Below are 72,089 nucleotides of genomic sequence, written 5' to 3' on the forward strand. Positions count from 1 at the left end.
AGGTTGCTAGTTTTTGGCTTTTTGCTATTTGGATCAATTTTGTGATTTGAATGGAGGAGATTGCTGGGTTTTTTCGATTTGAATGGAGTAGGTTGCTGGGTTTTGAGATTTGGGTCGATTTTGGGATTTGAATGGAGAAGGTTGCTGGGTTTTTGGGAAGAGGTTGCTAGTTTTTGCTTTTAGATTGATTTTGCAATTTAAATGGAGGAGATTGTTGGGTTTCTTTTATTTGAATGGAGTAAGCTGTTGGGTTTTTGCGATTTAGGTCGATTTTGGGATTTGAATGGGGAAGGTTGCTGAGTTTTTAGAAGGGGGCTGTTGGTTTTTGCAATTAGAATGCAGTAGGCTACTGTTTGTTTTATTGTGAGGGAGTTGGATTATGAGAAGGAGGAAGAAGTAGCCATAGTTTCAGAGAAGACTGATTGTTTTATTTTAGGATTTATAATTTTCAAAGTCATGTTGACGTCAGCACTGGTCTAACCCACCGGTTAGATCGGTTCAACCGCCCAACCTAGGACGCGGTCCCTTGGCCAGGTTTCACCCTGGGTCAGGTATTAAAACATTGCTTATGACATTATGATAGAGCACTAACAGTGATATTTTTTATCAGCACTGTGCCATCACCGATGTATCCTTTGGCTAAAGCCTGGTAAGCATATATGAGATGTTAATGAAAAAAGCCAATGATGGAGGTGCAACAAGGGGAGGCAAGCAGAAAAGAATGGTCATAGAGGAGTTTGATGGTGTCCTTGTTGATTATCGATTTGATGAGAGGATGATGCAATATGTAAAAGGGGAAAGGCCTAAATATGGCAACAATTGAGCAAAGGTGAAAAGAGTATACTGCATCATGAACTTCAAGGATATGCATTGGATAACCGTCCTTTGGCTATTAAAGAAGGGCTTGCTGTAGATCCTTGATTGCAACCTGATTATTTTTCGGGAGAGGTAGTTGGACACGGAGATGCAACCGCTACGCACATTGTTCCCGCGGCGTTTGCAAGACAACGGGATGTTTCAACACTTGGGTGATGAACTACTGACGGGAAAGTGGCCACACAAATGCATTCTCATCCTGAAAAATGACGTGAGGTAAATTTTGTATAAAATTTACATAATACAATTGTTTTATAAGCTGATTTTAATACTAATGTCTTCCTTATATTATAGTGCTGATTGCGGGGTATATACACTGAAATTTCTTGAGTTTGGCATGACCAACACCCCAATGGACAGCTTGAATGATGATACAATGAGCAACTTTTAGGAGCGCTTGGCTGTTGAGTGCTTTCATGGTCATATGGATCCCTTAGTTAGTATGGACTCTACTTAGCTGGTAGGTGGTTTATTTCTTTTTTTGTGTATATGGTTTGATGTTTATAGTTTTAACCTCTTTTGTTCTCATTTAAAAACAGTGCTTTGCCATATGTTTTAGTCATTTTGGGGCTTCCTCGTAGAAGAACAAGTGTGGAAAAGAAGAGAGAGTGAAACATCCAAAGTCAAATGTTGCTAGCAAAGCTTGATGGGCACAAGAAGGTATGCTTGTGATCACTAATATGTACCAGTTCTTGTATTTTGTGTTTGTTGGTGATGTTGTAGGCATGGATCATTGAGCCATCGAATGGATTTAGCCTTAACAAACTAGTCAGCCAAGTCTATTACATGGTTTTTGCTAATGAAATGTTGTTTGCTGATGGTTGTTAGGATTGTGAACGTGAGATGATTTTGCTAATAATTTTCATATGTAAACATTTGCAAGTGGTGGTGGATTTGGAAGTTTCGGCAGCCAACGAGAATCAACTTTTGGTGGAGTTGTTGGAGGAACTGGAAATAGATTTGGCTGTGTTTTTTTAGCAGCAAAAAGTGTATTTAGTTAGAAAGGGATGGTAGGATCCATGTAATCTTTAGAGTAGGGACTGAAAGTGTATTTAGTTGAGGAAAAATTGGCCTGTTTGTTTAGGTTGTTATTTTGGGAATTGCTAGAATTGCTGGAACTATCGTTTTCCAGATTTCTTGATTGTATTTGCTTCCTATTAGTCAATGAAATTTCCTCAGTTTCTCTCTTAATTGATTGCTTAGTGAGTGAGGATCTTGGTTGATAAATTTTTAGGCTGTTGTTTTATCAGTTGCCAAGGCTAATTTGTTGACAATGGGATATCTTTTTGTTTGAAGTTTTGAATAGATGTAGTAAGGATGATTTTGACAGCAGTTGGCCTTGATCGCTTAAGTGACGTGGGCTATCGCTTAAGTAATTAAGGCTAATTTGTGTAGGCTTGCTTAAGTCAAAGTTGCATCGCTTAAGCGATCATGTACTTGAGGATGAGTACAGACACAAATTAGCCTTGGTCGCTTAAGCAATGTGGACTATCGCTTAAGCGATCCAGGCTTATATGTACTGGATCGCTTAAGCAAGAACTACATCACTTAAGCGATCGTGTACTTGAGGATGAGTTTACACACAAATTAGCCTTGGTCGCTTAAGTGATATGGGCTATTACTTAAGCGATCCAAGCTTATATATATTGGATAGCTTAAGTGACTTAAGGATGAGTTTAGACACAAATTAGCCTTGGTCGCTTAAGCGATGTGGGCTATCGCTTAAGCGATCTAGGCTTATATATATTGAATCGCTTAAGTGAGAGCTGCATCGCTTAAACGGTCGTGTACTTGAGGATGAGTTTAGACACAAATTAGCGTTGGTCGCTTAAGCGATGTGGGCTATCACTTAAGTGATCCAAGCTTATATATGCTGGATTGCTTAAGCAATCATGTACTTGAGGATGAGTATAGACACAAATTAGCCTTGGTGGCTTAAGCGATGTGGGCTATTGGTTAAGCGATCCAGGCTTATATATACTAGATCGCTTAAGCGAGAGATGCATCGCTTAAGCGATCGTGTATTTGAGGATTCCAGGCTTATATATATTGGATAGCTTAAGCAATCGTGTACTTGAGAATGAGTTTAGACATAAATTAGTCTTGGTCATTTAAGGGATGTGGGCTATTGCTTAAGCGATCCAGGCTTATATATACTGGATTGCTTAAGCAAGAGCTGCATTGCTTAAGCAATCTTTTTTTTATACGGATTATTTGACAACCCTATAGTAAGTAATGTTAATGTTAACTTATGATGTTCACAACATCACAAGATTCGGGGGAAAAGAAGCAAATTAGCCTTGATTGCTTAAGCGACATCAGTTATTAACACATATTAAGGCCTATTAAGAAGGATTATTTGACAACCTAATTCCATCAACACATATTAAGGCCATGTAAGAAGATTATTAACGTTAATTTAAACCTCGGACATTTACAACATCAAAATATAACAACTACGATATGTGACTAACAACCTTATGATACATGGAGGAATGTCATAGCACACTAGTGTGACACATTAGTAGAAACGTATCTCATTTCACAAATATGAATGGTTATGATTGAATATACAGTTGACCCATATTACAGAATATTATTTCTTACTCAAACGTTCACAATATCAAAAGATTGAGGAGAAAATAAGCAAATTGGTCTTGGTCGCTTAAGCAACGTAGGCTATTGCTTAAGCGATCACGTTTTATCTATACTGGATCACTTAAGCGAGAGTTGACATCGCTTAAGCGATTGTGTATTTGAGTATGATTATTCTAAGTACAAAAGTAAATTATCCTTGATTGCTTAAGCGATTGTGTATTTGAGTATGATTATTCTAAGTACAAAAGTAAATTACCCTTGATCGCTTAAGCGATGTCAGCTCTTACTTAAGCGATCCTATACAAATAAGTCGTGATCACTTAAGCGATAGCCAGCATCGTTTAAGCGACCAAGGCCAATTTTCTTTGTACTTCACAGCTCCTTCTCAAATTCAAGGTCACTTAAGCAATGTGAGCTCTCGCTTAAGCGACCAAGACTAATTTTATTTGTACTTGACATTTCCTTTTAAAATTTAGGATCACTTAAGCAATGTCAACTCTCGCTTAAGCAATCCTGTACAAATAAGCCGTGATCACTTAAGCGATAGCCGATGTCGCTTAAGCGACCAAAGGCAATTTTCTTTTTACTTCACAATTCCTTCTCAAATTCAAGGTCGTTTAAGCGATATGAGTTCTCGCTTAAGTGATACTGTACTGATAAGTTGTGATCACTTAAGCGATAGCTGACATCGCTTAAGCGACTAAGGCCAATTTTCTCTGTACTTCACAATTCCTTCTCAAATTCAAGGTCGCTTAATCGATGTGCGCTCTCGCTTAAGTAATACTATACTGATAAGCCATGATCACTTAAGCAATAGTCGACGTTGCTTAAGCGACCAAGGCCAATTTCATATGTACTTGACATTTCCTTCTAAAATTTAGGATCGCTTAAGCGATGTCAGCTCTCCCTTAAGTGATCCTGTACAGATAATCTGTGATCGCTTAAGTGATAGCCAACGTCACTTAAGCGACCAAGGTCAATTTTCTTTTTACTTGAATAATCCGTATCAAATTCAGGAAAATTACCTTAAGCGATGTCAACTCTCGCTTAAGCAATCCTGTATTGATAACATCTCAATATTGAATGAATTTAGTAGCACAATAACATCTCAATATTGAATGAACATAGTAGCACAATAAGAGCAACAATTAAGAAACTACAAGCATCCTTAATATCATCTATTCAAAACTTCAATCAAAAAGATATCCAATTGTCAACATAAAAAATTGAAAACAACAAAGCATTAATAACAAGGTAATCTCACAAAGTACTCAACACCCCATTAAAATTGTTTTATGATTCACTAATAAGTCTTCAACGGTTGGCCTTGGCAACTCTCTATATTTCATTCTTCTTCTTGATGGCATAACAAGGTAATCTCATAAAGGACTAATAAAAACCATTAAAATTGTTCACCATATCTGATTTGATCTGAACAGCAGATCGCTCAACAAATCGCTTAAGCGATCTTCTGCAGATCTGAACAATAGATCGCTTAAGCGATCTGATAATGGTAGGTTACTTGCTTGCTTGCTTCTGATCAATTCGAACCTAATTTTCTTGATCTGCATGTGATTGATTTTGGCAACTGCTTTTCTTGTGGCCAAGGTGCTTGCAAATTGAGCACTTATTTATCCTCTGAGGAACCTTACAGGCTAATGGAATACACTTAACTCTTTTTCTATCTTCTTGAATGATGGATGAATGATAATGTCAAGCAACTCTAGTGGCACCATCCACTGCTCTTCTGGAGGAACTAGATATATCATTTCTAAATAAGCCAGCATATAGTAGTTTGCCATATAGAGAAAGGAGCAAAGTTTTGTGTAAATTCTTGAACCAAAATCCAACTTACATTATTGTTTTAGTGCTGCTAGTGCATGAGGACAAGGTAAACGTTGAATGTCAAGCACTTTACAGCTACAAGTTTTACTAAAAAGATTAACTAGGGCATTAGACTATAGCTGCGCACGGTGAACTCTTAAGCATGGAGAGGATAGGCAAATAGTGCATTTGATAGTTCCATATGTTCTTGCAATAATTTTTCAACCGACGGAACTAGGATTGTGGTAAAATTATTGACTCCATATGAAGCTCATGGAACCACCGTGACAATGTCTCCTGTATTGCATAAAGAAGGGCAACAATTGGAAACTCCCTTTCTCTTAACAACTTTGAATTTATGGACTCGGCCATGTTCGTGGTCATGACATCGAACCTTCTTCCAAGAAAGTAAGCTCTACTCTATTGTTGGAAATCAACATCATACTCAAGATACTTAGCAATTTTATCATCATTGATTCGGATTTGCCCGAAGTGCTCCCTGAACTCATCAACTCGATAAGCTTTTGATGTCATATAGTATGTCTGAAAGAGGCCACCACACTTAAACTTTTGTTTTATTTTCTCGCCAAGGTGCCTCATATAGAATTTGTGATGTGCTAGAAGGTAAATAGTGGCAATCCCTTTCTTTATAGAGTTATGCCTATTAGATATTATGCATAACTCATCATTGTCAGGCACTATCGTACGTAATTGCTTAAAAAACCAAGTCCATGACTTGTCATTTTTAGAGTCAACCACACTTTATGCAACGGGATATGTGTGATTCTCGTAGTCCTATGCAATGGCCACCAACAATGTACCTTCATACTTTCCCGTCAAAAAGCAACCATTAATAGCCAACACATTTCTCATGTTTACAAAACCCCTTATAGTAGCACCGTAAGCAACAAAAAAATATTTAAATCTTATATTCTTGTCCTACTTCAAAGTCGTCTTGCTACCTTGGTTTGTCAACTCAAGCATATAAATGTACGCTTCTAATACTGCATACCCGTGCTCTAGCATGCCCCTCACAAAATCTTGTGCCTGTTGTCTCCCTTTCTAGCATTTCCAATAACTAACATCGCATCCCAGCTTTGTGCGCATATATCTCTGAATGTCCTTAGGAGATGGACCCTTCCCTTCAACAAACTGACATTTGACAAATTATCCAATAACATCAGCGGAGGCTTGTCAATGCTCACCTGATATATGTCCCAACCCACATGTGTGCTTACGGGTATATGTGCTAACAATACATTTTTCAGACTCCAGCAACCTTCTACAATAAACTCACCACTTGTACTTTCTGTCATGACATGCAACCGTCACTACTGATGAATTATACTTTTTGGTGATGAACTCAAAATTACCTCTCACGGCAACAAGTTTTAGCTTCCTCACTACTTCCTCCTTGTTGTCAAATAAATACCCTATGCGCAAGTCCAATCCATCAGCAGAAACATGAGGTGATTCACTACTACCCACAATTGCCGCCTCTAAACCTACATAAAGGACCATAGTGTTCTCTTCCTTACAAACTACACCTTTTGCATAATCTATATTTATAGGAATCTTTAAATCTGTGGGAACATATACGGTTTCCTCCTCATCCACAGTTTCATTCTACCCCACATGACCAACCTCTTCTACAGTGTCCTCCTCACCACCCAAATCACCGCCTACTCTTGATTTTTCAATAAAGAAATCAATATCCTCATATTTAAAATTAAAACCAACATTCTCCACACCAACTTGCTCATTCTCCCTTTCCTTTAAACCAACTTCCAATGGTTTATCCACAAAAGAAACCCTTAAAATTAGCATCGTACCATTATCACTCACATCAAGCATATAACATCACACCTTCATCCAAGTTTAATACAACAAGGGGTACCTTATAATGTTCAGAAACTCTGCTTAAAACATACTTCATAACATATAACTATGTGAGCAACTCAAATCACCTCTTTTAATTATTTCATCAAAACTAACTTTTGTGCTCACGACAATTGGTATAACTTATTTGCTCTTCCCAATCTACTTCTAGCAACTTTCATCCTCCACCCACTCACCAAATGTTCAACACCCAAAACAACTTGTCCCATGTCTAATAATAGCCAAATATCTATAATTCAAGAAAAAAAATTATTAATCGATATATTAAGGGTTGACAGATTTTAAAAAACATATGCAGAGTCATTTAAGCGATGTCATGTATCGCTTAAGTGATGTGGTGTATCGCTTAAGCAATCTGGTATATCACTTAAGCGATCTGGTATATCACTTATTGGATCGCTTAAGCGGTCCATTATATTGCTTAAGCAATCTGGTATAAATAAGCCTGATCATATAAGCAATCTTTTGCCATATACCTGATCGCTTAAGCGATCTGCTACCATATACCAGACTTATAGCAAATCGCTTAAGCGATCTTCCACCATATACCTGATCGCTTAAGCGATCTGCTGCCATATACCAGACTTATAGTAGATCGCTTAAGCAATCCATCAGATCCATAATACATTTCCAGTCATCTCCATTTATAATTGGTTCTACCACCCCCAACTATCCACAATGCAAGAAAATCATCAACAAATTTCACTCCTTTCAACTGTATTACATTAAACGCAACCCAAGAACCTAAACCACTAAATCAAAATCATAACCCAAACCCAATCCATCATTAAATCTTTGTAAATAGAAATATAAACTACAAAGATGAGATACACATACTTAGACGAAATGTCAGGAGGAGGAGGAGGCGGATCTTTGACAGAAAAGATGTTAATGGCAGAGGAAGAAGAAGGTGTTAATGTCAAAGGAAGGAGAAGATGTAATGGCAGAGGAAGAAGAAGATGTAGAGGAAGAAGAAAAACTTCGGTTTTGCAAGAAGAAACAACAACAGGGGAGGGGAGTTCCAACGATAATGGCGGGAGGGAGGAGGCAAATGAATTTGTTTTGGGTTTGGGTTTCTTTGCAACAATTTCAGGTTTTTGGGGACAAAGTATAGTTTTTAAATGATTAGTCAATACTTCATAAATCCTAATTAAAACATGATTAGTGCTTAATCATGTTTAATTACTCTTAAAAAATAAGCCTATTTAGTTAAGAGTTTGAAACTTGATAGCCTTTCAATTAAATTTAAGGATGAGATGGTCTTTTAATCATTTGCCGCAACACTCAACCAACCCAGGTACATTTGAATCCAGCACTTAGGTATGTGTCATGCTGTTGAAGAGTGGATTATTTCTTTCTCTCTAACGGTTGTTTAGTGAGAGAGAGAGAGTGAGAGGGGATTTAAAAATGAGTGAAGAGTAAAGTCTAATTGTTCAATTTAATAACCTTATTATATCAAATAAATTAGCCATCCTCACCGATATTTGTCAATCCATCATGCCGCTATTTGTAGGTTGTTATATAAAATAAATAGGCCCTCCTCACCGGGATTGGTGAGAGTAAAGTCTAATTGTTCAATTTAATAACCTTATAATAGGTAGGCTTGGAGATTCAAATGCAACCTTGCACATTGGAGATTTATATCTAGGCTGTGCAAACTCAGCTTGAAGAGTAAAAAGACTGATTTTGTTATTATTCAGCTCAATGAATATTGCACATCAGAGTTGTTATACTTATATATAATTTTAGTAACTATAGTTAAGTAAACTTAACACCAACTAACCAACTAATTAACTAATTACATAACTAATCTAACTTCTTGGGTTATTAATGTAATTAGTTAGATTAGTTATGTAATTAGTTAATTAGTTGGTTAGTTGGTGTTAAGTTTACTTAACTATAGTTGAAGTTAACTATAGTTACTGAATATAAGTGGCAGTAGCTAAACCAGATTATGCAACTAATTCCAAGGCATACTTCCTTTGACATAGGTTTATGCCTTTCGAAGACTTGGCCATTTCAAATCCCAAGAAATATCTAAGCGATCCTAAGTCCTTGAGTTTGAAATGAGAATGCAAAAGATCCTTAGTAGCTTGGATCATGGAGTTGACATTGCTTGTAATAACCAAGTCATCAACATAGACAAGCAAAATAACAATCTGCCCATTTTGTTTTCTAAAGAAAAATGAGTGATCTGATGGAGATTGTTGGAAACCCCTGTTAACAAGGCATGCGCTAGTTTAGTATTCTAGGCAGTGGAAGCCTGTTTCAAGCCATACAATGATTTGTGCAATTTGCACACTAAAGGCTTTTCATGCCAATTTGAGAAGCCCCATGGTAAATGTATATAGATGTCCTCCTGCAAATCACCTTGTAAGAATGCATTATCAACATCTAAATGAAAAATTGGCCAACCTTTCATAGATGCAATTGCCAAAACCAACCTGACTATTATCATCTTCACTACAAGAGAAAAAGTCTCATCATAGTCAATGCCTGCTTGTTGTGTAAAACCTTTGGCCACTAATCTGACCTTATACCTTTCCAAAGTCCCATCAGCATTATATTTGAGATTATACACCAATTTACAGCCAATGGGAACCTTAGTAGGAGGTAAAGGAACCAGAGACCATGTTCATTTCTTTCTAAAGCTTGAATTTCTTATTGCATAGCTATCGCCTAGTTAGAATCTTTAGATGCTTGGGCAAAAGAAGTAGGTTCAATAAGGTGAGAAATGATGGATAAACATTTTTGGTAAGTAGAGGATAGATTGGTGTATGTAATGTAATTATGGATGGGATATTTGACAGTAGAAGTGTGATTTGATTTGGATAAGGTGAGAAATACAAAGTCAGTAGTCCAAATGGGAGGTTTAGTTGGGCGACTAGATTTTCTAATTGGATTGTGAGATGTTGGTAATGCATAATTAGGTGAAGAAGTGGTGGAAGAACTAGGGAAAGTTGGTTCTATCTCATGAAGATCAATAGTGGAACTATGGGGCAAAACGGAATTAGAAGGTAGAATGTAATCAGAGGATGCTGGAAGGTCCTCTTCCATGAAAGAATCAATAGGAAAAGGAGGTTTATTGGATTGATGTAGAAGAAAAGAAAAAAACAGATTCATGAAATTGAACATCTCTACTAACACATATTGTTTTTGAGTGTAAGTCATACAAAATGTAACCTTTCTTAGTAGAAGAATAACCAAGAAATACACAAGGAATGGATCTCGGAGCAAACTTGTCATGCATAGGGAGATTTACAACATATGCCAAGTAGCCAAATACTTTCAAGTGATTTAATTTGGGCTTATGACCATAAATTTTTTTGAAAGGTGATAAACCGTTCAAGACTCTAGTAGGCAGTCTATTGATAATGTATACAGTTTCCTTAACTGCATAACCCCACAAATAATCAAGAATATGTGATTGGAATTTAAAAGCCCAAGCTATGTTAAGTATATGCCTATGTTTGCATTCTACCACTCCATTTAGTTGTGGAGTGTAAACACAAGTACTCTGATGTATAATCCCCAAGGTAGACAACAAATCATGACATTGTTGATTGAAAAATTACAATCCATTGTCAGTTCTAATGTACTTAGGTGTTTGACCATATTGATTTTGAACCATATGCAGAAAATTCTTCAGAGTTTGAAAAACATCAGACTTGAATTGCATAAGGAAGAGCCAAGTTGTTCTAGTAAAATCGTCAACCACAGTAAGAAAAAATCTGGCATTTCCTTGAGTTGCAATTCGGTAAGGGCTCCAAACATCTAAGTGTAATAGTTCAAAGACATGATGTGTCTGTGGTGCTTAAAGGAAATGGCAATCTAGTTTGTTTTGCTAAAGGACAAGCATCACAATGGAATTCGTGCTCATTACTAAGTGCATGATTTAATTTCTGCGAAGCAGGTAAAAGAGCATAGCCTAACCTCCTATGCCATGAAACAACATCTGTGGTATGAAGAGATTTATTTATTGAAGAATCAGTAGCTACATTGAAAGAGTGGTATGCTGATTTATTATTACAACTATCATACTCCTAGATGCCTAAGATTTTATTGAAAGTTGAAACAAAATCAGGAAAACAGACTTTAATTTTTGAAAAAGGCATGAAATGATAAAGCCCTTGGCATTGCTTACCAATCCCCTTCAGTTTGCCACTCCAAAGATCCTGGATAACATAAAAATCCAGATAAAATGTAATGCAACATTGATTATCAAAAGCTAGTTTAGACACTAAGATCAAATTATATTTGAAATCTGGTATGTATAAAACTTTTTCAAGGGACAAATGTTCTTGCAATTTGACAAAACCAACATGGGCAATTGAAGTTTTTGTTCCATTTGGGAGACCTACAAAGCTAGTTACGGGTGGTTTCTTACAAACATGAGATTCAAAGTTTCTGAAATTATGGGTCATATGGTCAGTGGCCTTGGGATCAAGAATCCAATCATCCATAATGCTACAATCTGAGAATAAGGAAATGATTTTACCTGCTAAATTAGCAGATGGTGTCCCCAAATTCTCCTTTCCTAGCAAATGAAACAGTTGTGCATATTGTTATGGAGTTAGAATGTTTCCCAGATTAGTGCCTCCTTTGCTGTTGTCGAATGCAAAATCAGTGTTCGAAGCTTGTTCCTGACTTGTATTCACTTGATTAGCTTTAGCCTTCGACCCTAACCTTCCTTTAATGAACTGAACGTCTATTGGATACCCATGCAACTTATAAGAGGTTTCTCTTTTATGCCCTGCAATATGGCTATAATCGCACTCTATGTAAGGCTTCTTGCTTTTATACTTCGAATTTTGATTCTGATTTCTTTGATTTCCTTGCGAATATAGTGCTATAATAACCTCAGTATTTGGATTAGAACCGATCAAAACCTTTTGACTCTCATCTTGACTTACATTCGAATATGCTTGTTTGATTGAAGGTAGAGAAACCATTAATAAAATTTGCCTTCACACCAAGGCATAAGATTCATTTAATCCCATCAGGAACTGGAATAGTTTTTGCTAATTGAGATGAGCCAAATAGGCTTTAGCTGACTCATTGTCAAGTAGGGGTAGACTTACCAATGAACTTAGTTCATCCCATAAGGTTTTTAACTTGTTGTAATAAACTGCAACCGAATTTGTTCCTTGCACCATATTCGTTATCTCTCTACGAATACCAAAAACTCTTGTGCCATTGACTTTGTTGTATTGCTTCTGAAGATCTTGTCAGACCTGATGTGCACTAGTAGAATACACAATACTAATAAAAATTTCCTTCGAAACAGTGTTAAAGATCCACGCTAAGACTAAAGAGTTGCATCATTCCCACTGTGCATGTGAAGACTGATTGTAATTGGATTTTTCACAAGATCCATCTAGGAAACCTAACTTGTTCTTTGCCCTTAAAGAGACTGTCATCGCGCGACTCCATATTCCAGAGTTCTCTGTTCTAGTGAGTTGCTCTGAAACTAGTACGGAATCAGGTGTGTTGGACGAATGGATGTAGAGAGGTGAGCTTGAGTCACTGACATTCGACATCTGGAATTCTTCAAGATTCAGTTGAAATTAAAGACGAAATTGACGAATTGATGAAGACAATCAATTGATCTTTAAGTGATGTCTTCAATTACAAGCTTAACTCTTTCGATCGAAGTTCACTGATTTTGCAAATTGAAAACCCGCTCTGATACCATGTGCAAACTTAGCTTGAAGAGTAAAAAAACTAATTTTGTTATTATTCAGCTTAATGAATACTGTGCATCAGAGTTATTACACTTATATACAATTTCAGCAACTATAGTTAAGTAAACTTAACACCAACTAACCAACTAATTACATAACTAATCACATTAATAATCCAAGAGAGGCCCATGTGCATGGTCCGTCCATAGAAGCCTTTCACGGACAGCACCCGACAGTGCATCAGCCCAAGACCAATGTGCTGTCTCATGAGTTCAGTCCCCACAGCCCAATCAAAACAGCACCATAAAACCAAAACCTGTTAAAAATATCAATAAAAACTCCTACAATTATAAAAAATAACCCCTATTTAAAGTCGCCTAACAAGGGCTTGTTACTACTTTTAACTCGATTTTTGTGAATTATTATTCTCTACAAATCAAAATCAAAATCAAAAGATATTTAAAGGGTTACATAAGATTTCTTAAACTTTAATGACTTAATTTCATAACCCAATTCTAATAGGATTAGAAATTATTTTTACAACAACTCATCATAAGAAAATCTCATTATCCGTAGGGGTAATTTTAAAATAATTCTTAAAGTTGGACTTGGAGGATTTGGTGGGAATAAGCACGTAGTGAGATTGTTAGGCGGAAATCACGTGATACAAACAATAAAATCTTGAGCTACTTGTCAATTCATCGTCTTTAATAGCTAAAATCAGAGTCCCTCATCTAACCACGTTGACACCGATCCATCTACTTAAATAAAATTCTTTTGTACCAAATGTTCGCGACCACAACATCAACATTAAGACGACAGCAGAAATATAATTCTAATTCATTACCCCAATTATTGTTGTAATGTTTGGTGAGGCATCTTATTTTATTATATTTATTTATCAGTTTCTCTTTAATATTTTCAAATTTAATCCTCCCATATTATAATACTTTAAACCATTCATTGGACTTTTCGTAATTGGATTATCTTACTCAATTCTACTACAAAAAAAATATGACATTAAACTTTATAATAGTAAAATCTCTCTACATTTTAGGTGTTAAAATAATTCTATATTTATCCTTATTAATTATATATGTTAGCTTTTTTATTCTCTTAATCAATTTGTAATTAGGCCGTTGAAAACTTCAAAATTATTTGTTAACTAAAGTTTTTGTTAAGGAAGATTTATATATATTCTTCCGGATTAATCTACGATATTATTTTTATCCAACAAATTAAACAAACTACTATTCGCCTCAACCTAACGCTTTGTTTCTAGAAGTTATCGATTACTTTTTTTTTTTTTTTTCTTCTTAAAAAAAACTTTATTTCTAATTAATAAATTTGTATAAAGTTTTCCACATACAAGTAGTTACTCAATTAAATGAAAGGGCAGAAGTCATTATTTTATTTTTTTAAGGTCTTTTTTTGTTTTGTAAAATTCTTCTTCAAAATTTCTTGTTTCTATTTTCTACAAATTTATTCATCAGTTACTGGTCAAAGTTGATCAGCAATCAGTTTTGACTCAAAGAAAAGCTAATGACAAAGGAGGTACCCAATAATTTCTTAAAAAAATAGCAAGTGGCTGCAAGAATTGAGGGGGTTTAAATACTTTTGCCATTCAATTAGATGTATTTCTGTTTGTATACCTCTACAGTGAAAACCAGGTATACACTAGCTGTTGGCTGATTTAAAGTTCTTTGGATCCAATAACTTTTGAAAACAACTACTAGCATCCTCATCAGTTTTTGGGATTAACATTTGTTGTTGACTGATTTAAATTAAAAAAAAAAAAAAATTTAGAAAATTCAAAGGAAAACGTAAAATCTCAAAATTTTATTTATAAAAAAAAATATGAACATCAAATGAAAAAAATACAAATAATATAATTTGAAAAGTTGGTTGCAATTAGGGGTATACATTATCCAATACTTATTAATAGATCTAATCGGGAGGGGTTAACTCCTAATTTATTAGTTTACTTGTAGAAGAAAAAAAGGAGGTTTGGCTGGATCACGAGGCATGGGTGGTAGTTAGAGCTGTCCTCTCTCCTGTGCCCACAATATATAAATAAACACCTCGCCCAGCTCTTTGTCATAATTAGCATCACACAAAACATTAACATTCCATTGAATTCAATTTCGATGGCTCCTACCACTCTCACAGCTCTTGCACAAGAGAAAACCCTTAATGCCAAATTCGTTCGCGACGAAGATGAGCGTCCTAAGGTGGCCTACAACCAGTTTAGCAATGAAATTCCGGTGATTTCACTGGCCGGAATCGATGAAGTTGATGGCAGAAGGGCTGAAATTTGCAAGAAAATTGTTAAAGCATGTGAAGATTGGGGTATTTTTCAGGTTATTGATCATGGTGTTGACACTAAGCTTATATCTGATATGACTGGACATGCAAGAGATTTTTTCGCTTTGCCTCCGGAAGAGAAGCTCCGGTTTGATATGTCCGGCGGCAAGAAGGGCGGATTCATTGTCTCCAGCCACCTCCAGGTATTCTAAAGATAAGCTTTCATCTTAAATAATTGTTCTTGTTTAACCATATATTCCTAAGGGATCCAAAGCTTTTGAAGAAATAAGTTATACCATTCCAATTTTTTGAAAACAAAGAAATTAGTCCATAGTGCACTGTCAAAAATTGAGAGAGTTGAGGATATTTTGATTTCTTAAAAAGACATACAAGATGAACATATATAACGCTGTTTCCTTTTTCTCATATTATAGGGAGAAGCAGTTCAAGATTGGCGTGAAATTGTGACATACTTTTCATACCCAATTAAGAACCGAGATTATTCACGGTGGCCCGACAAGCCAGAAGGATGGAGAGATGTAACAAAGGAGTACAGTGAGAAATTGATGGGTGTTGCATGCAAGCTTCTTGAGGTTTTATCTGAGGCCATGGGATTAGAGAGGGAAGCTTTAACTAAAGCATGTGTGGACATGGACCAAAAAGTTGTGGTCAATTTCTATCCGACGTGCCCAGAACCCGATCTCACCCTTGGACTAAAACGCCACACCGATCCAGGAACCATCACACTCTTGCTTCAAGATCAGGTCGGTGGACTCCAGGCCACTCGAGATAACGGCAATACTTGGATCACCGTTCAACCTGTTGAAGGAGCTTTTGTGGTCAACCTTGGTGATCATGGTCATGTAAGTAGTACTGCTATTTAATACCATTTTCTGCTGTGTTTATTATTTCTTCATCGTCTTTACTATATTGTTGGCCCGGTATTGTTATTGGACCACCCATGCAATGGCTAGTGGGGACGGTGATCCGATCCAAAATATAATTTTTAATTTTATATAATTTACTTTGTAAACTAACCTTTGCCCATCTAAATTAAAACCAACTTTTTTTTTTTTTTTATTGTTTATTAAATAAATGAAGTTGTATTTTTTTAAGAGGATAAGTATTTTATTAATCATAAATCTTTTATATTATCTTTATCAGTCAACTAAAAAAAGGAAATAAGATATTTCTAACCGTTTCTGACAATATTTGTATCAAAAATTTTATATTATTCATTTTGAATTTGCCCCCTCCGATATTAATCCATCCATGAGTCTGCCATAAAAGATTCTTCGTTTTAATATATGTCTCGTATATGATTTTGACATTACACCCGTCTGTAATATTATCATTAGTATCTGAGCAATGGGAGGTTCAAGAATGCGGATCACCAAGCAGTGGTGAACTCAAACCGTAGCAGATTATCCATTGCAACATTTCAGAACCCAGCACCAGAAGCAACAGTATACCCACTGAAGATCAGAGAAGGGGAGAAGCCGATACTGGAGGAACCAATCACATTTGCAGAGATGTACAGGAGGAAGATGAGCAAGGACCTTGAGCTTGCCAGACTAAAGAAATTGGCCAAGGAGCAGCAGTTGCAAGACTCTGAGAAAGCCAAATTGGACGCCCAGCCCATAGATAAGATCCTTGCTTAACTTATCTCTACCAATTTCCTATATATTTTGCTTGTATTTGAATTCTGTATGACTTGGTGAAGTTGTGTAATTGTTTGTCAGTGACCCAATGAGTGACCCAATATGTGCATGATTGGCTATATGCTAAATTTATAATGCATTAAAATAAATTGAGATCACTTCTTATACATCATGTAGCTTCTCTTCCCAATTATTTAATTATGTTCATATACATAAACAAAAAGTGCAAATAATTCTATCTTTTAACAAATTATAACTATTCTGAGCTCGAGTCCCTTCTCGGTTGCTAATAGGAGTAGTCACTAAAGTTTTTATCTAATTGATAGTTCTAGGATTAGTTGAAGTATGCGTAAGCTAACCCGAATACACCAGCTCATAAAATATATATATATATATAACCAATAATATTTTTTCTAGCAAAAACTTTTGGATTTTTAGGATAGGATAGTAAAACAAATGCAGCCTTAAGTACTCATAACTCATTTCAATGTGAAGTCAATATCGCAACTAAGTTTCACATCTTGTTCAGTTTGAACTTTTTGTAGCTTATTTTAAAGGTAATAGAATTCATATAGAGAAGGTTTGTATATAATTAGGGGTGAGCGGTTTCGGGTACCCTACACTTTTCGAGGGAACCGGAATCAGAACCGCACAGTGCAGGTTCCCAAAAAAAGGAACCAGAACCGTATAGTACAGGTTCTTCAATTCAAGGAACCGGAACCTGAAATGCAGGTTCCGGTTCCTTTCCCGGGTACCCTATAAAAAATCAATTACCCCCCTATTAGTTTAAAAAATGACAAAAAAAAATTAAAAAATTACAAATACACCCCTAACAAATTTTGATTATTCATTCATTTGTGTCCAATGTAACTCATAACCTATAATCTATAAGCAACACTTGAATTCAATCAATTCATCACAATTCACATAAAATTTGTCAATCAAAACCAAAACACAAACAATTATTCATCACAACTCACATTAAGTGTGGTATGAAAAGATTTATTTATTAAAGAATCAATAGCTACATTGAAAGAGTGGTATGCTAATTTATTACAACTATCATACTCTTGGATGCCTAAGATTTTATTGAAAGTTGAAACAAAATCAGGAAAACAGACTTTATTTTTGAAAAAGGCAGAAATGATAAAGCCCTTGGCATGCTTACCAATCCCCTTCCGTTTGCCACTCCAAAGATCCTGGATAACATAAAAATCCAGATAAATGTAATCAACATTGATTATCAAAAGCTAGTTTAGACCCTAGATCAAATTATATTTGAAATCTGGTATGTATAAAACTTTTTCAAGGGACAAATGTTCTTGCAATTTGACAGAACCAACATGGGCAATTGAAGTTTTTGTTCCATATGGGAGACTTACAAAGCTAGCTACGAGTGGTTTCTTTAGTAACATGAGATTCAAAGTTTCTGAAATTATGGGTCATATGGTCAGTGGCCTTGGATCAAGAATCCAATCATCCATAATGCTACAATCTGAGTATAAGGAAATGATTACCTGCTAAATTAGTAGATGGTGTCCCAAATTCTCATTTCCTAGCAACGAAGCGCTATGCATATTGTTCTGGAGTTAGAATGTCTCCCAGATTAGTGCCTCCTTTGTTGTTGTCGAATGCAGAATCAGTGTTCGAAGCTGTTCCTGACTTGTATTCACGATTAGCTTTCACCTTCGACCTTGACATTCCTTTAGTGAACTGAAAGTCTGCTGGATACCCATGCAACCTATAACAGGTTTCTCTTTTATGCCCTGCAATATGGCTATAATCACACTCTATGTAAGGTTCTTGCTTTTATACTTCGAATTTGATTCTGATTTCTTTGATTCCTGCGAAAGTAGTGCTATAATAACTCAGTTTTGGATTAGAACCGATCAAAACCTTTGACTTCATCTGACTTACATTCGAATATGCTTGTTTGATTGAAGGTAGAGAAAACCATAATAAAATTTGCCTTCGCCACAAGGCATAAGATTATTTATCCCATCAGGAACTGGAATAGTTTTTGCTAATTGAGATGAGCCAAATAGGCTTTAGCTGACTCATTGTCAAGTAGGGGTAGACTTACCAATGAACTAGTTCTCCCATAAGGTTTTTAACTTGTTGTAATAAACTGCAACCGAATTTGTTCCTTGCACCATATTCGTATCTCTCTACGAATACCAAAAACTCTTGTGCCATTGACTTTGTTATTACTTCGGAAGATCTTACCAGACCTGATGTGCACTAGTAAAATACACAATACTATTAAAATTTCCTTCGAACCGTGTTAAAGATCCACGCCAAGAATAAAGAGTTGCATCATTCCCACTGTGCATGTGAAGAGATTGTAATGGATTTTTACAACATCCATCCACGAAACCTAACTTGTTTCTTGCCCTTAAAGAGACTGTCATCGCGCGACTCCATATTCCAGAGTTCTGTTCTAGTGAGTTTGCTGAAACTAGTACGGAATCAGGTGTGTGGACGAATGGATGTAGAGAGGTGAGCTTGAGTCACTGACATTCGACATCTGGAATTCTTCAAGATTCAGTGAAATTAAAGACGAAATTGACGAATTGATGAAGACATAATTGATCTTTAAGTGATGTCTTCAATTACAAGCTTAACTCTTTCGATCGAAGTTCACTGATTTTGCAAATTGAAAACCCGCTCTGATACCATGTGCAAACTTAGCTTGAGAGTAAAAAGACTAATTTTGTTATTATTCAGCTTATGATACGTGCATCAGAGTTATTACACTTATATACAATTCAGCAACTATAGTTAAGTAAACTTAACAACAACTAACAACTAATTACATAACTAATCACATTATAATCAGAGAGGCCATGTGCATGGTCCGTCGTAGAAACTATCACGGACAGCACACGACAGTGCATCAGCCAAGACCAATGTGCTGTCTCATGAGTCAGTCCCCACAGCCCAATCAAAACAGCACCATAAAACCAAAACCTGTTAAAAATATCAATACCATTATAAAAAAAAAACCCCTATTTAAAGCTCGCTAACAAGGGCTTGTACATACTTTTAACTCGATTTTGTGAATTATTATTCTCTACAAATCAAAATCAAATCAAAAGATATTTAAAGGGTTACAAAGATTTCTAAACTTTAATGACTTAATTTCAAAACCCAATTCTAATAGGATTAGAAATTATTTTACAACAACTCATCATAAGAAAATTCATATCCGTGAGGGTTGGACTTGGAGGGTTTGGTGGGATGGTAGAGTGAGATTGTTAGGCGGAAATCACGTGATAAAAACAATAAATCTTGAGCTACTTGTCAATTCATCGTCTTTAATAGCTAAAATCAGAGTCCCTCATCTAACCACGTTGACACCAATCCATCTACAATAATCTTTTGTACCAATTATTCGCGACACAACACCACATTAAGACGATAGCAGAAATATAATTCTAATTCATACCCCATAATTTCTTGTAATGTTAGGTGAGGATTTATTTTATTATATTATTTATCAGTTTCTCTTTAATATTTTCAATTTAATCCTCCCATATTATATACTTTAAACCATTCATTGGACATTCGAATTGGATTATCTTACTCAATTTACTACAACAAAATATGACATTAACTTTATAATGTAAAATCTCTCTACATTTAGGTGTTAAAATAATTCTATATTATCCTTATTAATATATTAGTTAGCTTTTTTATTCTTTAATCAATTTGTAATTAGGCCGTTGAAAACTTCAAAATTATTGTTAACTAAAGTTTGTTAAGGAAGATTTATATATATTCTTCCGGATTAATCTACGATATTATTTTTATCCAACAAATTAAACAAACTACTATCGCCTCAACCTAACGCTTTGTTCTAGAAGTTTTCGATTACTTTTTTTTTTTTTCTTCTTAAAAAAACTATTTCTAATTAATAAATTTGTATAGTTTTCCACTACAAGTAGTTATCTCATTAAATGAAAGGGCAGAAGTCATTATTTTATTTTTTAAGGTCTTTTTTGTTTTTGTAAAATTCTTCTTCAAAATTCTTGTTTCTATTTTCTACAATTTATTCATCATGTACTGGTCAAAGTTGATCAGCAATCAGTTTTGACTCAAAGAAAAGCTAATGACAAAGGAGGTACCCAGTAATTTCTTAAAAAAATAGGAAGTGGCTGCAAGAATTGAGGGGGTTTAAATACTTTTGCCATTCAATTAGATGTATTTCTGTTTGTATACACTACAGTGAAAACCAGGTATACACTAGCTGTGGGTGATTTAAAATTATAGTTGGATTGAAAACAACTACTAGCATCCTTATCAGTTTTGGGATTAACATTTGCGTTGATGATTTAAATTAAAAAAAAAAACTTAAGAAAATCAAAGGAAAACGTAAAATCTCAAAAAAAATTTAAAAAAAAAAAAAAGAACATCAAATGAAAAAATACAAATAAAATCTGGAAAATATATTGAAAAGGTTGGTGCAATTAGGGGTAATATTATCATACTTTAAACTGCATAACTTAGTAATAGATTTAATCGGGAGGGGTTAACTCCTAATTTATTAGTTTACTTGTGGAATAAAAAATGGGGGTTTGGCTGGATCACGAGGCATGGGTGGTAGTTAGAGCTGTCCTCTCTCCTGTGCCCACAGTATAAATAAAAAAACACCTCGCCCAGCTCTTGTCATAATTAGCATCACACAAAACATTAACATTCCTGAATTCAATTTCGATGGCTCCTACCACTCTCACAGCTCTTGCACAGAGAAAAACCTTAATGCGAAATTCGTTCGCGACGAAGAGAACGTCCTAGGTGGCCTACAAACAGTTTAGCAATGAAATTCCTGATTTCACTGGCCGGAATCGATGAAGCTGATGGCAGAAGGGCTGAAATTTGCAAAAAAATTGTTAAAGCAGTGAAGATGGGGTATTTTCAGGTTATTGATCATGGTGTTGACACAAGTTATATCTGATATGACATGGACATGCAAGAGATTTTTTCGCTTTGCCTCCAGAAGAGAAGCTTCGGTGCTATTTGTAGGTTGTTATATAAAATAAATAGGCCCTCCTCACCGGGATTGGTGAGAGTAAAGTCTAATTGTTCAATTTAATAACCTTATAATAGGTAGGCTTGGAGATTCAAATACTACCTTGCACATTGGAGATTTATATCTAGGCTGTGCAAACTCAGCTTGAAGAGTAAAAAGATTGATTTTGTTATTATTAAGCTCAATGAATATTGTACATCAGAGTTATTACACTTATATATAATTTTAGTAACTATAGTTAATTTTAACTATAGTTAAGTAAATTTAACACCAACTAACCAACTAATTAACTAATTACATAACTAATCTAACTTCTTGGGTTATTAATGTAATTAGTTAGTTAGTTATGTAATTAGTTAATTAGTTATTGTAATTAGTTGGTTAGTTGGTGTTAAGTTTACTTAACTATAGTTGAAATTAACTATAGTTACTGAAATTGTATATAAGTGGCAGTAGCTAAACCAGATTCTGCAATTAATTCCAAGGCATACTTCCTTTGACATAGGTTTATGCCTTTGGAAGACCTGGCTACTTCAAATCCCAAGAAATATCTAAGGAATCCCAAGTCCTTGAGTTTGAAATGAGAATGCAAAAGATCCTTAGTAGCTTGGATCATGGAGTTGTCATTGCCTATAATAACCAATATAATAACCAAGTCATCAACATAGACAAGCAAAATAACAATCTGTCCATTTTGTTTTCTAAAGAAAAATGAGTGATCTAGTGGAGATTGTTGGAAACCCCTGTTAACAAGGTATGCGCCAGTTTAGTATTCCAGGCCCTAGAAGCCTGTTTCAAGCCATACAATGATTTGTGCAATTTGCACACTAAAGGCTTGTCATGCCGATTTGAGAAGCCCCATGGTAAATGTATATAGATGTCCTCCTACAAATCACCTTGTAAGAATGCATTATCAACATCTAAATGAAAAAGTGGCCAACCTTTCATAGATGCAATTGCCAAAACCAACCTGACTATTATCATCTTCACTACATGAGAAAAAGTCTCATCATAGTCAATGCCAGCCTGTTGTGTAAAACCTTTGGCCACTAATCTGGCCTTATACCTTTCCAAAGTCCCATCAACATTATATTTGAGCTTATACACCCATTTACAGCCAATGGGAACCTTAGTAGGAGGTAAAGGAACTAGAGACCATGTTCATTTCTTTCCAAAGCTTGAATTTCTTGTTGCATAGCTACCGCCTAGTTAGAATCTTTAGATGCTTAGGCAAAAGAAGTAGGTTCAGTAAGGTGAGAAAAGATGGATAAACATTTTTGGTAAGTATAGGATAGATTGGTGTATGTAATGTAATTGTGGATGGGATATTTGACAATAGAAGTGTGATTTCATTTGGATAAGGTGAGAAATACAAAGTCAGTAGTCCAAATGGGAGGTTTAGTTGGGCGACTAGATTTTTTAATTGGATTGTGACATGTTGATAATGCAGAATTAGGTGAAGAAGTGGTGGAAGAACTAGAGAAAGTTGGTTCTGTCTCATGAAGATCAATAGTGGAACTATAGGGCAAAACAGAATTAGAAGGTAGAATGTAATTAGAGGATGCTGGAAGGTCCTCTTCCATGAAAGAATCAATAGGAAAATGAGGGTTATTGGATTGATGTAAAAGAAAAGGAAAAAACATATTCATGAAATTGAACATCTCTACTAACACATATTGTTTTTGAGTGTAAGTCATACAAAATGTAACCTTTCTTAGTAGAAGAATAACCAAGAAATACACAAGGAATGGATCTCGGAGCAAACTTGTCATGCATAGGGAGATTTACAGCATATGCCAAATACTTTCAAGTGATTTAATTTGGGCTTATGACCATAAATTTTTTTGAAAGGTGATAAACCGTTCAAGACTCTAGTAGGCAGTCTATTGATAATGTATACAGTTTCCTTAACTGCATAACCCCACAAATAATCAAGAATATGTGATTGGAATTTAAAAGCCCAAGCTATGTTAAGTATATGCCTATGTTTGCATTCTACCACTCCATTTAGTTGTGGAGTGTAAACACAAGTACTCTGATGTATAATCCCCAAGGCAGACAACAAATCATGACATTGTTGATTGAAAAATTCCATTCCATTGTCAGTTCTAATGTACTTAGGTGTTTGACCATATTGATTTTGAACCATATGCAGAAAATTCTTCAGAGTTTGAAAAACATCAGACTTGAATTGCGTAAGGAAGAGCCAAGTTGTTCTAGTAAAATCGTTAACCACAGTAAGAAAAAATCTGGCATTTCCTTGAGTTGCAATTCAGTAAGGGCCCCAAACATGTAAATGTAATAGTTCAAAGACGTGATATGTCTGTGGTGCTTAAAGGAAATGACAATCTAGTTTGTTTTGCTAAAGGACAAGCATCACAATGGAATTTATGCTCATTACTAAGTGCATGATTTAATTTCTGCGAAACAAGTAAAGGAGCATGGCCTAACCTCCTATGCCATAAAACAACATCTGTGGTATGAAAAGATTTATTTATTAAAGAATCAATAGCTACATTGAAAGAGTGGTATGCTAATTTATTATTACAACTATCATACTCTTGGATGCCTAAGATTTTATTGAAAGTTGAAACAAAATCAGGAAAACAGACTTTTATTTTTGAAAAAGGCATGAAATGATAAAGCCCTTGGCATTGCTTACCAATCCCCTTCCGTTTGCCACTCCAAAGATCCTGGATAACATAAAAATCCAGATAAAATGTAATGCAACATTGATTATCAAAAGCTAGTTTAGACACTAAGATCAAATTATATTTGAAATCTGGTATGTATAAAACTTTTTCAAGGGACAAATGTTCTTGCAATTTGACAATAACCAAAATGGGCAATTGAAGTTTTTGTTCCATTGGAGACCTAAAGCTAGTTACGGGTGGTTTCTTACAAACATGAGATTCAAAGTTTCTGAAATTATGGGTCATATGGTCATGGCCCTAGGATCAAGATCCAATCATCCATAATGCTACAATCTGAATAAGGAAAGATTTTACCTGCTAAATTAGCAGATGGTGTCCCAATTCTCCTTTCCTAGCAAATGAAACAGTTGTGCATATGTGATGGAGTTAGAATGTTTCCAGAGTGCCTCCTTTGTGTTGTCGAATGCAAAATCAGTGTTCGAAGCTTGTCCTGACTTGTATTCACTTGATTAGCTTTACCTTGACCCTAAACTTCCTTAATGAACTGAAGTCTTTGGATACCCATGCAACTATAAAGGTTTCTCTTTTATGCCTGCAATATGGCTATAATCCACTCTATGTAAGGCTCTTGCTTTTTAACTTGAATTTTGATTCTGATTTCTTTGATTTCCTTGCGATATAGTGTGTATAACTCAGTATTTGGATTAGAACCGGTCAAAACCTTTTGACTCTCATCTTGACTTACATTCGAATATGCTTGTTTGACTGGAGGAGAGGAAACCATTAATAAAATTTGCCTTCACACCAAGGCATAAGATCATTAATCCATCAGGAACTGGATAGTTTTTGCTATGAGACGAGCCAAATAGGTTTAGTGACTCACTGTCAAGTAGGGGTAACTTACAATGAACTTAGTTCATCCATAAGTTTTTAACTTGTTGTAATAACTGCAACGAATTTGTTCCTTGCACCATATTCGTTATCTCTCTCGAATACCAAAAACTCTTGTGCCATTGACTTTGTTGTATTGCTTCTGAAGATCTTTCAGACCTGATGTGCAATAGTAGAAATCACAATACTAATAAAAATTTCCTTCGAAACAGTGTTAAAGATCCAAGCCAAGACTAAGGGTTGCATCATTCCACTGTGCATGTGAAGACTGATTGTAATTGGATTTTTCACAAATCCATCTAGAAACCAACTTGTTCTTTGCCCTTAAAGAGACTGCCATCGCGCACTCCATATTCCAGAGTTCTCTGTTCTAGTGAGTTGCTCTGAAACTAGAACGAATCAGGTGTGTGGACGGATGGATGTAGAGAGGTGAGCTTGAGTCACTGACATTCGACATTTGGAATTCTTCAAGATTTAGTGAAATTAAAGAGAAATTGACGAATTGATGAAGACAATCAATCGATCTTGAAGTGATGTCTTCAATTTCAAGCTTAACTCTTTCGATCGAAGTTCTGATTTTGCAGATTGAAAACCCGCTCTGATACCATGTGCAAACTTAGCTTGAAAGGTAAAAAACTAATTTTGTTATTATTCAGCTAATGATAACTGTACAATTTCAGTATTATAGCTAAGTAAAAACTACACCAACTAACAACTAATTAACAATTACATAACTAATCAACATAATAATCCAAGAGAGGCCCATGTGCAGGTCCGTCTAGAAGCCTTTCACGGACAGCACCGACAGTGCATCAGCCCAAGACCAATGTGCTGTCTCATGAGTTCAGTCCCCACAGCCCAATCAAAACAGCACCATAAAACCAAAACTGTTAAAAATATCAATAAAAACACAATTATAAAAATAAACCCTATTTAAAGTCCCTACAAGGGCTTGTTACACTTTTAACTCATTTTTGTGAATTATACTCTCTACAAATCAAAAGATGTTTAAAGGGTTACATAAGATTTCTTAAACTTTAATGACTTAATTTCATAACCCAATTCTAAAGGATTAGAAAATTTTTACAACAACTCATCATAAGAAAATCTATATCCGTAGGGGTTGTTGAAATCTTAAAGGTGGTTGGAGGATTGGGATAGCGTAGTGAGATTGTTAGGCGGAAATCACGTGATAAAAAATAAAATTTGAGCACTTGTCAATTCATCGTCTTTAATAGCTAAAATCAGAGTCCCCATCTAACCGTTGACACCATCCTCTACTTAAATAAATCTTTTGTACCAAATTCGCGACCACAACACAACATTAAGACGACAGCAGAAATATAATTCTAATTCATTACCCACTTAGTTGTAATGTTTGGTGAGGCATTTATTTTATTATATTATTTATCAGTCTTCTCTTAATATTTCCTCCCATTATATAATACTAAACCATTCATTGGACTTTTGTAATTGGAATCTTACTCCATCTACTACAAAAAAAATATGACATTAAACTTTTAATAATAAAATCTCTCTACATTTTAGGTGTTAAAATATTCTATATTATCCTTATTAATTATATATGTTAGCTTTTTATTCTTTAATCAATTTGTAATTAGGCCGTTGAAAAACTTCAAAATTATTTGTTAACTAAAGTTTTGTTAAGGAAGATTTATATATATTCTTCGGATTAATCTACGATATTATTTTATCCAACAATTAAACAAACTACTATTCGCCTCAACTAACGCTTGTTTCTAGAAGTTATCGATTACTTTTTTTTTTTTTTTTTTTTTTAAAAAAACTTATTTCTAATTAATAAATTTGTATAAAGTTTCACATACAAGTAGTTACTCAATAAATGAAAGGGCAGAAGTCATTATTTTATTTTTTTAAGGTCTTTTTTTGTTTTGTAAAATTCTTCTTCAAAATTTCTTGTTTCTATTTTCTACAAATTTATTCATCAGTTACTGGTCAAAGTTGATCAGCAATCAGTTTTGACTCAAAGAAAAGCTAATGACAAAGGAGGTACCCAATAATTTCTTAAAAAATAGAGAAGTGGCTGCAAGAATTGAGGGGTTTTAATACTTTTGCATTCAATTAGATGTATTTCTGTTTGATACCTCTACAGTGAAAAAAGGTATACACTAGCTGTTGGCTGATTTAAATTTTTGGATATACTTTGAAAACAACTACTAGCATCCTCATCAGTTTTTGGGATTAACATTTGTTGTTGACTGATTTAAATTAAAAAAAAAAAAAATTGAAAATTCAAAGGAAAACGTAAAATCTCAAAATTTTATTAAAAAAAAAATGAACATCAAATGAAAAAATACAAATAAATATAATTTGAAAAGTTGGTTGCAATTAGGGGTAACATTATCCAATACTTATAATAAGAATAATCGGGAGGGGTTAACTCCTAATTTATAGTTTACTTGTAGAAGAAAAAAGGGGTTTGGCTGGATCACGAGGCATGGGTGGTAGTTAGAGCTGTCCTCTCTCCTGTGCCCAAATATATAAAAACACCTCGCCCAGCTCTTGTCATAATTAGCATCACACAAAACATTAACATCCATTGAATTCAATTTCGATGGCTCCTACCACTCTCACAGCTCTTGCACAAGAGAAAACCCTTAATGCCAAATTCGTTCGCGACGAAGATGGCGTCCTAAGGTGGCCTCAACCAGTTTAGCAATGAAATTCCGGTGATTTCAAGGCGGAATCGTGAAGTGATGGCAGAAGGCTGAAATTTGCAAAAGAAATTGTTAAAGCATGTGAAGATGGGGGATTTTTCAGGTTATTGATCATGGTGTTGACACTAAGCTTATATCTGATATGACTGGACATGCAAGAGATTTTTTCGCTTTGCCTCGAAGGAGAGCTCGGTTTGATATGTCCGGCGGCAAGAAGGGCGGGTTCATTGTCTCCAGCCACCTCCAGGTATTCTAAAGAAAGCTTTCATCTTAAATAATTGTTCTTGTTTACCATATATTCCTAAGGGACCAAAGCTTTTGAGAAAAAGTTATACCATTCCAATTTTTTGAAAACAAAGAAATTAGTCCACAGTGCACTGTCAAAAATTGAGAGAGTAGGGATATTTTGATTCTTAAAAAGACATACAAGATGAAAATATATAACGCTGTTTCTTTTTTCATGTTATAGGGAGAAGCAGTTCAAGATTGCGTGAAATTGTGACATACTTTTCATACCCAATTAAGAACCGAGATTATTCACGGTGGCCCGACAAGCCAGAAGGATGGAGAGGTGTAACAAAGGAGTACAGTGAGAAATTGATGGGTGTTGCATGCAAGCTTCTTGAGGTTTTATCTGAGGCCATGGGATTAGAGAGGGAAGCTTTAACAAAGCATGTGGACATGGACCAAAAAGTTGTGGTCAATTCTATCCGACGTGCCCAGAACCCGATCTCACCCTTGGACTAAACGCCACACCGATCCAGGAACCATCACACTCTTGCTTCAAGATCAGGTCGGTGGACTCCAGGCCACTCGAGATAACGGCAATACTTGGATCACCGTTCAACCGTTGAAGGAGCTTTTGTGGTCAACCTTGGTGATCATGGTCATGTAAGTAGACTGCTATTTAATACATTTTCTGCTGTGTTTATTTTCTTCATCGTCTTACTAATTGTTGGCCGGTATTGTTATTGGACCACCCATGCAATGGCAGTGGGGACGGTGATCCGATCCAAAATATAATTTTTAATTTTATATAATTACTTTGTAAACTAACCTTTGCCCATCTAAATAAAACCAACTTTTTTTTTTTTTTATTATTAAATAAATGAAGTGTATTTTTTAAGAGGATAAGTATTTTATTAATCATAAACGATCAGTCAACTAAAAAAAGGAAATAAGATATTTCTAACCGTTTCTGACAATTTTGTATCAAAATTATATTATTCATTTGAATTTGCCCCCTCCGATATAATCCATCCAGAGTCTGCCATAAAAGATTCTTCGTTTAATATATGTCTCGTATATGATTTTGACATTACACCGTCTGTAATATTATCATTAGTATCTGAGCAATGGGAGGTTCAAGAATGCGGATCACCAAGCAGTGGTGAACTCAAACCGTAGCAGATTATCCATTGCAACTTTCAGAACCCAGCACCAGAAGAAACAGTATACCCACTGAAGAACAGAGAAGGGGAGAAGCCGATACTGGGGAACCAATCACATTGCAGAGAGTTACAGGAGGAAGATGAGCAAGGACCTTGAGCTGCAGACTAAAGAAATTGGCCAAGGAGCAGCAATTGCAAGACTCTGAGAAAGCCAAATTGGAGCCCAGCCCATAGATAAGATCCTTGCTTAACATTCTCTACCAATTTCCTATATATTTGTGTTTGAATTCTGTATGACTGGTGAAGTTTGTAATTGTTTGTCAGTGGCCCAATATGTGCATGATTGGCGTATGCTAAATTTATAATGCATTAAAATAAATTGAGATCACTCTCTTACATCATGTAGCTTCTCCTCCAATATAATTATGTTCATATACATAAACAAAAAAAAAATATGCAAATAACTCTATCTTTAACAAATTATAACTATACTGAGATCTGAGCTCGAGTCTCTCCTCGGTTGTTAATAGAATAGTCACTAAAACTCTATCAACTGATAATTCTAGAATTCGATAGGATTAGTTGAAGTATGCGTAAGCTAACCGAATACACAGCTCATAAAAAATATATATATATATATAACCAATAAATTATTTCTAGCAAAAACTTTTGGTTTAGGATAGTGAAAACAAATGCAGCCTTAAGTAGTCATAACCATTTCATTTCTCTCTCGCTCAGTGTGAAGTCAATATGGCAACTAAGTTCACTCTTGGTCGTTTTGAACTTTCTAGCTTATTTTAAAGGTAATAGAATTCATATAGAGAAGGTTTGTATATAATTCAGGGTTTCTATATTTGTAGATCTCATCTCAAAAATCAGAGTTTGAGGCATATATTTGTTATATATATATCAAGGAATGATAGAAAGACACATGTCCCTTAACAATATTGTGATAAGCAAACCTGTAACATATAAAAGAGAGCCAACCAATGGCTTACAATAATGAGCTGAGATGTAGAATTTGAGTGTATCACTTTGACTACAATTCAAAGATAATTACAAGTCATGAATATTCAGCTTGCTAACTTCCCCCCTCAAATCCAAGTTTCTTCAGAAATAATTGAATTGGAAGTGCATGTCTAACTCAATATGTTCGGTCTAAGAGTGAAAAATGGGTTTAGAAACAACGGAATTGGCACTTGCTGAAGTACATTGTTAATCGTAATTGTTTCCACCCATAATTAACAATGTACAATGTAACACAATTGCAATCCAAATTTAAGTTCTTCTATCAAATCCAAAGCAATATAATCCACTCAAATTAATTACTACTCAACCTAGGTTTACCCAATTCAACTTCCAACACTTAAACTTGTCATTTTTATGTTTGAGGTGGCCCTAATGGAAGTTAAAGGAGTGAAGTGTTTGTATTAACCTAATTATCTTTTATATGTACATGTGAAATATTAAAACCTTAGAGCAGGTTTGTGTAATTAATTCTAAGCACAAATATCAACATAACCAAAGCAGGAAAAAGAGAAGGGGTCTCTTTCGTCTTCCTCATTATCTTATAACATCTTCAAATGACTCTTTATATGATCTAAATTCTTTATTATAAAGAGTCTATCCATAAAAACAAGATTCCAACAACTTTTTTTAACCTTTAAATATAAAGTACATCTTCAGAGTCAAATTTCACTATCTATCATAATTTTAATTAATAAATTATAAGTTTTTATGTATTTTATTTATTAATTCTCTCTTTTATTAAATTTCGTTCTTAAAAATAAAAAATATATTTATTAAATTTAAAGAGGTTATTGGATTTGAATAAGTTTTTTTTTTATATTTAAAAATTAATAAAAAAACTCTTTATTTATATAAAAAATAATCTTTAAAATAAAAAACAAAATTGAAGATTATCTCACAAACAAAAATTACTCAGGTTATCGCTGAAGAAAAAACCACCACTTGGCAAACACTTACTGTTTGTACTCCATTTATGGATGACTTAAGTGTTGCCTATTTGTAACTTGGATATTGAATGGTGACTAAAATTGTTATTGATTTGCGTAATCTGGAAGTTTTCTATGAAAGACTTTTTGTTTCTTGATTTGACAAGTGTTTGTCTCATGATGGGTGGGTGAATGCGTTATTGGGTTATTTTATATTATGTTGCCAGGTAATTGTGTTCACCAATTTTTTTGCGAATGACTGGATATTGAAGAAACAACCTTTCTCTCTATACTGGTGATGGGGAAATAGGAAAAAGAAGAACCTTCATCTCTCCACTGGTTAATAACATGAAACTAGTGAATCTCAAAAGTTTATTTCATTATAAAGGTTGTTTTCTTCTTTTTATAGATTTTATACCACCATGTTCTTAGATTCCTTGATTCAGGGATATGCTTGACTTTTCACCCTTTTGAGTTAAGTTTACCAGACTCTCGTAATTAAGTGTAGGAGTGTAATCGAGTCAAGTTATTCACGATTGGAGCTCAAGTTTGGCTCGACAACTAACCTCGAGCTCAAACAGTTCGTTTGGCTTTCGAGCCGAGTATCAAACATGATAGTACTTGACTCGAAAGCTCGAGAGCTCATTCGAGCTTGAACAGTTCGTTTGGCTTTCGAGTCGAGTATCGAATATGATGATACTAGACTTGAAAGCTCACGAGCCATGAAAAGTTTGTGAACTCATTTGAGCTTTTAAGCTCAAACAATTCATTTGGCTTTCGAGCCAAGTATCGAACATGATGGTACTCGACTCAAAAGCTCGCGAGCCGTGAAAGGTTCGCAAGCTCATTCGAGCTCGAAGGCTCGCAAGCCGACTTGTTTTACGGAAAGGGATAATAATTAATAAATGGTAAGAGAAAATAAAGTAAGTAAATGGGAAGGGATGGATGGGCTTAGGGAAAGGGCTGATCACACGATTGGGAACATGCCAAATCATATTTTTTATATTAATTTTAATGCCACATCAAATTAGAAGTTGAGTTCTAATGTTAACTCACAATTATCTAATCACCTATTAATTATATGTACAGTATATACTAATCTTACCAATATTAAGAAATATGTTAAAATGTATGTCATTTTTGGGGATAGAAAACAGATTAATTTACTAAAAAGAGCAGATATGTTACAACGAGGAAAGATGTTTTGAATTGATGTAAAGAATATTCTAATAATTATTTTAGAAATAATAAAATTGAAAATTATTTGATTGATAATGAAATTGAAGGACAAGAAGCAGAAGATTAGATAGAAAAAGTTGACAAGTAAACCAAAAAAATATAGGACAAGATATTGCACAAACAATTGTTGAAAACCAATAATATATCACTATTTTTTTTTATGTGTAATGTTACACTTAAATATTACAATTCAATTTATTCCCAATTGAATTCCGGTTATAATTCATTTTAGAACTAAAATTAACTATTATAAAATTGTGATTATAGTTAAAAGGTAAATATTGACACTATGATAAAGTCTTTTAGAACTAAAAATGCAGAAGCTCAGTATCCTAATGAACATAAATGTTCCCGAATCCACTGCCAAGGTTTGATAGGCCAAAGGCAGAGGCCAAGTTCAAGCCGGCAAATATCCAGAGTCTTAGATGCAAGATATATCAAAACAACCAGTTATTTACCAACAAAATCTACTGTACTGCTACATTCAATCTTCAAAATACTCTGTGCTTGCATTAAAAGAAAGGTAATTATAAGGTTAAATACAGAAGAAAAAGATGTATTGATCAGCAAACTGCCTACCACTTTGCTGTAATCTCTTAAAGTTGTTGAGGTTAATCTATAATTTCTATGGCATAAACTCTTGAAAGAGATTGGAGTTAATCTATGATTTCTATGGCATAAACTCTTAAATTATTCCAAGTTAATCTTATCATTTCTATGGCATTCACAAATGTACATTTTCCCTCCTATGCTATGGTGCTATGGATATTCACAAAAATATATAAATTTTCAACTATTTTATAGAAGTAAAACGGATGAACTAGATGATCTAGGAGGAGAAATTTCTGAACTGTGCTCTTCCTTTGGATGTCCATAGTCCAAGTAATAGTCACTCAATTTTGGTGTGATACAACCATATGTTGTTTATACTCTTCCTTTTTCTTATTTAGCTTCTTCAAAGCTTTCTCAAGAGCTGTAGTATGTTTCTTTCTTAAGTACATGAGCTTACCTAACTCCGCTTTCTTTTCTTCAATTTGGTTCAATTTTTCTGTACTTTTGGAAGATGGAAGCATATCATCGACCCAACAACCGGAAAACATATTGTCAGATTCCTGAAAAGACAGATGATGCTTGTTAGGTTAAAGTAGCACTTGTATCTAGGCACCAATTCTTGCTAATGAGGGAAAGAATTCATTAAAATTTTTCTAGAGAATAAATTCAATAACAGACATAAAATATTCGCTATTGAGAGGGAGAAAGAAACAATACATACCAATGCCCAAGAAAAATAAATCCATTCTCTTTCAAAATTCCGCCATCTAGTGATATAGCACCATGCTTTATACAAGCACAAGAACGAGCCTCTAGCATGTCTTGCCAAAGAGTTGGCAGGACAAAGTCTCCCTAAGACCATCACCTCTATCTGTCCTTGTGTAAACATGATGCTCATCTAGGTCAAACCCATAAAACCTGGTGGGGTCTTCCCACGTGGAAAGAGAGGCACTGGCAAGTGGCAAAGCCATCCAACTCCCGTGTAGGGCCTGCCAAGCAAATAATCATGTTTGAAAATTGAGACATAATATAAAGAACTTCTATAATTCTTTTGGATAGCTTTGGAAGGAAATTCATATTAACAATCACTATAAAAATGTTTTCAATTGCAACCAGGAAACAGTATATTGCACCTTATATCCTCGAGGCATATAACAAGAAATCAGCCAACTATAGATTTTCCACATGAAGCTGCCTTTCCATGTAGTCCAAGTGTATAATCAACTTCTCCATTATGTTCATACTCCTCAAGAGCAGGTGCTGCTCTGGAGGATCTACAGATGAAAGAGTGTTCGGCTAACATCCTAAAGATTGAAAAACCAGAGATTATAAACTGCAGAAAATCAATGGACAAGTTAAGAAATTTGAAGAGTTAAATGAAAGGTGACCTGCTGTTGGGGATAAAATAGAATAGACAAAAAATGTTGAAAATCTGAAAACAGTTAGATTTACTTGATTCCAACAGATTTATATGACAAATAAACCAAATTAGTAGTAACATCTTTAAATGATCAGAATTTTACCTAAAAATTGTACAATCTTATCACCATATTCTGCAAATTACCATTTTGGATCTTGAACTTAATAAAGATACACAGTAAATAATGGTAAGTGTTACATTAAAGTTCTTGAGTCATAAAAGTTTCTCACAACGGACAAATAATTTGTGAGATACCATCATTCTAGACCATATTGTGTACTTCAATCATGCATACTCAGTAGGATTCATTTTCATATTAATTTTTAATGAATGAGAAAGAAAATAATGTCAATCAAAACCTTGCAATTGAAACAAGACTTGCTCAACTTCTACTGTTTGATCATTAACAATTTTCAATGCCATTTCCTGATTCTTGATATGCAAACCATATTTGCACATCTCATGCTCAAGTTCCTGCAAAAAAAGCTGTCCAAACAACAAAACTCAGATTCTAAAACCAACTATCAACTAGTAGGCGGCATTACCACATTTGGCAACAGTAGGAAAAGTTCTTTTACATGAATGAAATTTGGAAAAATTCAAGTCTTCTTTGGCCAAGGCATTAAAAACAAGTGAAAATAATCTCTAGCTGGAACAGCTAAATCAAAGGCAATGAAGCATCTATTCCAGCATAAAAAATGCATTTACATCTTAGAAATAATGTGCTGATAGAATTTGACACAATACCTTCTCAAGACTTTATGCTGGATACCATGAGGTTTCCCACATGTTTGAGGAGAGTTGAGCCCTCAAAAAGCAATACCTTTCCATCAGGATATGGGGGTATGTAACTGGACTCAATTTTTGGACTTTGCATAAGAGGAGCCTGCACATGCAAACCAATGGTTAACTATGTAGTACTGGTGGCGGAAAAATGATCATCATACAGTGGTAATGCTAAAGCTAAGCTCTTAAGATTATAAACACCAAATGTTGGACACCACAGTCATTCGATTAAAGAAAGTTTAATAAGTGTTTTATGCAGATTTCAGGACTCTTATTACATCCTGATTTCTTTAGTTAGTTTTTATATTCTAACCCATACATAAACAGATAAAACTATGAAAATTTTGCTTCACTACTTTGCGAATTATTTGTTTGATTGAATTAATTTTCATGAGCTTTTAATTAAAAAAAAAAAAAGTACGAAAACCTTCAAGAATATTTAAGCCACAACCATGCGGATCAGTTAAAGCCAAAACCATAAAAACAAACACGACTTATAGGTAACAGTGTAGAAATAGTATCTAATCACTAACATAAAATTTGTTGCAACCTTGATGCTTAAATGTAGCTCTGTGTAACAAGAATGCACAGCTAAAAAGCAAAAGCACCCTTCATACTGAGGAAGGGGAATAGCAGGAACAGTGCAGCCCCCTCCCCTGAAAGCATACCAAATTGAATCTTCTGTGCTAACAGACTTCCGACCTTATTGTGAGTGTATGGGATTGGCCACCTTTCTCATCATCATGAATAGTTTCATCTGTGTTACCCTTAGAATCAACAATCTCAAAAACTATATTTTCCAGTTGAGAACAACAGGACAACATTCAGGAACCTGATTCTATACACTACTTGTTACACTAAAAGAAAGGTATGACCTCAAAGAATCAAATCTTTCTATTAGCTATTGAATCTCTTTTTAATTGATCAATATTATATTCTGAATTCTCATCACCAACACAATTGAAATGTTCTCAGGATTAATTAGAAGTTCCTTGATATTATAGAAACTAATTTGATACCTACCTGCTTTATAAACAAGAACATAGATAAAAAAGCAAGTTCCATAATTAAATTTATATTACAAGATCTCTAGTTGTTGAAACAAAGATAATATCAAAACAATGACAAATTGATTACTGACAAAGAATTTCATATCTACATAGAAGAGCAACTCCAATAAAACCATGCAACTTGATAAATGAATGCATCACGATCGACGTCAACTACATCACAAATATCAATAGGAAAAGATCCATTTGATGACATATTGACACAAAACTATTAATACTATAATCAAATCAAGGAATCATACCCGCAAGTCAATTTGAAGTTGATGCACAAATTGTCCCAAAATTAATAAAGCTGCTGGAAGCTCTTGATTACCAGCCTTGAGAAATGAAAAATATACTAATATGGCATTATATTAACAAAGAAAGGAAATTTTGAGCAAAGGGTTTCCTTCTAAAGTCATTATTATAACACAAAAAGTCCATCACTATTTCTTTCTGAAGCTGAAATATCATTATTAATTTTCAGTAGGGCAGTAGCAAAGTTAGGAAAATAATTAATGGGAAAATGTTCTATAAAATTTGAGGAATAGTTAAACATTAGGTGCATTGTAACTGGTCACGCTTTCCATAGTGAAGAGTAATCCCAAGATAGTAGTGATTAGCAAGAAATTATTCAAGCAAACAAGATAGGAGTGTTGAGAGTGCTTTTAAGGGTGCACATAGCCTCACATTATAAAATTAAAATAAATAAATAAACAACTGTTGTATAATAAATAAATTAATATGCAGCAACAGATCAACAACTTAGCTTTAATTAAAAAAAATTGAATATGCAAAATTAGAATCAAAAGTGAGAATATTCACTAAGCAGGGACATTTTCTGCAGAGAATGATAAATAAATGAACTCAACTGTCCTCCAATCAATCCTAAAACAAAATTAACAAGCTTTACAATTCAAGAACGATTAATAAAGATTTATTAACATAGAGGCCTGCCCTCATCAAGTCATCCCTAATTGTTAATAATCTTTGAAATTGACAAAATGAATTTAATTTTCGTTGAGAACATACCTCTTTTCAGTCTCAGTCTTTAGCTACAATTTCAACCATGAAAGAAGTAGCCAAATTGGAGCACTTCTTTGTTGTGATCTCTTCCAAAGCTGGACAATTAAAATGGTAATTCTCTGGACAAAGGCTGATGAAGTTGGCTAGTTCCTCAAGGGTTAGTCTTTTTAAATTAGGGAGGACGATCTCTTTTCCATCTCTTGCAACGACATTTTCTCCTCTTTGATGATCCAAATAGAAGACATGCTTTAACTGAAGGGCATTACTTAATACAAGTGCTTCAAGTTGTACAAGACCTCTTGCAATAAAGATTGGGAAAATATATTCCAATCTCTCGCAGCTATCTATAGAAAGAGATTCTAATTTTGAGAAGAAAAGAGGATTTGATAATATTTCCTCTCCCTTGTCAATATCATGCTCTTTGATGACCACCAAATGCTCCAAACTATCACAAGCATGTACTATGAGCGATTTTAGTTGCACCAAACTCTGAGCAAAGGACATTGTGAAGAGATATGTCAAGCTTTCACATTCAATCTCTTCAAGAGCTGTAAGACTTTTCAGGTTTACATGATTGGTATGCCCCTTTCATATGTTCATCAATTGCGACAAGTCTTCTAACTTTAATTCTGTTAAATTTGAGAGTTGCCCAAGATTTTCTTCCTCTATATGAAAGCACTCTTCAAGTTGAAATACTTCTTGTAGCTTATTTGCAGCGGTAGATTGTCACTTCTTTCAAATTATTGGATCTTAGAGGCAGCATTGATGAAAATAAGCTCCATATATTGTCACAAAAGGCTACTTCTATAGTTTCCAAACTAGATAATGCATCGACTAGCACATGTTCTTGTGACATATCTATTACACAATTCAAATCACGACATTCTTCAAGCTGAAGATATCTCAACTTTATGAAGCCCCCTTGATTAATTGTTGGGACGATATCTCGACAACCTTCAATATAGTTTAGAACAAAATATTCTACAGTATCATACAACACTTTAAATACATTCAATGAGGTTTCATCAATAGTTGTGATTCTTAAAACGTTTGTATTTGGAAATGATTCAAAATATGATTTGTAAGGGTTCACACATATGTTATACTTTACCAATTTCGGGAGAGGAAAGTCTACTAGAAGACATTTAGCTTCCATTTCCACAGACAGTAAGGCCAACCGAGAAAGTGAACTCAACCCATAAAAGCTAGCATTGCTTCCATATTCACTCACTTCTTTAAATTCCTGATATTCTTTAAAGCTGTCACCCATGTATAGTTCTTCCAATTGAGACAATCTTTGTATCACATTGGAAGGAATTTTTTTTAACACATCACAAGCACGCAAATCCAACAATCTTAACTTACCAAGTTCCCCAAGTTCTTTTGGCAATTCATCAAAAATGGAATCTTTTAAACTAAGAATCTCAAGTTTTATTAGCCTTCCAAGGGAAGAAATGTCTTTGAAATGAACGCAGCCAATTAGCTCTAGGCTCTTGAGATTTTGTCAGGAATTGCAGTGTTTTTAAGGATAGGTCCTTCACAAAACTTAGAGAAACAACTTTTAAAGCTTTCATCTCTATAAAACATTCATTTGAAACTTTTAAGTTGTTATGGTATTTTATACCACCCAGTATCAAAAGTTCAAGCTTTGGACATACCAAACTAGTAGGAAGCTCTACTATTTTGCTGGCTAATGAGGAGATTGCCGTATATTGTTTCCAGCCTTCCTCATTTGACCACTCTATCAATCCCATGCCAGACTTACTCGTGAATATATTATTCCTTTTGGATGCTATCCACAATGCAACATCACAAACCATGTCATGCATTTTCACAAATTCTTCTCCACCCGAATCTAACAACAAACATGAAGGTTTGAGATAATTAAGTGTTGAAAGCAATTCATTCCTTGCATCTTCAATTCTGTCAGCATCCTGATATAAACCTAGCCCGACCCCATATCTAACCAATTGCTCCAAACTAATTATGTAATCTTCCGGAAATAGTGAACACAAAAAGAAACATAACTTTGTTTTCTCATCCTTCAAATAATCATAACTCAATCTAAGACAAGCATAAATATCTTTCAGTCCAGCAACATTAAGTATATCCTCAAGTTTTGACTCCTTTACTTTTTGAGACATGACTTTCCAATCATTAATTTCTTTCCCCTTCATAGCACACCCAATAGCTACAAGTGCTAAAGGCAAACCATAACATTCTCTTGAAACTCCAATGGCTGCATCATCCAATGCGGGGTGGTCATCACCTATACTTGCATGTTTCTTGAGTAAAGTGAATCCTTCCCTTTCATTCAAAACATTTAGTTGAATTTTCATCTAACACTTCAGATCAATACACACTTGTACACTAGGCGTAGTTAGAAGAACTTTGCAACTCTTATGATCATCAATAAAGGGCCCAAACATCATCCAGGATTACAAAGGACTTCTTATCAGTCTTCGTAAATCTCAAATATAATTGCTTTGCTCTTCCTACTTCATTTTCTTTCTTGAATTTCAAATCCAATGACTCTGCTAGTTGATCTTGAATTTTTTTGAAGTTTGGAGTCTGAGATATAAAAAGCATCACATCTTTCATCAAAGATCTCCTTGTTGACTTTAATTCCCACTTCTTTAGCCAAGGTTGTTTTACCAACTCCACACATTCCATACAATCCAAATAAACGAGCTTCATCATTTTCAATGCTTCAAGAATCTGATAAAAAGCGGATTCTGAAGACTGAAAAAGCTGAAAATCTTTAGGGGCTGAAAATTCTGTCCCTGGTAGAGTGGCAGGAAGGGGCATATTCTGGAATTTGGCATCTCCATTTAGGTTCAACATAATGCGTGTCTTCTTTGCTGCTTTCCTACTCAACCAATATCAACAACCCCAATTAGAATTTATAAAACAATCAAATAAGAACTTATGAACAATTGGCAAAGAGAAAATCTAAATTAACTTGTTCTAGAGGTTACACATATGTTTCTCAAATTACAACAGCTTTAAATGGCAATGAACAAAGCACAGAAGCACTTAGCTTAACCTGTAAAACGTGAACTAGATAGAAAATAAGTGAAAGTTAGTTGAAGTTCAAAATTTTAAAAGGTTGACTAGTCAAGTTTATATCTAGCTGGAATACATTAGGTAACTACTAATTCTTTTCCTTGCTTCATCACTCAATTAAGCTTTTTTACAAACAATTTCAATGCATAATCAAAGTCAACGCTGTAGTTCAAACAAAATGATATGATAACAAAGGAATTCAACCAGAAGCTCATCAATCTCAACATCAAAGTAATTCAATAATTACATCCATCTTCATTTCGTCAAAACCATAAATTAAGCCTTTTTACAAACTAAGTGATGCATTATCAAAGACAAACGCTGAAGCTCAAGCAAGATGATATGATATCTAAGAAATTCAAGCAGAACCTCATCAATCTCAACATCAAAGTAATTCCATTTTCATTTAGTCAAAACCATCGAAAACAAGAGAAAGAAAGAAAAAAAAAATTAAAGCAACTGAAACATGGTGAGGATTCAAATGAAAGGTTAGTGTCCCTTACAACGCTAGCGAGTGAAGAGAGGTAGGTTTGCTGAGGGCGAGGGTTGTGAGGTGGGTGGGGGGCAATCCGCAACTATTTGAAGTTTGGGAAGTGGGCGGGGATGGCTGAGTTTGTTGGGGTAACGCGTAACTAGTTGTTCTTTTTCAACTTGTTTTTCACTGAAAGTAAAATTTATTCTTTTAAATTTGTTTTTTATTGAAAGTAAAAAAGATATCCCTATAGCCAAACAAATTTGAAAAACAATGAAATATTTCTACACCGTCAACACTCAACAACAAAACCTTCAATTCCCTGCAGTCCTGCACCCGCGAGCATAATTCCCAATCCTTTTTCAATTTCAAACCCTATCACTACAACTACAAATTGCATTTACAGGCTTCCCCAATCCTAATAATAAGTATTTTGAAGTTTCATTTAGCTAGTTTTCATTGTAAAATACTGTAACCTTCACTATAATTTCACCATTACATTTGGACCCCTTGAATATCAAATCAAAATATTAACTTTAGAATTGTTATTAATGTATGACAATTATTAATGATGACTTTGATGTTTATCTTTTTGTCGTGGCATTCAACGTTATTGACACACAAAATAATTTGTTCTTAGGTTCATTATGTCCGCCTCTCTTAAGTGTATCTTTCTCTTTTCAATAAAAACTTCCTCATTCTGCTGACGTTCTTATAAAATAAAAAAATAAAAAAATAAAAAATTTTAGAAAGAATCTTCTAATATTAATTATTGTAGAAACCATGTGTAAGGAAATAAAAACTAGGGGTGGAAAAAACCGGTTAACCGAACCGGTTTACCCATATCTTGAACTAAACCGGTTTTCGATTTTAAAAAAAATTGAACCAAAACTGGTCCGATTTCGGTTATAAAATGGTTTGTAACCGAACCAAAAATTCGGTTTGGTTAACCGGTTTTAAACTAGTTAATTAAAATGGGTTGGATTTGTTCGGCCCAATTCCTTCAAACCCTCTACTTTGGCCCTTTTTTTTTTTATAGGTTTATTCAAATGGGCCTAGACCATTTTAGCCTAGTTATATCCATTCTTTCACCTTGGCCCATTTTTTAACTTGAATCGAAGTTATATTTTTTGTAACTGAATAATTTGAATTCATATAATTTTAATGTACATCAAGTATTAATAATTTAAAATTACAAATCAAAGATTGCAAAAACAAAGACATGATGCAGACTCTGATTTCAAATTATAGAGTACACAAAGACATTTACAAATCAAACATATGCAAACGGATAAATAGTCCCCTGCCAACTTAGTTTCCACCCTAAAATTACAAATCAAACACATGATTAAAATAAGAGACATTTTTCCACAAAACCCAAATCAAACACATGATCAAAACTAGCAAACACATTTCCACAAAACAAACATAACAAACACATTTCCACAAAACAAACCTAAGTACATAACAAGTACATTTCCACAAAACAAACCGAAGTACATAACAAGCACATTTCCAAATCAAATAGTGAAATACAAACTTAGAAGACACACAAACAAAGTTCACAAGACAAATACAAATATAACAAATCCACAAAAAGATTTCAAAAGAGGCCTCCAAGCAAACAATAACCGTCCAACTCCAAGCACATTCCAATTCATTGTCAAATGTCAACTGTCAAAGCAAAAAAGTTCCACAACTTGTTAGCTAGCTTCCATTTTATATTTCTTTCTTTTTATAAGTTTGTCCAATCAAATCTACAAATTAGTAAATAGAAGAACAAATGAAACTAAATAAAGTCATAGTATATACCTCGTTATTGGAAATTTGGATTGTCCTTCAATCATTTAGTTGAGGACGAGTACTTTCTATTCTTAAAGATGGAAATTCTACAAAAAGTTGGATAAACACATAATTAAATAATTGAAAGTATAATTAACAAATCCAACAAAGACATAATTAAATAATTGAAATTAAAGCAAAAATTTTACCCGACTCAATTTTCGTTAACTCATCCAAGGTCTCCTCAATGGCTAATGGTGCAAGCGTAGTCCGAATCCAATCTTGTGTGCAGAGAATTGCCTCCACCATTTTCGTAGTAAGGGAGCTACGAAATGGATCCAATACACGACCCCCTATACTAAAAGCCGACTCAGATGCAACAGTTGAAACAGGCATAGTCAATACATCTCGTGCCATCAAAGAGGGAACTTGATATTTTGTTGAATTCATCTTCCACCATTTCAAGAGATCAAATGTCTTGTCGTTGTCATCTTCAACATCATCCGCTAAATACTTATCCAACTCTAATTTAGGCTGATTAGCTTGGTTTCCAGCCTTTCGCTTTTAAACTTAACCCTCATGTCCTCTTGAGGATCAATATCAACATCATAATCATCAAGTGCACTTGCACCTGGAGATTGCTGACTTGACTGCGTAGTAAGACCCCTAGCCACCTTACACAAATTGTAATGGTTAAATAAAGACAGCAAAGTTTCCATCACTTTTTTCTTTAACTTATTAGCAGTAAAAGCATCATAGGACTCACCAATCACCCAATCAACATATTCTAACTTGTCCCTAGGGTCTAAAAGAACCGCAATGAATAACATTATGTTGATATTATCAACATTTGACCAATATTTATCAAATTTTCCCTTCATCCTTACCGCCATAGAACTTAAGCTAAGATCATGACTATGAGACCATTCTGAATTCTTCATCCCATTGCCATATATCTGTCGCATGTACTCATTACCGGTAACATAAAAAGAGTCGGACACACATACGGTAGCATCATAGAAAATTTTTAGAAAGGGTAACAAGTACCGGGCATATTCCCAATCACTATACGTAGGCAAACCCCTTGAATTGTCCCCACTAGAAATCTCATCTTTGTACTTACTATCTTCTATTTCCAATAAGTCAAATGCTCTCTGGAATTTAACTACAGTATCCAACATCAAATAAATAGAGTTCCACCTTGTTTCTATATCAAGCACCAAATGACTCTTACTTTCAATTTTTTCTTTCTCCGCACACTCCATAAATCTCATTAACCTTGCTAGAGAAGACCTCACATACCTCACTGCAGCACAAATTCTAAATATGGAGTCATCCATATCTTTTAAAACCTCTTTTACAATCAAACTTAATATGTGTGCACAACATCTCATGTGAAGAAATTGACCACCCAAGACATTTCCTTGCCAACTTGATAACCGAGTCCTAAGGTAGCTTATACCTACATCATTAGAACTTGCATTGTCGACCGTTACTGTGAATACTTTAGAAAACCCTAATCAATCAAGCACCCCTCCACTGTCTTCCCAATAGAGGTGTTCGGTTCTGGGTACCCTGCATTTTTTGAAGGAACTGGATCTGGAACCGGAACCGATGGCTCCTTGAAATTTGGAACCAGAACTGACAGTTTCGATTCCTAGGTACCCAGAACCAGAACCTGTAACAACGGTTTCGATTTCGGTTCTGGTTCCGGTTCCGGTTCCGGTTCCAGTTCTGGGTACCCTGTAAAATTCAATGATCCCCCAAAAGTTTTTAAAATGGCAAAAAAAAACCCTTAAAAACTTACAAATACCCCCCCACCTGGCACTTGTTAACAAAAATAAAATTACAAATTATAAATTCAAAATTACAAACTCCATTACTTTGTAAATGTAGATTCTCAAAAGTCAAACCAACTTACTTTAAATGTTATGAAATATAAATATAAATGTATTCACATTATTTTTTCTACAAAAGTTTTTATTAACCCCCCTAATTTTTGATTTTATTTTATATTAGTCTCGGTTTCTGGTTCCTGGCTCTGGTTCCGGTTCCTAACTATAGGAATCAAAACCGGAACGGCACAGTAATGGTTCCAAAAATTTGGAATCGGAACCTACCTGTTGATGATTGGTTCTGGGTAGGAACCGGAACCAAACCCCGGGTACCCGCCGGTTCCAGTTCCAACCGATTCTTTTGAACACCCCTACTTCCAATGATTAAACCTTTATGACTACTTATAGGACAAAAGTTTAAAATCTTTTTGTGTAGTTGCCAATTGTCATCGATGAAGTGAGCCGTAAGACACATATAGTTAAGGTTCTGACAGCTTGTCCATGTATCATTAGTGAGACAAACTGTGTGATTAAACTTACTAAAAAACTTCTTTAGCTTTTCAATCTCTTCAATATAAATCTTGAAACAATCTGTAGCCACAATCTTAAGGGAGGGCATTTGAAACCTAGGTTGTGCCACAGTCATCACATGGCGAAACCCCTCACGCTCCACCAAAATTAAACGGTAGCTCATTTATAATGATCATTTGGGCAATAGTTTCTCTAATCAAATCTTGATCAAATTTCCATGACAACAATGAAGATTTTGTAAAGGTGGCAATATCACTTGAGAGGTCACGTGATGCTTGTTGAAAGAATAACGTCTTATGTCTCTTGTCCACCACATTCAAATGATACTTTTTACACCTACTTAAATGGTTACGTCGACAACTTGTACCACTCTTACTTGGACAAGCAAGAACATTCCCACAATAGTTACATGTTGCTGTCAAATCATCCTTATTCTCACACTCATTTTGGGTGAAGTGATCCCACATTTCAAATGTATTCTTCCTGCTAATAGTAGGTTTCGCATGTTTGGGAGCTAAAGGTATAGGTGGTTTGGTGTAGGTGCTTCAATGTCATTTGAAATGTCATAAGTGGGTGTGTTGTTATCACTAATTGAAGATATCTACAATGGCATAAAAAAGGAATATGCATTAACTAACATTTCAACATGTACACAAAATTACCAATGTAATAAAACTCACTAACCTTCCTTAAATCAGCAATACTTGGAACTTCCTCACTTGAATTCCTGAAACAATTAATTATACACAAAATTCAATCAAAATAATGAACAAAATAAAATACAATTACACTAAAAAAGAAGTAATTAAATTACCCAGGAGAGGACAACTTCTTGTATGCCTCTTTCAGTCATTCAATAGGATTGCACCGTTTCATTTTGAAAACTAGAATTCACGAAAAATAAACACATAAATAATCAACACTAACCAGTAGGCAGCAACCACAAACAATTAAACACCTAAAAGGCCTCCATATTACACAACCAAAGAAAACAATACAAATCAAAAGAAGTTAGAATTTCTTCAACTTAATACATGTGTTTAGCACTAAATTGTTATTAGTGTGGCATTGAAATGAAATATAATGCAAAGGAGCTTCCAAACATGAAATGAAAGAAATATGGAGAATTCAATCAAACTAGCTAAATACTAGGCTTAGTGAAAGATACCCATAATTAGGAGGCTTAGTCCAATCATTCCACAAGATTAAAGAAAACACATAACAGAGTATGTTTAAGTATAAAGGCAATCTGCTAACGTAACAGATTACCCTAAAACCTTAAGCAGTTAAAGAGAGTGATGTTGATATTAGGAAAAAACTGAGGGCAACATGAATTTGGCTATTGTCATAACTCCTTTAGAGCTTTACCCTATACTTAAAAGACCTTGAAGGACCTCACCAATGTTTTTGATGTTTACTTAAGGGATTGAGACTAAAGATTAATGTCTCTCGCTCACAGTCACATCCATATTCCAGTCTACAACCAACCAAGACATTCAACATTCACTTGCCCTTCAGAGGAAAACTCACAATTGAATTTTATCATTGAAGAAAAACAGCCAAAGACATTACCCCCTATTGGGAGCTCACACCTAAATAACATACCAATTAAAAACTTACAATATAAAAAAAACTTACAAAGCAAAGAGATGAGGTCACGCACTGGAAACAGATGACGACATGGAGACTGGAGCGACAATGGCCACTACAGCGACTAGGTGAAGAAAGAAGAATGGTGACTGGTGAGTAAAAGATCGGCGGTTGGGAGCAACCTGAGGTTGGCTAAGGTCACGCAGTAGGCATGCATGAGGGACCTGGGAAACCCAGACGTGGCCCGAGTCTAACATAAACCAGGGACTTGGGAGCAACCTGAGGCTGGCTAGGCATGAGAACTGAGAGAGTGAGAGTGAGAGTTAGTGAGACGGAGACTGCAACGACTAGGTGAAGAAAGAAGAATGGTGACTGGTGAGCAAAAAATCGGCGATTAGGAGCAAAAAGTTTAAGAAATTTGTACCTAAGGTTAGCTGTGGCTGAGGCGTGAGAACTGAGAGAGTCAGAGTGAGAGTTACTGAGATGGCGACTGCAGCGAGCCAGTGACTTGGTGAAGAAAGAAGAATGGTGACTGGTGAGCAAAAGATCAGTGACGTGAGAAATTTGTGTGGCTAAGGCATGAGAACTGAGAATTGGGAGAGACAGAGAGTGAGAGTGAGAGTGAGAGTGAAAGTTACTGAGTTAGCCAATTAGGGATTACAAATTTGCAATTGCAAAAATCCCAAAAAAGTCAAAAACCAAAAATGCAAAATATATTCGGTTCAAAAAACCGGTTCCGGGTAACCGGAATTAATTTGACAAAAAACCAAAATCGAATTGAATATTTGGTTTTTGAAATAATCGAACCGAAACCGGAAAAAACCGGATTTTCAGTCCAGTTTGGTTTTCAAGTTTTTTTTCCACTCGTAATAAAAAACTTATTTAATGTTTGGTTCTTTGTGCAATCAAGAGTAATACTACACCAAGAACCCTTTCTCACAAACTTTCTCTCACAACCCTGATGTGACAATTCGCAATTAATTATTAGGACCCATGCGGAACTCATGTAGGACCCATTGTGAACTGACCAATTATAAGCTGCCACATCAGGGTTGTGAGAGAAAGTTTGTGAGAGAGGGATGTTGGTGTAGTATCATTCATGCAATTAAATAAAAGGTTTTTTTTTTTTTTTTTTTAATAGTAAAAAACTGGGTGTTTAGCATTTTTGAAGTGAGCATCTGCTGCTCTTAGAAATGTGACTCTAACCTTCGCTAGTTTTGGAAATGCACCCTAGCCACCATGTGTTTGACCTTTTTTACAGTGAGCACTAGGGGTGTTTGGTTCTGGGTACCCTGCACTTTTTGAAGGAACTAGAACCGGAACCGACGGTTCCTTGAAATTTGGAACCAGAACTGGAACCGACGGTTTCGGTTCCTAGGTATCCAAAACCAGAACCTATAACGACGGTTTCAGTTTCGGTTTTGGGTACCCTGTAATATTACATGACCCCCCAAAAGTTTTTAAAATGGCAAAAAAACCCTTAAAAACTTACAAATACCCCCCCACCTGGCACTCGTTAACAAAAATAAAATTACAAATTATAAATTCAAAATTACAAACTCCATTACTTTGTAAAGGTAGATTCTCAAAAGTCAAACTAACTTACTGTAAATGTTATGAAATATAAGTATAAATGTATTCACATTACTTTTTCTACAAAAGTTTTAATTAACCCCCCTAATCTTTAATTTTATTTTATATTAGTCTCGATTCCTGGTTTCGGTTTTGGTTCCTAACTATAGGAACCGGAATCGGAACGGGAACCGTACAGTAATGGTTCCAAAAATTTGGAACCGGAACCTACCCATTGCCGATTGGTTCTGGGTAGGAACCGGAACCAAACCTAGGGTACCCGTTGATTCCGGTTCCAACCGGTTCTTTTGAACACCCTTAGTGAGCACCTATTGATTTCGAAAATATCATCAATTCAACCTTTAAATTTATCAACAATTTCGTCAATTTAAGCTCCAAAAAATATACTTACTTTTTAACATTGTTAACAGATTTAGGTAAAAACGTCATTTTCTTCAAATTTAAACATGTTGATAAGAAAATTCACACCAACTAGAGTGATCCGATTGACCTTGGTGGAATCAGAATAGGTGTGTGTGTGATTAATGATAACCAGCAAAGTATGACTATAGAATCAGTAAAGTAAATGGCACAAAAGGTTTTTAAAGTGGTTCGGCAAGTTATGATCTTAAGCCTACATCCATCGTTTTTCTTATTTTGCTTTGATAGCTTACAAGAAATCAATATAGTGCCCTAGACTAATTTGCTAACCCTTTTTCCATCGTTGGAAGGGGTTTATATACAAATTTTGTACAAAGGAAAGAGTGAAAATAAAGAGATTACAATCAAGATTAGAATGCAACTCTGATGTCCTCGCGATTGAGCATTGAGATTCTGCCATCATTGGTATCGATCTGATCCCTTCCGAAATATCAGGGATCTAAGTTTATCTGTGATCTGTTTGAACAACTGTCAAGATTGGTCGCGACTAGCTTATTCTGGATCGGACAATCGCTTGAGCTGAACTGATTCTGGGTCGAGCTATAACCTTGCAAAACTTTGATTTCTCTGAGCTTGATGGAAAAATCACACACAACATTTGTCCTCTAGTGTTCGGTGCTCATTTCGAGCTTCAAAAACTCATTGTTTGATTTGATGTCAAGCTTAGACTTCGCAGGTCATGCATTGAATACAGATTTTGTCGAGCAACCTGAATCAGGCTTGATCATTGTCGATGTGACCAACACTTGGCTCTTTTTCTGCTATGACATTCTTAATAAATTCAGAATTTGAAATGAAGGGCATGTGAGTAATTTTCTCGTGGTCATGTCGCATTAAATGTAGCCAGCTTTTGCAATTACTTTTCGCCATGCATGGGCAACTACAATTGTCCACGCGCGAAGTCAAGGCAACGTGCAGTGACCATTATGATTGCAGCAGTATGATGATTGATCATCTCCCATGGATGATCAACACATGGCCATATCGAACAATCACGATTGCTCGACGAATGAAAGGGTTGAGATTTGTTGTAGATCGACAGTTACGGGCGAATCCCACCTCTTCGTCTCCTATGCTCATCACTATAAAAGCGGGCATTCTCCGTCAGAATACATACTTGCAATATTTTTAGAGCTTTACTTGCTGCCCTTGCTCAGTTGTTATTCTCTCATGTTCACGACAAGTTTCCACAACCTTTACACTTCAGTAAGGCTCATTTATTCCCTTTTACTCATTTTGAATCTTTTTTGTTGTTGAGGGTGGCCATTGTCGTGGCCATATTAGCATTTCTAGGGTTTTTTAGTATTCCTATCGGTTTTGGGTTTTATAAGGGTTTTAGGAGGTTGCTGCTAGAATTATGGAAGCTCGTGTATATCTATTGATCGGTGCGAGCTACCTTGGGTGCCTGAATTGAAAGCAAAGTGTGGATAGGTTGCCGAATTTTTTAGCTCTAACACTTGGTCGCTTTTGTTTCAGGTATCTAAAGGCGAGCTTTCAACATGTCTTCATCTAGTAGCCACAACATAAACCGACTATTTGATTCCTCGATGACCTCGACTATTCGCGGGGAAGTAGTCCTAGAGGTTTCTAAGGACCTCATTGTGCGGAGCTCGGACCTTAACCCTGCGGGTTCCTTTGACCATGCTTCTGTGGAGACTCCTTCGCAAAAGAAATCTTCAATCCATAGGCCCTGAAAGGAACCATGTTCCTCGATTGGGGCTGAGGATATTGAACGCATAATGAGTGTTTATGCGACTCAACTACCCTTAAGGGCTCTGGGAAACTTCTCCTGGAAAAATCCCCCCACTAGTTGCATGGTGATTTCTGATACCTTCTTGGGGTCTGGGATGTCTGTTCCCCCTCACCACTTCATTGCCAACATTTTAGAAAGGTTTGGCATTGTTCCCCTTTGGTTGTCAAGGAACTCTTACATGATAATTGTAGGCATGTACATAGCGTACATGATAACTGAATTGGGCGAGCTATCTATAGACAAGCTCGTCCATTTGTACAGATTGAAAAAGAGTCAAGACCAAACATACTACCTCTCTAAGGTGAGGAAAGTACAATTCAACGGTTTGGTTGAGGTCCCAAAGAAAATTCTGCGTTGGGACTCACAATACTTTTTCTATGAGGTAGGGGAGATCGACATTTTTACTTCAGAAACTAGTAAGACTTTGACCCTTATGCGTATAAAAAGTGTTCCCAAGCTCAACGGGCAAACTAATCAATTCTCTGTGTTTTGTAATAAATGTTGAGCATAACTTCCTTCCTGAGGCAAGCTTAGAGCGGCTTCAGCGATTTGGTAATCTCTCTACCTATGAGTGCGACGTTACCGAGCTCATCACGCTTTCTCGGTTGAAAGCGTATCACTTCTATATCGACAAAGCCAAGTTCAATACCATTTTTTAGAAAGTTTAGTGCTTAATGGCTTGCTGTTTTTGATCTTGCTTTGTTAGGTTGCTAACCACCTGCTCTTCCTTTGCAGATATGTGGGTCGAAAAACCTAAGGGCCTGAAGAAGAAGGCGCTAGCCTGCGAGGCTACCAAGAAACTGTCAATTGTTCCAATGAAGAAGCAGCTCACTAACACTGCTGAGGTGGCCGGGCAAGGTACCTCATGCCCAGTCCTTAAATGCAACAGTGGTGAACTTGGGGAGGGCCTAAGTGCCAGGATGCCCGTGACTGCCTCCAAGTCAGTTGGGGAGAAAGGTGCCCTCGAGCCCCTAAAAGACTCGATAAAGAAAACTCTCGAGCACGCTAGAGGCTTGGGGAAGGAGAAAATGTCCAAGTAGTAGGATGGCTCGGGCAAGAAGAAGATGTCTGAGCAGCAGGAAAACTTAGGCAAGAAAAAATCGATCAAGCAATAGGAGGCTCAGGAAAGCAGAAAGTTACCGAGCAGCTGGACGAATCGGGCAAAAAGGCTACAGGGCAAGCAGGTGGTCCGAAAAAAGCTGCGGCCAAGGACTTGGCAAAAAAGAAGTCCATTCCCATGGGTGAAACTGTCATTCCTGTGAGAAGCAGATCAAGCTCGCCTCTATGAGGAGGCAAAAAAAAGGTGGACAAGGCAGCTTAACTTGCGCTCGCAATGATCGATGGGCTTCCAAAGCACATCGAAATTGGAGCTTCGACGGCTAGGGAGGCTATCTCGCCGCAGACTTACGAGATGCTCAAAGACGTTCTTCCTCACGAGTAGCTTGCTCGTGCCTGCAGCTATGTCACCAAGGTATTGATAGTCCACCTTTCTCTTTTTATTCAGAGGCTTTCACCCTTTATTCCTTGCTAATTATTTCTTCTTCCTCAGGCTTGTGTGGCGACCAAGCTCCTCCTTGATGAGAGCTACCTCACATTCGAGTGTACCCATGTGGGGTGGCAAGAAGCAAAGAAGATGAAAGAGGACACCTTGGTTAGGGTTAAGGTGGCAGAGAAAAAGAGGGATTCGCTGCAGGTCGAGCTTAAACGACTGAAAAGGGAGGTTGAGACCTTCAAGGTCAAGGAAAGGGAGTTCTTTGGAAAAATTAAGGCGAGTGAGGTTGCTCAAGCAAAGGCTGAGGCAAAGTCGACCAAGTCTAAGAAGAGTTTGGCACTACAGTGAGGTGCTAATAACAAGCTAAATTCCAAGCTTGCCATGTTAGTGTATGCCCTAGGAACCAATCGTGTTGTCGGTTCCAAGGTATTATGTTTTGTATATTTATGTTAATGTATATATTTTGTATATAAATTTTTATCTTATTAATAAAAGAAAGTGTTCTTATTTCACATGTGGTTTATTGCTTCATTTATATATATGTATTAAATGTGAAATGTCGGGATGATACAAATCTTTAGAGGATCAAAATCATCAAAATATTCCCTACATAGGTAATATTAATTAGGCAATAATATTACATAGTAGGCATGTTGAATGCCTCCGTTGAATATCATGTGATGGTATTAGTGTGGGTGATTATAAAAGTTATATCACTAGGGCATTAGCATGGATAAGTGGTTAGTGAATTGTTTATCAAATATGGCCATTTATGATGAGTCACATGGACATTTAGAATGCAGTCAATAATGCATCATAAGATCGTACTAGTGTACTATTAATCCTTAGACCTGAGATATTACAGTTGGATTTTGCATAAATGCATATGGTTCATATGGTGTATAAACATGAGGCTAATCATGTCATGTGTTAATAAGCCGATTTGGCCATGTGTTATTTATGTGTGAGACAAGTGATAGCCCAAGATGGGATCTGTTGACTTGGTATAGATTGATATCACGTTCCTAGACAAATGTCAAGATATGTTGGAAAAGGGAAATCTCCGGCCGGGGTATATAAAATGTTACCTTAAAGTTTGTTTCATGGTGACACATTTCGTATGTATTGATTGTCAATTTGATATAAAATTAAGACAAGGATTTTGACATACCATGAATCCATTCTTAATTGGAATTAGACAACGGAGGATTTGATTACACAACGCATATGATTATAAAAGGGTTTGTTGGAGTATATCTTCATTGTGACTTAAGGGTTATGGAGCATTGCTAGATGCCTACCATAATCGGAGGGAGTTTTGATCATAAAGAGTTATGAGGAAACATATCAGAATAGACTATGATATTGGGCCCACAGCTAGGCCACAGTGAACCTAAGAGGTCGCACATAAAAACTAAGGAGAATGGAGAAATAGCCAAAGAGAGTTGATTATCCAAGGTTGGCTAGCACCTACCAAGGGTAATAAAGTTATTCATATTATTATCATTGAATTAGATTCAATGGACGGTTATATTAGTTATTATGAATAATTTAAGAGTTAAATTGCTAATTAGAATTAAATGGAATTCCAATTCATAATTAATCATTTTCTTTATATTAAATTGAATTTAACAATGGGTTGTAATTGTAAACATATAAACAATTTATAGGTTAAATTATTATGTAAACAATTTAAGAGTTAAATTGTTAATTATGATTAAATGTTAATCCAATGTTATTATTTAAAGAAGTTTAATAACTTCAAAATAATTATGGAATCATTTACAACTTCAAAACAATTATGGAATTGTTTAAGGAAGTCCAAAAAAATTATTGAATTGTTTACAAGGCTACATATATAAAGAAAATGATATGTCAATTTTAGTGTAGAGATCAAAAATTTCTAAGAACCATAAATGTCTCTCTTGGCCTAATTCTTCTTTTACCTTAGTGTGGATACTCTTTTGTTTAATTTCTTTTGAAATTAAAAGTCTCCAAGTTGTTAAAGACTTAAGGTAACAAGTCATACCTTACTTGTTTTCAATTTGATTGAAATTTTTTGCAAAATACTAATATACATATTATAGTATCACATGTATCATTTTCCATGCATTCCATCTTTCCCTCCACGGCTCAAAAAGCTACCTATGACTAAGAGGCCAAATATGAGAAGGCTTCACACAACCTTTCCATGGAGGTGGAAGACCGCAAAAAGGCCGAATCAAAGGCTGAGCGGCTCAAACTTGACGTTAAGGAGTTGAGGTTGACGGTCAAAAGCCATGCCTAGGGTACCTCGGTCTTTTTGGTGCAGAAGCTATGGGAAGCTCATCCCTCACTCGTCTTCTCCTTCCTTCGAAACGCTAATCAAAACAAGGTCGATAGGATGACGACCAAGGCATAGAGCATGGAGTACGTCTATTCAAATAGCTCTGAATCTGATAGTGAGAATGAGGAGGTGATCGAAGAAAATGAGGAAGAAACAGAGGTCAAACAAGAAGTTGAAGATCTGACTCCTTTAGCCTTACTCCTAACTGTCATTGTCGACCTTCCCTCGGTCAAGCCTCCGAAAGATGTCCAAGCTCCTGCCCCTGAAGAAGCTGCCAAGACTCCTGCTGCTGACGATGCTTCTGCCCCCACTGACAACATTCCTAACCCTACTAACGATATTCCTACCCCTGCTATCTAGAGATTTTTTTTATTTCTTTGAATAGTTTAGGTTGTAACCGAACTATTAAAATCAATGAATTAATTTTGCCCATTTTTGCAAGTAAAATTTTCATTTTTGCAAAGTCATTTAAATTGTTTTGATCGAACTTACCATAAAAAATTTGAATTTGCTACAAGTTATGCTTGGCTCGCTTCTTAAGGGACTTTTTGAACATATAAGAAAATCTTTCATACGACAACTCCGAGTTTGGACTAGTTGTCTGGTTTATGACTGATTTTCTTTTGACGTGTTTTACTTGAGTGTGTCTCGAGTTTTAACTTCATCGATTTTGGGGGATTTCTCCCTTGGTGAGTTGAATTATGGCATGGCTTATAGAACTAAGCTGCCTTTTTTCTAACTTTTGACTCCGAGTTTGTGGATGCAATGGTTTAGGTCACGATTTTAAAACAATAAATAAGAAATAATAACAAAAACAAAGGCTATAAACAATACCTCTTTATTAATGAATGAGATTCGGCCGTAAGAGACCTTACATTGAATAGGAAAAAGAACATAATCGACACCCAAGCTGCTTATTGGTAATACCTTCGCAAATGCTTAGTATTACATGCTCGTAGTACAACTTCACCATTGAGGTATTCCAGGTGGAAAGTTCTTGGCGCGAGCTTTTCTGAGATCCTGAAAGGACCTTCCTATTTGGGCCCAAGTGCCCCCAAGCTTGGGTTTTGTGTACTCGGGACAACCTTCCTGAGAACTAGGTCTCCCACCCCGAAGTCTCTATTTCTGACCTTGGAGTTGAAGTATCTTTTGGCTCGCTATTGATAGGAAGCAAGCATTAGCTGAGACTTGGCTCGATGTTTTTCGATTACATCAAGCCTCAGGTGGAAACGATCTTTGTTTGTTTCTTCATTAAAGACTTTCTTCTAAACAAACTAATCCCCACTTCTATTGGGGTCATTGCTTTGCATCCATATAAAAGCGAGAATAGGGTTTCTCTCGTCAAGCTTCTGGCGGTTGTTCTATGAGACCATAAGACCTCAGGTAGTTCGTTAGCCCATTTTCCTTTGAGACCATTGAGCTTCTTTTTGATTGTGTGCTTGATCACTTTATTTAAAACTTCTACTTGACCGTTGGCTTGAGGCCGGTAAACAATGGAGAAGCTTTTCTTGATTCCAAGCCTTTCACAGAACGATAGGATATCTTCGCAATCGAACTGTTTCCTATTGTCAGTTATGATAATATATGGGATTCTGAATCTACAAATGATGTTCTTGTAGACAAAATCATTTATCTTGTTTGAAGTGACGGTAGCTAGAGGCTCGGCTTTTGCCCACTTGGTAAAGTAATCCACTACGACCGCTGCGAACTTAACACCCACTTTTCCTTAAGATAAAAGGCCTATCAGATTGATCCCCCAGATTGCAAAAGGCCAAGAACTTGTCAATTCTTGGGGTAGAGCTCGCAGAGTATCTGCGGACCATTGACATTTGTCCCACTTACATACGAAATATGTTGCATCGTAAAAAACAGTCGACCAATAATACCCCTGGTAGAGTACTTTCTATGCTAGAGATGTGTCCCCTGCATGGTTCCCACAAAAGCCTTCATGGATTTCCTTCAAGACGTACTCCGCATCTTCGTGATCAATACACCGCAAGAGTAGCAAGTTATATCCATGCTTATATAATTTACCATTGATAAACGTGTACCGAGATGATTTTGCTTGAAGGGTCTTGGCTTCATTTCTTCCCTCGGGTACTATCCCATCTCTTAGTTATGTGGTTATTGCATCTATCCAACTATACCTCTGCCCTGTTACCAACAATGGTTCCGGAGATGCGAAGATACTAGTACTTGGAAGAATTCTGATAGGAATGGAATTAGTTGCTTTTTTGCTCACGTCGAAGCTAGGTGAGCCAGAGCATTAGCCATTGAGTTCTTCTCTCTCAGAATCTATAAAACAGTGAAAGTCTTGAACTGCTCGAGTCAGATTTTACCTGCCAGAGATAAGACGCCTTTCTGTCTTATTTTGTGTGATATTCTTCGAAAATCTAGTAGACCAAGAGCTAAGAGTCATTGTATATCTTTATTGACTCTGCCCCCATTTCTTTAGCGAGGCGGATCCATGTGAGTATTGCTTCATACTCTGCCTCATTGTTTAAGGCGGCAAACCCGACTCTGACTGTAGCTCGAATTGGGTTCCCTTCAAGACTTTAGAGCAGGAGCCTGGCTCCAGCCCCCTTTTCATTTGAGCATCTATCTGAATACAAGGTCCACTGCCATAGACTATCAAGCTTTGGTTTCATTGGCTTGCTTTCTTCCGAGGTGCTCGCCTCTGGCGGGCTTACTTCCCTATCGGGCTGATAGGAGAACTTTGAAATGAAATCAGCAAAAGTTTGTCCCTTGATAGCGATTCTTTGGATATACTTGATTTCATGCTGACTTATCTTCATAGTCCACTGAATTAATCTACCTGATGCCTCGGGCTTTTGTATTATCTTTCTCAGTGGAAAATTTGTCAGGACATGTATAGAGTACGCCTAAAAATAAGGTCACAATTTTTGAGCAGCTATGACGAATGCATAGGCGAGTTTCTCCATCTAAGGATACCTTGTTTCGATATCGAGCAGCCGGTTGCTCACATAGTACAATGGCCATTGTACTTCCCCTTCCTCACATACCAAACCCGCACTAATAGCGGGCTTAGATACCAATAAATACAAAAGTAAGGGCTCGCCCAAGATGGGCTTTGAAAGTAAGGGAGGCTACCTCAAGTGCTTCTTTAACTCCTGGAATGCTTTCTCGCATTCCTCTGTCCACTTGAAACCCTTGTTCCCTTTCAGGGTTTCAAAAAATGGCAGGCACTTGTCTATAGCTCAAGAAACACCTGCTTAGTGCAGTTACTCGCCCTGTCAAACTCTAAACCTGCTTTATATTAGCCAGAGTCTTCATGTTCAAGAGAGCTTGAATTTTGTCTGCGTTGGCTTCAACGCCTCGCTGACTTCTCTAAGCTTTCCTCGAAAGCACATTTCAGAAAATTCAATCGCATCCGGTATTTTCTAAGGATGGCGAATATTTGCCTTGGGTGCTCGATGTGGCTTTTAGCGATCTTTGATTTGACAAGTATGTCGTCAATATAAACCTCCATTGTTTTGCCAATTTGCTCAACGAACATTTGGTTCACCAAACGTCGATAGGTCGCTCCAGCATTCTTCAGGCCAAATGGCATTACCTTGTAACAATAAGTACCCCGGTCAGTAATAAAGGAGGTGTGCTCTTCATCGGGCTGATACATCAAGATTTGGTTGTATCTCGAGTATGCATCCATGAAGCTTAGTAGTGTTCCTAACTATCGTATCTACTAGTTGATCGATCCGAGGTAGCGAAAAGTTGTCTCTGGGACAAGCCTTGTTCAGATCAGTGAAGTTGACACAAGTCTGCCACTTGCCATTCGACTTCTTCACCAAGACTGGGTTGGCGAGCCAGTCTAGGTACTTTACTTCTCTGATAAAGTTGATGTTTATGAGCTTTTCAACTTCATCCTTGACTGCTTTGGACTAATCAGCATCCATAGATCTTCTTTTCTACTTAATTGGTTGAGCCCCTGAGTCGATGTTCAACCTATGGCGCATTTAAAGGTGGAAAAGTAACCCGCCCGGCCCGGCCCGCGGCGGGTTACACGCTTTGGCGGGCTGGGCTTAACCCGCCCGCCAACAAAGGCGGGCCGGGTTAGGCCCGCCAATTTAGGGAGAGTGGCTGGCCCAGCCCAGCCCGCCGTGCCTAACCCGCCGGGTTAGGCACGGTCCGGGCCGGGTTAGCCCGATTTTCTTTTTTTTTTGTGTTTTTTTTATTTTTTTTGTTTTTTTAATTTAACTTTTCAAATAAATAATTATAAATATAATTGTTTTTAGTTAACTTTTCAAATATCAATAATTCAATTCAATTCAATTTTTTTTTTTTGTTAACATTTCAAATATTAATTCAATTTTAATACAATAAAATTGTAATATAAGAAAAAAGAGTGCAATAATTGACAATTAATTTACAAATTACATTTTACAAAACCACTAAATTGGGGGTGGTTCACTAGGACCTCCCTCATCTGTATCATCTATATTACAAAATTGAAATGATTCTACTAAAGCATTGTCGATAACCTCGTATTGATCTTGATGGCGCGATCGTTCCCAATCTCGAAGACATGTGAGGACTTCAATCATTTTTGGAGCAAGTTTAGTCCTCCTTTCATTTAAAATCCTTCCACTTGCACTAAATGTTTGTTCGGATGAGACGGTTGAGACAGGAACAGCGAAAACATCCAAGGCAAGTCTTGATAATACCGGAAAAATACATTTTCTGGCTCTCCAATACTCTAAGAGATCAAAGTGACCTGTTGAAAACATTTCGGGGGTTGCCAAATATTGTTGAAGTTCATTACTCTGCGACTCCATGGAGGACAGCATATTAGTTGTTGTTGTTGTTGGTGGTGGTGCGTCTGAAGAGGAGGCTGTGCTTCGGACTCGGGTCCTCTTCGGCCTATTCAGTGCATTCCAAGAGAATAAGTCTTCATTTGTTTCTTCTGCTACAGCTTCTCTGGATATTTCGCCTCTTTGCGACTGCGGGTTCCCATACCTGTTTTCATATTGGAAATATACTTCGAAAAGACTATTTTTTACCTCTCCTATTTGATTGACATATGATTCGTTTTGTAAATTTTCACTTAAATTGTCAAGACCATTTTCTAAACGTGCTAATTTAATTCTAGGATCAAATATAGCACCTAAACAATAAAGAAAAGGAACGGGTCTCCAATATTTCAAAAAAAAAATTTCCATTGCCTTTATTGGTGCATGTAAAATTTCATCATCTTTGTTTTTTGTAAATAACTCGGAAATTTTTATAATTGCATGTATTACCAATGGACTAGTAGGGTAATACACACCAGAAAGTTGTAAAGTGGCTTGGTAAAAACATTTGAGAAAAGAATGAAATACTTTAGCTATCTTCCAATCATTTTCTACCAAATGATGAGGACCTCTATTATTTGCTACAAAATAACTAATTATATTAGCATAAGGTAAACATGAATCAAGCATTAAATAAGTACTATTCCATCTAACAGGCATATCTAATGCAAAAGTTCTAGGAGACATATTTGATTTTATACAAGCTTCTTGAAATTCAGCATTTCTTTTATTACTACTAGTAATCCAAGCTAAAGATTCCCTAATTCTATCAATATTTTGTTTAATTGTTTTCATACCACTTTTCACAATTAAATTAATAACATGACATGCACAACGTTGGTGAAAAAACTTCAAATTATTATATAAAAGATAATTATTTTGAAAAAATTCTATAGCTTTACTATTAGAACTTGCATTATCTAAAGTTAAACTTATCACTTTATCAATAATATCATAATCTTCTAAAACTTCAATAATTTTATTATAGATTTCTAAACCACTATGATCCACATCCATTAATCTAAATCCTAATAAAGATTTATTTAATTTAAATTCATTATCAAAATAATGACTAGTCACACAAATATAATCTTGTTTAGCTCTACCACTCCAAATATCAGCAGTTAAAGCCACACTAATATGACAAGTATGAAATTTATTTTTTAATTCTAATTTCATTTTTTTAAACAATTTTATTAAATCATTTCTAGTTGCAGTTTTAGAATAACTTTTAAATCCTGGAAAAAATGAATTTTGAACAAATCTTTCAAAATATTTATCTTCTGCCATATTAATAGGTTGATCAGATGCAGCAATATATAAAGCTAACTGTTCCCTATATACATCAGAATTATAACGCCAAGTAGTACCCATATTAGTTATTTGAGTTTGATTGCTTTCTCTATTTCCATGTTGATTAATATGTTTATTAGCATGCCTTTTTAAAGTACTAGTACCATTACCTGAATCAGCTTTATAAACATTTGCACAATATTTGCATCTTGCTTTCTTGACTTGAACGCCATTTTCTGTCTCGTAAAACTTGTCGAAATGCGCCCAAACGTCTGATGTGTGTCTGTTTTCGCTTTCGACGGCAGTTGATGATCCCGCCTCAGCTTGAGATGAAGTTGGACGAGGACGACGATTACGAGGACGACTTCTAGAACCACCGGGCGCTGTTGGAATCGACGGCATATTTTGAGGTGTATCGGATTCTGAGACTGGGATTGGGACAGCGGGACTATTTGAATCTCCTGCATTCATAGTAAAATCAGCGGGACTAGGACTAGGATAATAGTTTTCTTCCTCATTGAAATTGATGGGAGAGAAATATCTATCCATTGTAGACTTGTAGTTGAAAAAAAAAATGATGTAGAAGAAATAAAAATTAAAGAAAGAGATTTGGAATATGGAAATTGGAAATATGAATTGAAAATTGCAAAACCTAATAAAAATTAAAATAAGAGCAAATTGATAACAAAAATATTAAGAGAATAAATGAATAATTGAGACTTGAGAGTTGAGAGAATAGAGAATATGAGAAAATGAGAGAATTTGAGTTGTGAGAAAAATATGAGAGTTTAAGGCCAATTTATAGAAAAAAATAGGGAAAGAAAATGACGAAAAAGACTCCTCCAACGGCTATAAAACGGCTATATTTCAAGGGTAAAAGTGTAATTGAAAAAAATAAAAAAGATTTACATTTTTTTTTTTTTTGGGCCAACCCGGCGGGTTGGCTATGCCAACCCACCAGCAACCCGTCGGGTTGTGGGCCTCTTGCAAAGAGGAAAAATTAGCAACCCGCGGGCCACCAGGTTACCATTGTGCAACCCGGCCCGCCCGGGGGTTGCTGGCGGGTTGGGCTCAACCCGGCCCGCCATTAAGGCGGGCCGGTTTGAGCCCTCTTTTTTACGGGCCGGGTTAGGGTTGGCCCGCCTAACCCGGCCCATTTTTTCCACCTCTAGGCGCATTACCTCGAGGTTGATCCTTACCATGTCTACATGTACCCAAGCAAACATGTCAAGATTTTTCTTTAGGAACCTGGCAAGATTGTTTGCTAGCTCGTCGCTTAGACTATTGCTAATTCTCAGCACATGAGTTGGGTTTTCCTCACTGATAAGTATCTCTATAGCTTTTCTATTAGCCCTGTAGTGGGCTCTTCTTTGTGGATGCGAGGATCTATGGTATCTTTCAAGGGTCCGGGTTTTGGCTCAGACTCAGCAATGGCCATGGTTCTCAAGAACGCCATTTTTGTGCAGCATGAATGGCTCGATTGTAACATTCCCGAGAATCTTTCCTACAACTTCAGATTGTTGTGACCCTACCTAGAGTTGAGAATCTCATTGCTTGGTATGTAACGACTTCTTTCTACTAGTATACTATATACAATGAAAACATACATACTTAGCATATGAAAAGTGGTTGGGCCCAAATTTTTTTTTTTTTTTTTTTTTACTTATGAAATATAATTCTTTACAAATTCCAAAATAACATGTACAAAAACTTGAGCAACAGTGGACAGTGATACCATTTCTCTCCGTTTCGCGACATCCATCCGACCGCTTCTCACCTATTTTCTGCAAAACATGGAAAAACAATGGGGTGAGCACAAAAATGCTCAGTAAGTAAATCCTCTACTCCTTTATCCCCGCAACTTATTCTTTGGTTCTTTCCTTACTCTATTCTTTCTCTTCTTCATTCTTTCTTTGTTTTTCTCTTTTCTTTCTCTATTTCTAGTTCTCACTGTTCTTTTCTTTCTTTGTAATTCTTTCTATTCTTTCTCTTCTTACTAACCATGATGGAAACCATGGTAATATGCATGAATGCAATGCACATGCAATAATGAAAAGAAATTCATTTTCTTTCCTTTTCTTGTATGCTCAAGCTTTCTCTTTCTTTCTTATTCTTTCTTATTCTTTCTTATTCTTTCTTATTCTTTGCTGATCAGACTCGGTTGATGCATGAATTTGGAACCCTAGGTGTGTGAGTGAGTACAGTCCTCATCTACATGCACTCTTGCGAACTATACAAATTCTTTCTTTCTTCTTAGGCCACTCAATTAAGGTGGTTCTTGGTACAACCCTCATCCACATACACTCTTACAGGTCGTACAAATTCTTCTTCTTCTTATGCCGCTCACTTAATGTGATGTGTATATGGGAAATTCTTCTTAGCACCCACGGGTTCCCCATTGCAACAACCTATTCTTTTCTCTTCATTAGCACTTCTCTTTCTTTAATTCTTTAGTGCTTTTCTTTCTTTCTCTTTGTTTTTGTACATTCTTTATTCTTTCTTTAAGTTCTTATGCATATGCATTATATGCATGCAATGGCTCATGCTTATGTTTCTTTCTTAAGTGCAATTATGCAATGCAATTATGCTAAGTTGCACAAAAATAAGTTTCTCTACTTATACACAAACTTCTCTTAGGCATTTCATCAAACATCATGCATGCATACTTTAATTCTATCTTTGGTAAATCTCTACTTTTTTCTTAAACCATCCATTCATGGAGCAAAACTCCTCCACAATAAATCTAAACATGGCCAAGAAAAACACTTCAAATATTCTACTTAATTTCTTTCTACATGCAACCAAACTTCACTTGGTCACCACAATCTCAACTCTACTTCTCATGGCTTAATTCTACTTATCAAAAGCCATCTACTCATCAACAATCACATTCTCACCAATCAAATTCAACTCATAAGCATATACATGCATAACAAATTATTTGATTGCTTAAATCTTAGCTTAGGTTGGATTTACTTACCTTTGCTTGAGTTCCTCCACTAGAAGCTCTTTATCTTTGTTGGACTTGCTTCTTCTGTCAAACCCTAAGCATAAACTTAATAAGAATTTCATACTAACGCCAATTACTCTCATATAGAACAAGAATCCTTACCTCTTGATGCTTAGGATCAAATCCTTATAGAAATCCAACCAAAAGCCTTCAAATTAAACTTGGAAAATTGATGGAAAGATGAGAGAATTGGGGGTAGAGGTGGCATGTGGGATAAAGCAAATGAGAGGGTTTGTGTGCTTGAACCCTTAATATCTCATATAACTAAGCCTTCTTTCCCATTTTGCCCTTACACTTTCTTGAACATTCCATCCTTATCCTTTAATTCTTTACAAATTCACCCCTATTCCAAAATTTTCTTACATTTTACTCCTTACTTTTCCTGCTAATTAGGGGTAGAATGGTCACTTCACCCATATGGAAAATTCTCTAGAAACTTCACAAAGAAAATCAGCAAGATCTTCGCCCCAGCGAAAAAATACAGAGCCTACATCGCCACGGCGACGATCCTTCTTCGCCGCGGTGAAGTTTGCATTTCCCAAAATCCACCAAGACTTCACCAAATTCAGGGCATCCAAGCAATTCTACAACTTACAAACTTAACCAAGGGCAACTCAACAACAATAACACATATCAAGTAAGTTTAGGGCCAACAAACAACATTTAAAAGGCAAATGAACATGAATCAAATATGTAACTCAAAGTGGATGTCATATGGTAGCACACTGAAGTGATTGCACTTAGGTTATCCAAGATTGGTCTTCTGACGATGACATTATAAGTGGTTAGACAGTCAACCACTAAGAACTTAGCCATCACCATCCTGATCTTTGGCTTTTCCCTAAAAGTCACAGGTAAGTCGATTGTTCCCTTGGGGACCAAGCTATCCCTAGTGAATCCGTACAATGGCGATGGACATGCCTTCAAGTCCTGCTTTATGAACCTCATTTCTCGGAAAGCCCCCAAGAAAATGATGTTCACTGCATTGCCATTGTCTACCATTACCCTAAGTACTCGGGAATTGCCGATCCTTATTGTGATTATGATTGCATCATGATTATGGCGAGGAGATTCTTCACATTCTTCCTTGGTGAATCCTATCACCTTGCTCTTTTGCTTGGGCTGCTTTGGCGGCTTTTGTTCACAGCTCATTACTCAGGGAACCGAGTTTGTCTTAGCCTCTCGCACATATTGTTAACAAGAGCACATTGAGCTCCCTGCAATGTCAAGCCCCCTATAGATTATGCCTACCAAAACCGTTGTTTGCCGGGGCTTGTTAGATCTGATTATTCTTCTCGCTTGTATTTTCACGAGCTAGTGCCTCATTGACAAATTCTTTCAAGTGGCCTCTTCTTATCAGATCTTCGATGGCGTCCTTTAGAGCCCAGCACTTATTAATGTTGTGCCCAATGTCCCAGTGGTACCGACATTACTACCAATATTGATAAAACAGCTAGGGCAAAATATTCTTTAGTCAGACTCTGTTAAAATAAACAACCTGTGATTATTTCTCTGTTAAAGCAAGTTAAGTACCATTAAAAGTAATAAAAGGGATTTTATTCACACCTTGGTGTCCTTCCATAGACTGTAAATCATCGTATCGATAGAGCCTTTTGCATTCAAAATTAGTGCAAGCACTAATGCAACTTGTTTGGGCATCTCACAATAGATGCTTGGCAACATCACTACTAAGATCTTGACTATGGAAGAAAAGACAACAACTAGTGTCACAATCCAAAAAGCTTCAAATTGAATCTAGAAGACATTAGTTTCTATTCCTAGAATGTCAACAAACATGGGGAAAATGCCCACAATAACCAAGCCAAATGACAAACCATATCTTCTCTCAACAATCTTCATTTAAGAATTGAGCTAATTAGGGAGAAACCACACATTTGGCCAACATGAGAGCAGTGGATGATGAGAAAGAATGCTTAATTAGGGAGGTACCGAGAGAAATTTTTGATGTACTTAAGGTGTACAAGGGAGTAATGCCACTAGAATTGCCTAAGAGATTGCCACCTAGGAGGGAGGTGAATCACCAAATTGAGCTCGAGCTTAGAGCCAAGCCATTAGCCAAATCTCTTTGTTGTATGTCACTGTTATAGTAGGTCCCTAGAGCCAATCAATTATTGTAAAATTGACTCTGTAATAAATGTTTATTTATCAATAAAAGACATATTCTACTATATCACGTAAATCATATTATATGTATTGATATATGTCCTTAGGATGGTAGAACCGTGACAAGGGTATCAAGTATTTCAAATCTTGATAGTGAGAACCCTATGATCACATATGGTGGCCATTCTAGAAACGTCTGTAGCCCAGTATTATTCTGACCAAGGATACTGATAATACGGTAAGGATATCATAGTGTTTAACGACCCTGTTGAAAGGCAGTGACTGATCTCACTTGTCAAGGTTGTTTGCCGACAACCTGGTGCAACGCATGGGTGCTTGCTAGAGGCAAGTTCACTGGACAGACCCACCAGAGGATTCCATATGGATGGTAACCCCAATGTCTATAGAATAAATCTTCTAACGGATGGTGGTTCATGTGATCCTTATACTTGAGATCACCAGAGCGCCTTGTGTACCAATTGGTGTAGTTTGACACTAGCCCAACGTAGTTCTATTCAGAGCTATCAATACGGTAGTGATTGGCTACATTGAGAAGTGTATCGAGACTATGATGGATCGACAAAGGATTCATCACTCCTGGGTGCAGGAGAAGTTATCTCACTGGGTAATTCAGTAAATGGCAATGACACTAAATCTGTGGCCACAGTGGGATTGAGTTGATGCTCAATCCAATTTAATATTCTTGTCGTTTGTCTAGTAATTGAATACAAACATGTCGAGGATATCTAAGGTTGACACTATTTATGTACCTCAGTCTCGATGAGATAACAGTTGATGAAAGGATTTGATTGCATGGTAACCAAACCATTGACAAACTGTGGTTCTGCTGAATCCGAATCTATCGAGTGGCCATGATGCCTTGCTAGGGGCCAATCTTGGTCTGTGTGTAGTGAGACGATTAATTGGTTTTAATCGCGATACTAAACACTGCCGATATGATGAGGAGCCTACGGGTCACACACTTAGAAGATAATTTAAGAATCAATTTGTGAGAAGGGTATTTTCATCTTTTAGGACAAAAGGGTATTTTGGTAATCTCACAATGCAATTAAATTTGTTGAGATTGTTGCCTGTATTTAATTTTAATATTAAAATTAAATTAGTGAGATTATATATATATAAATGAATTATTATTCTTAATTAAATTTTAATATATTATTATATTTTAATTATAATAATAGTAATTAATTAAAATACCATAAAGGGTGTGTTTGGTTGCAAGGGTGAACTAGGGTTGGAGCCTATGGCTATTCCTAAGTGGAATAAGGTTTTAATTGTTGCACTATATGCGTGCAACTTAAAATTAAAACATAGTAAAATTATTCGGTCAATTAAAACCCTAGCCACCCTATCTCTCTCTCTCTCTCAAGAAGAAAACTTTTCTTGTTCTTCTTTCTTGATTCTTGAAGCCCTTCATTGTTCTAGCAAATTAATCAAGGGTTCTACGGATTATCTTCATGTGAACTTCCATGAGCACAATCCTACTTTGGATCGATTGGTGAAAAATCACGTAAATAGTATATGATGAACAGTAACCGTAAACAGTATATGGTGAACAGTAACTGTAAATAGTATCATGAACAGTGTTCCTATCCGAAATCAAAGATATTCGAAGGAGCCTCCAAATGCACATAAGTATTCTAATCCTTGAATGGATTTACTTTATATAGATTTTTGTTTATAAACATGTAAACGGTATAATCTATACTCGGATCTAGGCAAAGAAAGGTAATTGATTTACCGATTGAATTTTTGTTTTCTGTTGTGTATGGTAGATCAATTACTTACAGTCACTACCTAAGTTGGATGACTTGAAAAGACAACTCAAAGATTTGCTATAGTTAAGATTTATCCAGCCATCTAAAACGCTACATGGAGCTCATGTCTTATTTTAGAATAAGCATGATGGGTCACTATGGTTATGTATCAACTACTGAGCATTGAATAAGGTAGCCATAAAAAACAAGTACCTTATTCCTTTGATTGCTAACTTGTTTGATCAGTTAGGATAAGCCAAGTATCTTAGGAAGCTTGATTTAAGGTCAGGTTATTACCAAGTGAGGACAACCGAGATTTATGAATTGAAGATGACTTGTGTGAATCATTGTGGGGCATATGAATTTCTCGTTAAGCCTTTTGGACTCATTAATGCACTAATAACCTTTTGCATACTACCAAATCTTGTTCTGCCTGGTGCCCCCCTCATCCTTTCTAGCGCGGACAATTTCTTAGCCTCATAGGAGATCTCATAGATGTGGGCTACATCTTGAGTCAGAGGGGTGTATTTTGCATATCGCGTAAAAGGCTGCCTATCCTTGCGGTTCTTTGTTTTCAATCTCTTTTTAAACCCGTTTCGGTCCCTATCATTATGATCTTAGCCCCTTTGTTTATCTGTTGGGTAATCTTATCACCTGTCGGGGGCTCTTCTTGGCAAGCTTCTAGCTAAGGCTGCTAGCAAGCTTTCCATCCGCTGATATTTGGTGGCCATTTGATAAAACTTAGCCAGGATCACATGGTCCTCACTTTGTAGCTCTTTCCACAGCTCTATCTATGGCCTTATTCCCGTTATCAGCAAAGTTCAAATCAACTCTTCAGGTGCATGCATGACTTTTGCTTCTTCATTCTGGAACCTCATTAAATACGAAGTCAGTGTTTCTTCTCTTTCTTGGCAAATATTGCTCAGATAGCTGAGCGACATTACGAACTACCTCCTCGCCTAGAATTGTTGTAGATACAGCTAGGAGAACTGTTGCCAAGATTGAATTGAGTTCGCCTTGAGCCTTTTGTACCACCTCTTGGCATCCTTATTAATGTGACCACGAAATAACGACACTTTGTCGAGTCATAGACCTAATGCAGCTCTATCAGGTCGTTGAAAAAGTTAAGGTGGTCTCTGAGATCACTTTCCCATCAAACTTGCCCTCTGGCACCTGGAATCCCTAAGGAAGCGAGGCCTGATGAACTTCCTCCGTGAACAAAGAACTCACTATTTCTTTTGCCGTATTGTTCTGGCGGGCTCTTAGATAGTCGAGCATTTTTTACACTCGATCTAAGTTCAGAGATCAGTTGCTTACGAGCGTCCCTTGTCATGCGCATTGATGCGTGAGGTTGATTCATGATGGCTAGGTTAGTAGGTGCTATCATACTCATTGGTGTGCTGCTCACGACATTGGTTAAAATTGAAACATCGGTCATTACCAGATTGGCACGCGTGACTCATCTCGCAAGCTTGCGAGGTCTAAGCCAGCTTTTGGTGCAGGTTAAAACTGGCACACTGATGCTAGGGATATCATCGAGTAGGTCGAGTATCCCTTGGGTGACCATTGCGTTCATTCTACCCTATGGGCTATTTGTTGGTCGCCTCCCGGGGTTAGTTTGCTTGTGGGACTTATGTTCGTGAGTGGAATATACCCTGTGGTGTCGAGAGTGTCAATCACTCCTTGGTGCTGACAAACTAGATTGGTTGCTGGCTGAGTTTCGACCTATTGGGGTAGCATCCGTGAAGCGTGGCTAGTCAAGGTCCTAGGGGGGCCAGTTGTTGATTTCATAGCTTAGCCACGTTTTGTTGCACCGCCTGTGCAACTATTGTTCTGATCATTTCCACCAGTTGCCCATTCTTAGGATTCGACGTCCCTACCCCCTGTTGATTCGCGATTTGTTGTACTAGCAGCACTAGTGGTTGACTTGAAGAAACAGTCTGATACACCTCTTGATTGGTGGTCTCCATGTTCTCATGGTTTCCAGTGTTGGTTTTATCTGGTACAAGCCATTTGAATTTTCAAGTGATTGGGTCACTGAAACAGATTGCCAAAAATTTTGAAATTTGGCGGAGGGCCTTCTTTCTAGCGCCAAAATGTTGATACGAAAATTTGTACCAACTAGAGTTATTCAATTGACCTTGGTGGAATTGGAACGGGTGTGTGCATGATTAATGATAACCAGCAAACTATGAATATAGAATCAGTAAAGCAAATGACACAAAAGGTTTTTAAATTGGTTCGGCAAGTTATGATCTTGAGGCTATGTCCACTGTTTTTCTTATTTTGCTTTGATAGCTTACTAGAAATTAATATAGTGCCTAAACAAATTTGCAAACCCTTTTTCCATCATTGGAAGGGGTTTATATACAAGTTTTGTACAAAGGAAAGAGCGAAAATAAAGGGATTACAATCAAGATTGGAATGCAACTCTGATATCCTCACTATTGAGAGGTGAGATTGCGCCATCATTGTTGTCGATCTGATCCCTTCTGAAATATCTGGGATCTGAGTTTATTTGTGATCTGTTTGAACAACTGTCATGATTGGTCACAACTAGCTTATGCTGGGTCAAGCTATATCTCGACAAGCTTATGCTGGGTCAGACAATAGCTTGAGCCGAACTGGTTCTGGGTTGGGCTATAACCTCGTAGAACTCTAATTTCTCTGAGCTTGATGGAAAAGTCACATACAACAAAACAGAATAATCTAACAATTCGTAAAAAATGAGAATTAGAATCGTATTTCTGAAACCAGCGATTGCTCACTATAAAAAAGGTCAAACACACAAGTTAGGATTGCATTTCTAAAACCAATGAATGCTCACTTCAAAAAAGACCAAACACACTGGGTTAGGGTTGTATTTCCAAAACCAGTGGATACTCCCACAAAAATGTCAAACATATAGGGGTTTGCTTTTAAAAAAAAAAAACCCTTAACGGTGCGTTTGGTTTAGGGAATGTTATATTACTGGAAAGATGGATTACCAAGGAATCTTTAGAGAAATGTGTTGGGTAGTTTGGAATAAATTGGTGGGTATGTTATAGTAATATGTTTGGTTGGGAGGATAAATGAGTGGGTATGTTATGTAGATTACTAAATTGCCCTCCTTTTTAAATAATAATATAATATTATTTTATTTTATTATTTTTTAAATGATTTCTTTTAACCCCCTATATTTAAAATTTTGCTAAAACACCTCAGCCATATAAAACTTTAATTTATAGCAAAATCACCCCCACCCTCCCCAAGCCACTACTGGCAACTGCCATAATGGAGCACGACCAGTCGAATCTAGCTGGTCGTCACCGGTAAGGCCTCCATGGCAAAAAACGCCTAGATCTAGTAGTGAATATGGCTGTTTCATGGCCAAAGATGTAGCCATGAAACGGCCAAAGATCTGGCCGTGAAAAGGCCAGACTTTGACCATGAAACGACCACCATTTCACAGCCAAAGATCTGGTGTTTTCACGGCCAGATCTAGGGCGTTTCAGGACTAGATCTATGGTGTTTCATGGCCACATCTTTGGCCATGAAACGGCAGATTCGGTCGTTTCCAGCACATGACTGGCAAGATCCCGCCAGTCTTATGCTGATATGACCACTTTTGTTGGTGGCCAGCGATGGTGGCTAGCGGCCAACGGTGGCGGCTAGCAACTGGCGGTGGTCTTGGGTGGTTGGGGATATTTTGTTAACTTTTAAACTTTTTTGTGGCTGTGGTGTTTTAGCTAAATTCTTAAATGTATGGGGTTTGGGTAATTGTTAGTTGGTAGACATATGAGCGCAAATGTGTCCAAAATGATAAAAGATTAAAGGCAAAATGGGGTCAAAATTAAGATTACCTCGATAATCTTATATTAAAACCCCTTGGAAAGGTAATCTGATTACCCCCAATACTACCAACAGTCAACACTATTTGCAATAAAAGATTACGTAATATTTTATTACTTGACAACCAAACAAGAGAATCTTGAAAATTAAACAAAGATTACATGATTAATCTGATATCACCCCGAACCAAATGCAACCTAAATAAAATATATCAAATATGTACAAAAACTTATTTGGACTTGATCACATATGTAATACCCAAGATGTCAAAGGTATGTTCCTAACTCAAAATAGTCCTTTAAATGTTTATTTTATGCTTTTTATTATTTTATGTTAAAAAGCATAAAATCTAACTAAGGGCAAAATAGTCAATTCATTTGGAATGGTATGAATCAATTATCCATAAAGAGGCTTAGGGGCAAAATGGTTATTTTGCCTATGGATAAGCATTGAAAAAGTCAAGGATGAGTAGGCTTCATTGCATTTAATGGCATTAATTAAGTAATAATTATGTCTAGTGTGAAATGACCAAAATGCCCTTATATGAAGAATTAAGGACTTATGAGTTATACAATTAAAATAATTGGGCCAATTGCATAATTTTGGAAAATAAATGAAATATTTTCCTATAAATGAGATGAAATTCGTTCAAGCCAAAGGAGAGAGCCTTTCTTCAACATTTCTTCCATTTTCTCTCAAATCTTCCATGAAACAAGCTTTCTTTCTCTAGGTTTTCAAGGAGTTTTGCATAATTTTTCAAGGAGAACAAGATAGGAGCCTTGGATCTTCAATTTGAAGGGTTTAAGGTAAGGATTAAAAACTTTAGTTTTGATGTGATTTGAAGA

General features: G+C 36.1%; 2 protein-coding genes, 1 long non-coding RNA gene and 1 pseudogene across 3 annotated transcripts; 2 read left to right on the forward strand and 2 right to left on the reverse strand.

Moving 5' to 3' along the window:
* Positions 1-14,962: 14,962 nt before the first annotated feature.
* Positions 14,963-16,935, forward strand: LOC116139362 (naringenin,2-oxoglutarate 3-dioxygenase). Its single transcript, XM_031425041.1, has 3 exons — positions 14,963-15,388; positions 15,620-16,048; positions 16,544-16,935. The coding sequence occupies exons 1-3, from the start codon at positions 15,029-15,031 to the stop codon at positions 16,844-16,846; spliced, it is 1,092 nt and encodes a 363-aa protein (XP_031280901.1). The 5' UTR covers positions 14,963-15,028; the 3' UTR covers positions 16,847-16,935.
* An 11,058-nt stretch (positions 16,936-27,993) lies between these two features.
* LOC116139363 lies at positions 27,994-29,753 on the forward strand (annotated as a pseudogene).
* Positions 29,754-32,927: 3,174 nt separating this feature from the next.
* LOC116139425 lies at positions 32,928-34,740 on the reverse strand. Its single transcript, XR_004129453.1, has 3 exons — positions 34,393-34,740; positions 33,981-34,248; positions 32,928-33,819 (listed from the first exon to the last, which is right to left on the reverse strand). It is a non-coding gene; the product is annotated as an uncharacterized LOC116139425 (long non-coding RNA).
* Positions 34,741-35,027: 287 nt separating this feature from the next.
* Positions 35,028-39,879, reverse strand: LOC116139394 (probable disease resistance protein At4g27220). Its single transcript, XM_031425074.1, has 6 exons — positions 39,199-39,879; positions 38,652-39,032; positions 37,547-37,569; positions 36,016-36,121; positions 35,452-35,565; positions 35,028-35,153 (listed from the first exon to the last, which is right to left on the reverse strand). Exons 1-6 carry the CDS (start codon positions 39,877-39,879, stop codon positions 35,028-35,030), a joined length of 1,431 nt encoding a protein of 476 aa, XP_031280934.1.
* Between the last annotated feature and the right edge of the window lie 32,210 nt (positions 39,880-72,089).

The sequence above is a fragment of the Pistacia vera genome, unplaced genomic scaffold (genome assembly GCF_008641045.1).
Source record: "Pistacia vera cultivar Batoury unplaced genomic scaffold, PisVer_v2 Contig350, whole genome shotgun sequence".
Taxonomy (NCBI): Eukaryota; Viridiplantae; Streptophyta; class Magnoliopsida; order Sapindales; family Anacardiaceae; genus Pistacia; species Pistacia vera.

Bases quoted from the DNA above. Each gene is read 5' to 3' on its own strand.
- LOC116139362 (XM_031425041.1), top strand. From the start codon at position 15,029: ATGGCTCCTACCACTCTCACAGCTCTTGCACAAGAGAAAACCCTTAAT. The intron at 15,389-15,619 runs GTATTCTAAAGA...CTCATATTATAG, and splicing joins TTGTCTCCAGCCACCTCCAG to GGAGAAGCAGTTCAAGATTG. The intron at 16,049-16,543 runs GTAAGTAGTACT...TATTATCATTAG, and splicing joins ACCTTGGTGATCATGGTCAT to TATCTGAGCAATGGGAGGTT.
- LOC116139394 (XM_031425074.1), bottom strand. From the start codon at position 39,879: ATGAAAATTCAACTAAATGTTTTGAATGAAAGGGAAGGATTCACTTTA. The intron at 37,570-38,651 runs GTAAAGTATAAC...TTGAAATTGTAG, and splicing joins ACTTTCCTCTCCCGAAATTG to CTAAAGACTGAGACTGAAAA. The intron at 36,122-37,546 runs GTATGTTCTCAA...GTATGCTTTCAG, and splicing joins AAGACTGAGACTGAAAAGAG to GGGAGGGGGCTGCACTGTTC.